At 24.7% G+C, this 59215-nt stretch overlaps 2 protein-coding genes across 4 annotated transcripts; one reads left to right on the top strand and one right to left on the bottom strand.

Moving 5' to 3' along the window:
• Window positions 1-830: 830 nt before the first annotated feature.
• Window positions 831-29539, top strand: LOC145833968 (protein-glutamine gamma-glutamyltransferase K-like). Of its 3 annotated transcripts, XM_082941258.1 has the most exons (17): window positions 831-1073; window positions 8172-8246; window positions 12466-12639; window positions 13621-13722; window positions 14870-15043; window positions 15150-15268; window positions 15461-15580; window positions 18396-18558; window positions 19927-20059; window positions 20894-21044; window positions 22887-22968; window positions 23791-23910; window positions 25022-25173; window positions 25974-26043; window positions 26236-26456; window positions 27727-27867; window positions 29092-29539. In XM_082941258.1, exons 1-17 carry the CDS (start codon window positions 953-955, stop codon window positions 29224-29226), a joined length of 2253 nt encoding a protein of 750 aa, XP_082797384.1. In that variant the 5' UTR covers window positions 831-952; the 3' UTR covers window positions 29227-29539. The 3 variants fall into 3 exon arrangements, with proteins under 3 accessions (XP_082797384.1, XP_082797385.1, XP_082797386.1); XM_082941259.1 differs by lacking the exon at window positions 8172-8246; XM_082941260.1 differs by lacking the exon at window positions 831-1073 and having other exon boundaries at window positions 8154-8246; window positions 29092-29538.
• Window positions 29540-43956: 14417 nt separating this feature from the next.
• Window positions 43957-47871, bottom strand: LOC145834829 (uncharacterized). Its single transcript, XM_082942340.1, has 5 exons — window positions 47638-47871; window positions 47135-47200; window positions 46970-47075; window positions 45328-45449; window positions 43957-44082 (listed from the first exon to the last, which is right to left on the bottom strand). Exons 1-5 carry the CDS (start codon window positions 47869-47871, stop codon window positions 43957-43959), a joined length of 654 nt encoding a protein of 217 aa, XP_082798466.1.
• Window positions 47872-59215: the final 11344 nt, after the last annotated feature.

Raw genomic sequence — 59215 nt, 5'->3', positions numbered from 1 at the left:
CTATTAAAAATGACAAAGAAATCAATTTCTTAATTTGTGAATTTTGTATACTTAACAGACTTTTTAAATAATTTTAGGACAAAAATGAGAAATTTTTAAAGATTAAAAACATTCTTTTTTTTAACTTAATTTTTTTTTCTCAGACTTACTTGGAAAGTTTGTTGAGCATACTGAGTTAAGTTGATGAAAATAAAGTTTATATATCGACATCAATTTAATTTGCTTTTAAGATTTATGATACCTCATTTAAAAATAAGCTTTATGTGAAGAAATGTATCTTAAAATATAATTTACACTTTGTTTTTTAAAACCAAAGTATTACTAAGAAAAAAATATCTATGCATAGCTTAAAACAACTAATTTAGTAGCTTCTAAAATAACTAGAAAAAAATAATTTAAACAATAACAACATTTAGAATACAATTTTAGTTAATTTTTGTTTATTTTCTATCTTTTCTATCTTTTTGTCGTTTGTTTTAGTTGTTGAAGTTAAACTTTAAATTTTGAAAAAAATATTATTAGTTAGCTCGTAATAGATGGTATACCATGTTGTGTACGAATCGATAACCTAAATGTTCCTTTGTATATTAGGTCCTATAACCAATTTTTTTGAGTGCTATTGTTTATTATTCAATAAACTGTATTGTTCTTTAAACAATATATATTAAGTTGGTTATAATTTTTAACTTCAAGAAAACTAGCAGAGCTGAATATAAGTCTGCAGCTTGTGTAACAGTCTTGTCAAATTCCTTCATGCATATGCATGCAGTAGTAATGCTTCTTTACAGTAGGTTATAGTTTTAGGAGACTGCAACTATAAAATCCTGGGTGAATGAAATAACTGAATGCTAAAAACAACATTATAAGTTTAAACATCCTTATAGATTTATGTATAACTCTTTGTACGATTCAAACTTTTCATTTTAATAAAAGCTAAAAATATTTATTGCCAATGCTTGGTTTAAAACATTTCACTAAAGTATTCATGATTTGGCCAAAATTAATTGATAAAAATTTGAACAAAAAGTCTGTTTTTCTATTCAACTCAAGACTATCTTCTGCAGTTTCTACAGGTTATTTTAAGTTATTTGTGTTAAGTTTTGACAGTTAACTAAAACAATTATGCTTGTTTTATACTAGCTTATTTACTTGCACACTAATTTAAACAAATTTTAAAGATCTTAGAAACTAATCATAACAAAATAAACGAGGAAAGAAAGAATCTAATATTATTAACAGTAGTTTATAGATAACATAACTGTAAAGACATATACATATCCATATATTAAACTGTTACTATTGTTATATTGTAACAAATTATTTGTTTTTTCCAATTTTTTTGTTTTTATTTATTTGTCAACCAATTGGTTAAGATCTTGCAGCCACCAACTCAGAGGGCTTTAACAGCAGTCCTTATAACATCTACCGTAACATGCCACCCTTTTAACAACTTTTAAGCAAACAAAAATGCTTACACCAGAGGCTTTTTAAAAGTCTTTTGGTTAAGAAACACAAGTACTTGTTTTTATTTTATTAACTCATCAATAAACATTATACAATTTAATTTGACCAGTATTTATTGCGGCCATCATCAAAAAAGTTAAGATGCTTTGCGCCATCAGTTACAAATAATGAACTTTACCACACAACCATCAACAAAAAAATGATAAGGAAAAAAACAAGTTGTAGGTTGTTTGGGATACTGTTGTTGATGGTCGTGTGTTAAAGTTCATTATTTGATTGATGGTGCAAAACATCTCAGCTTTGTTAATGATGGCTGTAATAAATTTTGGTTAAAACTGGTATACCATGTTGACTGATCAAACTGACCAAACAAGCAAATACTTAAATCTCACATAAAGCTGACAACGTCTGAGACGTTAGGTTGTGAACATCAAACCATAAACGGTTGTTTCAGTGCATATGCACTTAAGTCTGCTTGGTTTAGATCTCAGCAGCAGTTTCTCACAACTATGCCTGCCTGATCATTTCTAATAAGGACAAAACTGGTCAGGTCTGGGATACTGTTGTTGATATATTCTGTGGTAAAGTTCTTTATTCGTTGTTGACAATTTTATTTAGTATTACAGTATGTACTTATTGTAAAGCTTAGTTTGCTATGAAAACATGTTTATAATTTTGATGCTTATATTATATATATATAATTGACAATGTGCTTCATTTTCATTTGCAACAAGTAATAATCATTGTCTATGAAATATATTTACAAGTTTAATGAAATTTGTAAATCATCAGTAGTATAAAATTATATGTTTTAGACCACTTACATCTTATAAAACATAACCAAGTTTGTTAATATTGAAGCCAAAACCATACTTGTTTGATTATAGAACACATAAATAATTACTTTGATTGTGTATAATTTTTGTTACCTTATCTTTAACCGAACTTTTCAAAAAATTACATTTATACTTTTTTTTTTGTAGATACTAAGATTTAAATTAATTGAATAAGGCAGGGACAAAGCTTGTTACAAAGCTGCTTCATTGCTTTGGTTTTATTTAATAAAAATTTAGGTTATAAAATAAATAATTATTACCAGGGTTGCCACATACTTAGGCTACTCAGGACATTCAGCATAACTCAGGATATTTTGAAGTTTTTGAAAATACCAGAATGACTCAGGACAGCTAAGGATAACTTGGATATTTTGAACTTTATTTTAAACTCAGGCTAAATTAGGATACTTTTGTTATTTATGAAAAACTGAGGATAGTTTTATATTTATCAGGACGGATATTTTCTGTGGACTTTGAATGAAATTTAGTTAATTTAGTTTCAGTATTTTGTTTTTTATAACCTATTTTAATAAATTTTTAAAAGTTATAAAAGCTGTAAAGATAAAAAAGAACTCCAGATGACTAGGGACAGTTTTTTGACTCAAAGGGTGGCAATCCTGCAACTGGTTCAAAAGTTTATTCAAGTCAAAATTTTATTCCTAAAATTAAACACTAACATATATTTGCAATCATGTAAATCAATTTTTAGTCACAATGACTGGACATGAAAAAAAATCCAGACAACTCCTTCATTTTGAGTATGGATTTATACAACAGCATTAAAATAAACGATCTAGTGGGCTTATATTTATTAAATAAAAACACAGTAATAAAGTATTAGCTTAGACTTTTGTTTATATGAAGATGACTTCCTAAAAATAATAAATGCAAATCACAAATATTTGCAAAAAATACTACAAAAAATTATTCAAACTATTTAAAGAACACTATAAAATTACATTAGAATCTGGACTTATTTAGAGAGATTTTTTAGAAGTAAACTTAAATATTTTTAACTTAATCTACAAACCCTTAATAGACCATACTCCTTGATACTTTATATTATACAACTACCCAACTAAAACAATAAAAACAAAACTCATAAAAATTAATATAACTAAGATTAATTCAATAATGTCAAACAAAGTTACCAAAATATCTTAACAAACTTTAAATTCAGTTTAATCTCCAATAAAAAAAAACTTATAACAACAATTAAGAACATAAAACGACATACTTCAATCCCCATTCAACCTAAACAATAATGTCTTAACTTAATTAACACAATTTTAACAACTACTACCCATGAAAAAAAATGTTCAATTACTATACACTAAAAGTTTCATACATTTGCACAAGTAACTTAAGAAATAGCTCATAATAAAATCTTAATCAAAAAATACAATACCAATATAATTAAAAAAATATACATTTGCCAATAAGAAATATGTCCAATAAACAATCATTGTCGACAATCTATAAAGCCATCAGATAAATCAAAAGAGCGACAAAATTTTTCAAGGTAGTAAAACCATATGTTAATCAAAAGGTACCAAAACCATGAAACATCATTCATTAACAAAAAAAAGTAAACAAAAGATATGCTACAGAACTATCTAATTAAATATAAAACTTGAAAGGAAAAAAATAAAAATAAAATACAGTAGAAAATAGGATATTATAAAATAAACAAAGAAAAAGCAAAGTTTGATTCAAAAAGCAACTGTAAATTACGTACCTTGAAAATGTTTAAATTAAAAAAAAAGACAAATCTAAAGCTCTAAAAAAAAAACTAGTAAAGACAAAATATATATATATATATATACACTACCAAAAACTGTCAGTAAAAAATAGCCAGCCTTAAATTTAATTAAAACCATACAGTAAATATCAGCAGTTTCTGTTAGGTTTTCTATTAAATTTACTATATTCTTATAATATTTTCATTATAATATTTATATGAATTTATTCAGCAATATGTCACCAAGTTAACACTGTCTTGTTTAAACAAGACTTATCAGATCTTATAAGTGACAATAAATAATATTGAAGCACAGATATTAACAATAGCAGGTGTATAGTAGTATTTGAGTTTAATTATTTATTACTTTACACTGATTATTTATTGTGCTTATTACTTTGTTAGTTTTAACTTATTGTGTTTTTGTTTAAAAACTTTTCATAATTTTAAATTTGTTCTACTGTTAAGTTCTGACGAAAAGTAGTGTAATACGTATAAACTATCACAGAAAAACTTGAGAGAGTGTTTTTTTGTATATTTGTTTTGCATCAAAAATGAATTGGCTAATAATGTTTGAAGTTTTAAAAAAACATTTGATAAAAGTTTAAAATTAAAAAAAATTATTGGAAGATACAATAATGCCTTCTAAAGGGTATTTACAAAGCTAAAGCTAAGAATAAGGAATAATTGAATCAACTGAAGTTTCATTTAAAACTAGATGACAACAACATAAGAACAGTATTACATGAGATCTCAAATAGCATTTCTGTCTAAATTTGCCATATTAAACAATTTCGAGTTTTCTAAAATTAAATGGCAAATGCTACATAAAATTAGTAGCTGGATACCAAGAAAAACAGACAATTGTTGTATTTCTAATACCATTAAATATCAGAAAAGAACTATGCTAAGCTATGTGTCCTAATTTTAGGTCTACTGCTATGTTTATTTATGTATATCAACTGTTTACGTGTTGTTGCAACTTTATTTATGTATGTTTTTGTTGCTTTAAGTTTTTATTAAGTGTTTTTATAAGTATCATTAAGTTTAAAATTGTTGTTTCATTAAACTTTGTTTTCTTCTAATTGAATTTAAAATTGATTTGATGTTGTTTTAATCACAATAACTAATTGATTAAACAGTTCTTGATTACTTTCTCACTTTTTGATTACTTTTTGATTTATAATTTTACTTGCTTTTGTTAATATTTTTATTCAATTTTACTTTTTAAACTTATAAGTTCTGATGGGTCTTGTTGAGGCGAAACAGTGTTAAGTTTGTGACATATTGTTGATAAAATTCATATTAAATAAGCTCTATAATATTAGATTCAGCTTTGTATTTCATATAGTTGTAAAAGTTATATAATCAAAATACTACAAACTTTTACCAATCTCCCAAGCCTTAATCAAACATATAGTCTTTGAAGATGTAATTTTTAATATTATCTCTAAATAACTTTTTATTATACTGTAGATTTTTAAGTTTGGTTTCAGATTAAAATATTATTACATCATATAATCAAATTTATTCTATAGATTTTGATTCTAGTTTAATAATAATTAAATTCTGAATATCACCTAAAATTTTATATTTAGATCAGTGAAATATATGTAACTTGTTGGTTTTAGTTTTACAGTAAACATAATTCGCTCTACTTTGTATACTAATTGTTGAGCACTGTAAAGGAAGTCTAAATAAAACAACACAATATCTATTATTAGTGATAATGATACAAAAAACAACTAGTTTTCGAATTGTTTACTAAAGTTTCTACGCTTCAAGCGTGTCATCAAAACAATACTAAAGTTAACAGCAAAATTTTTCAAAGAACAACAAAATTCACATTATGAAATGTCAAATAAGTTTGAATAATTTTTAGTAGCTAATCTTAAAAACAATTCTGTACAAGTTAATTTATGTTTTGTTTTTTCTAGTTTGTTTTTATTTTTAGTTTTATTTTATTGCTACTTTAGATATTTTCTAATATTTTTTGTTTTTTTAATATACATGTTTTGGTTGTGAAGACAGGGTTGCTATCTTTCTTTTGTTTTATTTAGTGATAATTCTTTTTGATTTTTTCAACTTCCTACTTTTCTAAGCTGCATAAATTACATGTGTTGTTTTAGTTCTGCAAAGTATTTTTCATTTTAAATTATAGTTTTTGTTTGTGTCTTATAGTTCCCATATGTAGTTTGATAACTCAGTGCTATGTCTTTTTAATTTATTATTAAAGCTTCCCTTATGATACTTTTAGTGGTATATATATTTTTTTGTTTATACGTTCTATAAGAAACCTAATAACTTCTAAGTTTTATCCTTTTAATATGTGTCTTATAGGTAATGTAAAACCCTACAAATTAAGATCAACTTGTAAATGCCTTGGGAGGGAGAAGGTACAACAATTTTTTTTACAAAAGTTGTCATTAGCTCTTGTATGAAACCTAAAAGTATAAACTACAAACCAGTTTTATTGATCGTAAAAACTTTTTTTTTAATTTTGAGATGTTGTGTTATTTGTAAAAAGTTTCCATTAAAAGGTATAAACCGCAAATTTTCTACTGAAAGTTTTCTAGGAAGTTAATAAATTTTCTATGAGTCAATTTTTTTCTTTTTTTTTTGAGCTTGAGACTTCAGATTTTAAGGTGATATTCCTTTTATACTTAAAAAGACTTTGAATGTTGGGATTTTTGTTTGTTTAGCGCCTTCCATTAGCTACCTGTTAAAAAGCACTAAAAATCTATCTCCTCCTTCATTTTTCAAGCAATCTTCTTCAAATTTTCAGGAACTTGACATGAAAAAAATTCTTTATGTTTGTACATTAGCATTGAAAAATTGTTATAAAACTTACTATATCTCAGAAGTTGATTATAATTTTTAAATTATGTAAAAAGTAAATCCGTAAGTTTTAGTTTTTGTAAAAAATAGTTAAACCCTTTAATACCTTTAAATAATGTTAGCTCTTTGTTACATAGTTTTAATCTGAAAGACAGTTTTCATACTAGAACATTTAGTTGTAACAAAGTGATCTTAATTAATATTAATTAAAGTTAACTGTTGAAATTTTTTACTTAAAGCAGTATAATAGTTTTTTTAAATGATCAACATAACTATCTAGCCTGAATGAAATAACTCAATAGTGGTTGAAATTAACTTATTTTATTAAAACACCTTTTAAGGGCATAGGAGGAGGGTAAATACCTTTTTTTTTAAATTTGATCTTATTTTATATAGTTTTTACTAAGCTACAAGATGCTTTTTACAGATTTTGAAAATTCAAAATAACTTTTGAGATATAGCCAGTCAAAGTCAGAGGCAACAATAGGATCCTTATGGGAGGCGCAAACTAAAACAGCAAGTAACTAGAAATCACTAAAATTCTATCTCCTTCTACATATTTTGAGATATCTACCTCAAATTTTCAGGAAATATTCCTTGCAATATTCAGAAAGTTCTGTCATAACAAAATTATAAAAATATAGAAAATAAAAATTTAATAAAAGAAAAACTAAAAAAAAACTGTTTTTTTTGTTTGTTTTCTATATAAAATTTTTGTTTTTGTATTTTTTAAAATACTTTTGTACAGAATTTTCTAAATATATTAAGGAACATTTCCTGAAAGTTTGAGGTAGTTATCTCAAAAAACGTAGGAGAAGATAGATTTTTAGTGAAATAGTCTATTTTTGCTGTTTTAGTTTGCGCCTCCCATAAGGAACCTATTGTTGCCTCCGACTTTGACTGGCTATATCCATAAAATTAATTTGAGTTTTTAAAACTGTAAAAAGCATTTTGTAGCTTAGTAAAAACTATATAAAATAAGATCAAAAAAAAAGTGTTTACCCCCCATACCCTTAATTGTTTTTAAGATTGATTTATTTACTTTGTTATGAAATATTTAACAATTACTAATAAACTTTCATAAGGTTTTCAATGTTGCTTTACAGGTTTGGTGTTTGAAATGCTTTTTTGTACTAATATACATATTTTCTACAGTCTTATAGTGTTGTTGAATTTGTTATAAGTTATATATGTAGATATTGATTTATATCAACTAATTAACTAAAAACTAGTATGATTTTATTAATATAATAAAACACAAGCCTTAATAACTTAGGTGTTTTAAAAATAAGACAGTATGCCACCTTATAGAAGAAGTAGTCGATATAGACGTAGAGCTCTATGGTCTTCTAAAACATCAGTTACTAGTAAGTTTTTTTAAACAGGTCTTACCTATAGTATATTGAAAACGTTTCATTTTAGTATTAATATTTCTTCATTAGTAAAAATAAAAACAGTAATATTAAAACAAGATTTTTTAGTTTTTGTTGTAAGTTTCTATGATGGCTAAACTTTAATTTCTACAGAATATTTAAACTAAACCTCTTTTTATTGTAATTGTTTCAATAAAAAACAACATTAATAAATTTTTGTTTATAGATGTCTCTTTTAAGTATAAAATTTTTAATTAATTATAGTTTAATCAAACCTTAGAATGATGTATTCTTTAAACTTATATAAAATAGAACTTATTTAAAATAAAGTGATTTACTAGATCTTTGGCTCCTGATTTATTCTTTTATTTTAGCAGGGTTGCCAAAAAGCCTTGAATTTGACAATTTAAGCAACAAAAAAGGTGGAATTAAAGAAATAAAAAAAAAAAAACTAGAAAAAATTAAATTTTGAACAGATATCATTAAAAAAACTGAAAGTTGAAACTATTTTTACTGAAAAGAAATGAAATTTTGAATAGAAAAGAAAATATATCATATGAAATATTTTTTTTCTATTATATAGGTTTTTTTTGTCATAAAATACATTTAGAGTAGTATTTCATTATCTTTTAAATATTTTTTTATATTAAAGACCACTTTCACCTTAAGCTTAATTTTATAATAAAAATGGTCAAAAAAAATCTTGTACTTTCAAATCTTTCAAATACTAGAAACTCAAAAAATCTTGAAAAAAAATTTCAAAAAACTTTTAGCAACCTTGTTTTAGATCATAATACAATTATGTAAAAATATTGTCAATAAAAAAAAAGTAATTAATTTGGGTCAAAACTCTGAATTTGTTATTGACACTATTGTACTTAGGATACAGAGCAGATACTAAATTGATTTTAGACTAAGTAAACTTACAATAATCCAAAGTTTTTTAGCTATAATAGATACATGATTTACCATTTTTAAATTTTAAAAGCACAGGCTAGATTTTTTGCTTAAAATAGTGGCTAAGATGCAGCCAATATTTTGTATAAAAAAAGTTAAAGTTAATGATATTTTTTATTTTTTTGTAGTTGTTTATAATAATTTCATTTTATTTTTATTAAAATGTTGTGCAAGATAAAAAAATTCTACAGTTATTTAACTGTCTTATTTTTGCTTGCTTTTAGTGCTTGATTTTGAATTAATCTCAAGTTTCAAAAAATCTTCAAAAAGTTTACATATATAGAAAAATGAATTTACATTTTTTTCTTGCAATAAAAGTTTTAATGTATGAGAACAAACTAACTTCAAATTATTTTTGATTTTTTATCTTGAGTCATTGTCATTATATATAAGGAAAAGCTCATAAAGTTTTCATGTATGTTTGAAAAAGCTAGGTTGTCATTTTGAAAATAAACATTATTTTTGTTTTTTTAGAGCTGTAATTATTGATATATTATCGGTATTTTCTAATAAAAATTACATTATAGTTTAAGGCAGTAGGGCAGGGGTTGGCAGCCTTATGTAACTCATAGGCCAATTTTCCTAGGAAAAATTGCTCGCGGGCTGCACTACTTAGAAAAAAACCTTTGAGGGCCGCATTTGTTTAAAAAAAGTTCTGGTAATCAGTAGAAAAATGCTGTTTAAGATCAAAAATATGATAAATTAGGTAACTAATAAAAATTATTTATTGAATTAAGAGTCTAGCTTTGGTTTTCATTAGGAAATATTTAATTTTTAGTGTTTTTAAAATGTGTATTTTTGGCTAAACAGGAGCTTGCGGGCCAAAGATTTTGACCTAAAGGGCTGCATTTAGTCCATGGGCCACAGTTAGCCAACCCCTGCAGTAGGGGGACACAGTGCGCCCAACTGGAAATTAAAAAAAAGTAATGATTTTTTTGGAAAATTCATAGGGTAAATGCCAAGATTCTAGCACATTTAGTGCTTCAAACTAAACAAAAAATTTTGGGTCAAATTGCACGAGGTTACTAAATTGCACAAAGGCACTAAATTGCAAAAAGACAAAATTGCATGAAGACAATTTTCCACCAAGGGTCAATTTTGCACAAGAGTAAAAAAAAAACAGGAAAAAAATATATAAAAAGAAAAAAAAACAAAAAGATAAATTAATATTAAAACAAAAAGAAAAAAAAGTTACTGACTGAGGGTAAGGGTTAGGAACAGGGACGTAGCTAGCTCAAAAAAGTTACAAATCTGCAAAAACTAAAACATCTGAAATAACACGTCCTAGCAGGAACACAGCAATTTAAACTACCTCTAATATTATTGAATTTAATCTGAAAATATGCAGTCAGTTATGTTAATACATCAAAAATTGAATGTTTAAGTACGAGTGATAACTGTATACAAGACAATTTATTTTGCTCCACACCCCATATGACTCTTTATGTCATGCCACTTGTGTAAACCCAAAAAATATTCATTAAAAAAATCACAATTTAACTCATGGCATTAATATTGTTTTCATTCAGACATTTAAACGTATAAAATCAAACATTTTTCGTAGTCAATAGTAACAACAAGTTATGCAAACTTTTGTAACATAAAATTGTATGATTTTTATTTTTGAAGCTACAGCTTCCAATAGGTTTATTTTTGCATTGTAGCTTTTTGACAAAACAAAGCTTTAACGCGCTAAATGTTACAATTTGGATGTATTTAATTCGTTCAATTTTTTACGACACAAAAAAACGCTAAAGAGTACATATATGTCAAAATTATCTCTCAGGAGTGCATAACTAAGCATAAATGAATACTAAAAGCTAAGAAAGCAGAGTCTTTTCGCACATAAGTATACGTTTCTGTAGATTTGCAGAAACGTACCAAGCCACGTCCCTGGTTAGGGGTAACAGTGATAGTAAAAATAAAAGATAACTAATAAAAATTGTTATAAGAATATAAAAGTAAAATAAATAAAAATAAATTAATTAAAATGAAAAAAAAAAGCTACTGACCAAGGGTAAGGGTTAGGGGTAACAGCAATAGTAAAAAAAAAAAAATTAATAAAAAAATCAACCCATGCAAAAATGTCTCCATGCAAACATGTCTGCTGGTGCAAAAGTGTCTTCGTGCATTTCAATTTACTGTGCAAAAGTATCTTCATGCAATTTTGTGTCTTCGTGCAATTTTGTAAGCTTGTGCAAATTTGACAGCTAACCAATAAAGTAAATTTTTTAAGCCACCTTTTTAATTAATTTAGTCTATTTTAAAATATTTAAAAAATTCAACTAATAATTTCCTTTAAAATGATTAAGGAATGTTTAATAAAAAAATTAGGTCTTTAGCTCCCAAAAAATTTTTTTTTTAATTTTTAAGAAGTTTTGATGATGAAATGTTGTATTTAACACGTTTGTATGAAAAACTTTTTACAAAAATGATTGTACCTCATAAGTAAATTAAAGTCTTAAAACCAACTTTTAGTTTTTGTATAAGAATTCATATAAGAACCAATGATATTTTTTTTGTAAAAAATCTCTTAACTTAGTTATTACAAACTTAATTGAGTATGTTGAATTTAAAGAAAAGTTTATTTAGTTAAGATATTTACTAAGTTATTGTCATAAGTTATATTTTTAGTTATCATAAGTATTTATAAACTAAAGTTTTCTTTTAGTAGTTTTTTATTTTATTTTTATTTGTTAACTAAAAGTTTAAAATAAAGAAGCTAAATATCATTAAAACTTATCATTATATTTTTGAATTTATGATCCTAAATTAACATACTAGTTAAATAAGACAAACGTAAAAAACATTAAGTTAGCTTCTTTTAAAAAAACATTATAAATAAAAATCATATTAAACTCTAAAACAGTTATGGAAAGAATAAAGAATATTTCTGTTATAAATAATTCAAAAATTATTTCTATAGTGGTTGATATTTTGGAAGCCATTGTTAAACATAATGAATTAAAAAAACATTATTGTTACACTAAAGATATGTAACTCTGGCACAAAGCTATAATTACAATTTTGTCACAACACTTGTTTCAATTTTACAAAATGTTAGTATATCATCAATTAAAAATTTGTAACATAATTTGTGAAACACCTTTGTCTGTAAACTAAGTAACTGTGGTAATTTGTTTATCATGTTAGTCATAAAGTTTCTTTATATAAAGTTCTTCTATATCCAGTTAGATAAAATATATTTTTATTAGAAATAAATAGCTTATCACCATATGAATTTTAATTTCTACAGAAATAACGTGTAAGTCTGTGGATCTGTTAAAGAAAGAAAATACTTTGTTACATCACACTGAAGACTATGAAACAAAAGAGTTAGTTGTTCGAAGAGGATTGAAGTTTAAAGTTCTTGTGACATGTAGTAGAAAAATTGATGAAAAAGAAAAAGTTCAATTTGAATTAAGAGCTGGTAAAATATTTTATACATCTATGTAAAGTTTGTTTTTATTTGTTACACACACTAAACACTTTCAATAGCATGCTAAGGGCATAGGGGGGGTCCGACATTTTTTTGTTTTTTGTAAAAAGTTTCCAATACAAATGTATGGATCAAAAATTTTTTGGGGTCAATTTTCTCAGAAATTAAAAAAATCACTAAAAACCTATATTCTCCTTCATTTTTTGAGCTAGAGACCTCAAATTTCCAGGAAACGTTCCTTTTATAGTTTAAAAGACTTTGAATGTTGGAATTTTAAAAATATTAAAAAATTAAACTTTCGATAAAAAAAACAAAAAAAAAATAGGTGGTATTTTTTAATATAAATTTTTTAATTTTTTTAGATAAAAAAAATTTCTGCATTCGATCCTTTTAAAATTTAATAATACACTTTCTGTGCTTAAAAAATGAAGGAGGAAACAGATTTTTAGTGAAATGGTCTTTTTTTGCGTTTTTGAGGTCACCTATTGAGGTCACTGACTTTGATCGCTCAAATCTCAAAAACTACTTTGAATTTTTTCAAAAGGTTAAAAATGTCTGATAGCTCAGATAAACCTCTATAAAATAAGGTCGACTTGTAAAAACCAAGGTGAACCCCCTTATGCCCTTAAACTTAATTTAAATAGGGGTTTTTCTATGTTTTTATACTTGAATATTTTTATGTTCAATTAATAGTTTATATGTAAAAATACTCTTGTTCACTGTTTAAGTTAATATGTTTTTACTTAATTATATAAGTAAGTCAGTTGTTTAAATTCAACAATATATTAATTATTTCAAGTTTTATTTTCATTGTGATATATAACTAATTTAACTTTTTACATATTTTGTTTAATTGTGATAGGGTTTACAAGCGTGATACTTATTTGATTCATTCTAAACTTTTAGAAAAAATGTTTTAGTTCACTGGTTCACAAAAACTATTTTATATTATTTTGAAATTATATTAAACAGGCAGTAGACCTTCAAAACGTTGGGGTTCGTTGATGGTACTTCCGCAAGTTGATCCAAAAGCAGGAGAGTCTGTTGAGGGTGTCAGGATTTTATCGCAAATTGGTAAAAATTATTGATTACTACATTTGTATCTAAAGTTTTATTTAAAAAAATAAAACTTAGTGCATATTTGAATTTAATTTATAATTTTTTTTATGATTTGGGGTATATCTGTTTGTTTGAGAGTGTTTTATTTAATGCTTAATAAAGTAAGATAAAATATTTAATATAGATTACTATAAAGATGTGCAAATTCAATATTTAATTCACTACCAGGTTTCGGTGGCAAAGAATTAAGACCTTTTCAAGTATAATAAAATAGTAAACTGCACATTACAATGTTACTTATCTATAGTATCATTTAAAAACTTTTTCATGTATGAATAAAGGTCACAATTTTTTGCCACCGAAACTTTGTAGTAAATAAAATGTTTAATTTGCACATGTTTATTTAAATAAGCTCTTTACATTTCAGTAAATGGAGCAATCTTTTTTAGTTAAGACAAATAACTATACAATATAGATTCTAAAAAACTAAAAACTGCTCATTAGATAAAAATTAAACTAATTTATAACTCTAATGTATTTCTCATATTTTAATTTTGAGATTATAAAAACCATAGTTAAAAGATTGTGCAAAGCTGAAAGTATAATTCATTGAAATTAAGTAACATAATTAATTGTAAAATAAGTCTTTTAGTAAAAATAATTTTTTTTATGCTTATAACTGAAAATAGAGCTTTGTTAATGTAAAAATACTTTGCATTACTGTAAACTTAAAAAAGAATCTGAAATCTATCCTCAAATTTTACAACAAATACATTGATAATTAGTACCTTGGTATACCTTAAAATTATCTGATAAATTACTAATTTATGCAAAATAAAAAAAAATATTTACAAAATTAATATATAAAACTACAAAAAAGTTCCTTACATTTTAGTAAATCTTTTTTTTTTTTGTGAATAAGTTTTGTTACCTAAAGTTTGCATAAAATGATTAAAAACCAACTTATATGTAAAGCACCTTTTAAAATATAAAATAAAATGTAGATATTAAAACTAGCTTAAAATTTAATTACAATAAACATATACCTACATTTTAAAACATTAAAAATTAACTAGAAATTACGCTAAAATATTTTAAAGTGGCGGTTAATTGTTAGTTATTTCACTTCAAATAAGATATAACATTTTCAAATGCAATTCAGATAATGTGATGTCGTTGGAAGTTCACACATCTTCAACTGAAACGAAGATTGGTAAGTGGTCGCTTGCAATGAGGGTTGGCGTGCCAACTTCCAGTGGTCATCTGCGGAAGAGCAGGACTACCTTGTGTACCATAACTGATAACATAATTGTTGTCTTTAACCCTTGGTGTAAAGGTATTTGGTTATTTTCTATAGCATTTTTATTAACTAGCACGTAGTTTTGATGCTTAGCTATTTATATTTTCAATGTTGTTTTAAAAGTTAAATGTTGTTATTTTAGAGGACCCAGTTTACATGGAAGATGATTCATGGAGACAGGAGTACGTTTTGAACGAAGAGGGGTTGCAGTATTATGGTACAAGTAGAAGTATCGGAAATATGAATTGGTATTATGGGCAGGTTTATCGTTCTATATTTTTTTCTGTTTTAAATTTGATCAATATAAGAACTTTTACAATAACTAAGTAGATCTATATGTTTAAGTATAAATAAATAAAAGTATAAGTTGAATGCAGTTTTGTTGTAATTCAAGTTTATTTTTCAAAAAACTGAAGCTCTTGGTGATAAAATTATATGTTTTATTTAAAACAGTTTGAGGAAAAAGTTATGAAAGCAGTGCTAATTTTGCTGGACAAAATGAAACCTAAACATTTGATGAGGCATGATCCTGTTTTAATAGCGAGAAGTATGTCTGCACTTGTGAATTCTAGTGTAAGTGTTTTGTTTTATGACTATCACAACAACAGAAGCAATGTTCTGGTTTAGTATATTATAATTGAAACAAAATAAAAATGTTTTTACATACTTTAGGGATAAAGGTAATAATGTAGTATTTAAGTAGTTTTTTATGACTTTAGCATATGTTATATCAGTAAAATTAAAAAACTTTTATGTTATCAAAAAAAATATTCAGGTTAAAATTTTTTGAAATTTAAATTTTTTAGCAAAAAAGTTCATTTTTGTATAAATGAAATTTGTATCTTTCACAACTTTAAGTATTACGCAGTTGTAAATTTACTTCCGTAAGTTGTATACATACTTGTGTTTGATGATTAATATCATTTTGTACTTATTAATTTTTGAAACAATTGAAGTCATCTGAGTTGTAGCTAATTGTTTTTCAAGAAACAAAGTAATAGTAAACGTTTGTTTTTAAGTTAAGTTTATCTTCATTTTGCTAAAAAAAAAAATAAACGAAATAAGACTGTTGTAGCTAAAATCGGTAAGTAAAAAATTCTATAAAAAATTTGCTGCAAAAATGTATGGCTAATTTTAAAAACATTATAGCAACATCATTTAACGTATGTTTTTTAAACCTGGTTTGCAGTCTCTTTCAGAAATTGTACGATATTTTTGATAAGTTTAGTATTTTTTTAAAATTTGTTCTAAATTTTTTTTTAGTTATGATAACAACTTCACGAAAATATTTAACAAATCTATAAAAAAAAATCAAATGAAAAATAAAATTGTAACGACAACAAACTAGTAGAAGTGTTATTACAAATAAGCTAAGTCGAGATTACAATTAAAATAAGACGCGATAGTGGTTGTTCTGTAAAGCATAGTGTACACTAAAAAAAAGAAAAAAAAAAGTGTTTAGGTAAGTTTCTATAACTTAGCTTACAAAATTCCTGCTTTGTTTAAATATTATATATTTATAATTAAAACTCAAAAATATACAGTTATTTTTTACTTAGTAAGTCACACTGTTTACAAGTTAGAATATGTTTTTGCTACATATGATGTTTTCCTACAAAAACCTTACACGAGGTCGCAATTACGACCACACCTTTACTCTTTTGTTGTGCACTTAAGTGAATGTACAAATAAATATATACTTATTCTTACAAACCTCTCAAATATAACAAAAAGTTAAAATTAATGGTTTATAAACGTAATAAAAGAGTTATAGAACTAATATCATATATTTAAAGTGTTTTAAAAATAAATAAACTAATTTTGTAATATACGGGTTTTAATAAAGGTCAACGACTAATTAAGTTCTCAATTTATAAAATTCACTATCTTTACTTGTACTAATTTAATTAATCGACCTATATTGTTTGTTTTTTTGCTAAATTTTGATTTACAAAACTTCCCTTATGAAGTATGTAGTTTTTGAAAACATTAAAATGAGATAATATTTTTAGTTGTGTAACATTTTAAATAGTAATTATATATTTCTTATTCTTAAAAAAGTAGCAGCTAGCATATTTTATTTCATTAGTTTCGTTAGGCTAAGAACTTTTTATCTACTATTAGTTTTGTAGAGCTTAAAAATTACTTGTTTCAAATTTTGAGACTTCTGACGTATTTACATCCTCTAAAATTGTTGTTGCCCTATTAAGTTTTGTGCACGCATTTTTTTAACATACAATGTTTTATTTAGTTGAATATGTAGTAGTTGCTGCTAATACAAGTTGTTTTAATCCGATTCTAAACGTAATTGTCCTAAATTTTTTAAAGATATTTTCATGTTGGGTTATAAAAATTACACCTGTTTATACTTAATATCTTTAGCGTATTATTTTATGTATCAGTTTTTTATACATTATAGTAAATATAAACTGTTTCAAAACGGCCAAATTTTAACAAAAGCAAATTGACCATAGAAAATTACTATAAATCATTCAACCTTAAAACGATAGGAAAAAAATCATGAAGTGAACATCTATCAAGCAAACTTAAGTTTTATTTTTACCAGATTGAACTGTAAAAAAAAAGATACTGAAGTGCTATTGAGTTAGTTATGATTGAAGAAATTTATATTTACATTTTAGACAACATACAATTTTTTACAACACTTATATCAAAAATAAAAATTTAATAGCCAGAAGTTCAATTTCACAAAATGTATGCTATTTTGACAGTAGTCAAAACCGATATAAAAGTTTAACTTAATGTTAAACTTCTGTATAAATTCTTAACATTTAATATCTTAATAAATTAGTAAAAGTAGGTTTAAAAGCCATGATTTTAAATGAGTCTAATTTTAGTTTGAAGATTAAATAAATTCTAAGAAATTACGTATTTGTGATTTTTAAATTTGAGGATAAACAATTATTTTATAAGTAAATAGATTTAAACACAGCTTTATTATTTTACAATGTTTCAAAGACGCACATATTTAATTATATAGTGTTTTGTTTTTATTTTTTTTTATAAACTTCTAATTGTTTATGTTAAACAATGTATTAGAAATAAATCTATACTATTAATAAATATAAAAAATTAAATAACTAACACGAGTTTAAAGGCATTGTCCATAAGATATGATTAGACTGCAATTTTATTAAATAAATTGAATTTGAAAAAACCATGTCAATATAAATGTGGAAATCTTATAGTCACATTTTAAAACTTTTTAACTGTCGATAAAAAAACTATCAATTGATAACAGCCGTGTAATTTGACATATTAAACTTTTTGTGGCTAAGCAACAATTAAAAAAGTTTGTTTTTTCAATATTATTTTATAAGAATCTATATTAAAGTTACAAAAAGTTCTTAAATATGTAAATATACAGGACGATGATGGTGTGTTGGAAGGAAATTGGTCTGGAGACTACAGCGGAGGTGATAACCCTTCTAATTGGGTCGGCAGTGTTTCCATTCTGTCCCAGTATGCCAGTCAGCTTTCACCAGTAAAATACGGACAGTGCTGGGTTTTTAGTGGCGTGTTTACAACTGGTTAGTTTATTAATAAAAATTGAGAGATAGATAGTGTTTTTAGTTTATGTTGAGAATTTTATAAAGACTGTGTACTACTGTTGTTTATATGTTTAATTTTTATTTTGTTCGAATGTCATCATGAAATGGTTACATCTACAACAATCTAATACAACTATACATAAATGTTTTTATCTTAGTTGAAAAAATAAAACATGTTTTTGATTTGTACCATATTACTTGTGTAGTAATTCGACTAGAAAAAAAACATTTTGTATTTCAGAACTTGAAATGTAGAATTGAAATTAAAAAAATTGATTTAGCAACTCTATAAATAGGATGTTACTAAATACTCTAATTAACATACTAAAACAACTGATTTTTAGCATTATTTAGCATTACAAAGTTTACCTTTGTTTCTCTCATCAAACATTTTTGTATTTTCTATAGCAAAGAGAAAACACAAATACATGTTTATCAACCTACAACATACATAATTTACAATTTTTAGAAGTACTGATATTGTTGATTTGTTTCTGATCAATAGTTTACTTATGTCTTTTCAGAAAAATGTTTGTTATAAATTTAGGGTTTAATGGCTCCTTGAATAAAGATATTTTTTTCAACAAAAATAATTATTACTTATTTCAAATAATTGAATCCTTATCTATCTATTTTTGGATAACATATGCCAAAACTAGGATTAAAACTAGGATCTACGGGATTAAAATAAAATATTTACAAACTAAAAACATTATTTCTTATTATTTCTAAAAGGTCTTTTTTTGTCTTCTATGAAGACCTAAAAAGCTTTTTAACCAATAGAGTAAATACAACTATCGTTGAAGAAATTATTCCAAGAATGAACTATCACATATTTTAAATAAAGAATCAAAATGCTTTGAACAGGTTTGCCAAAAAACCTGGAATCCTGAAAAAACCTGGAACTTGACAATTTCGGCTAAAAAAATCTTAAAAAATCATGAGTGATAAACAACTTTTGAATAGATAACAATTTTTAGTAATCATGACAATTTTTTTACCAAAAAACACATTTAAAGAAGCTCAAACGTAGCTTTTCAACGTCGTTATGCTATTTAAAACAGTTTTTACCTTAAACTTAATTTTAAGCCAAAGATATACCCTAAAGCGTGTATTTTTAAAAACCTGGAAGAAATTTTGAAAACCTGGAGAAAATTTGCCAAAAACATTTGGCAACCCTGTCTGAATAACTTGTTTTTTTAATAATTAATAGAGTTACCAGTATTTAATACTTTAAACTGTTAAAAACCAGTTTTTCTAGGTTCAGAATAATCAAATACTTATTTTAGGTATTAGCAGTCTCCCTTTTAACATATAAATATTTTTAATTTTAATAAAACTGTACAGTGATGCGGTGTTTGGGAATTCCATGTAGGTCGCTGACAAACTTCGATTCAGCGCATGACACAGATGCTAATCTCACAATAGATCATCATTACGATCACAATTATAAGCCTATGGAACAAGATGATTCCGTTTGGTTAGTGTCATTTAGTTTTGCAGACACTTGTAAAGTTGTGTAAACTGTTAGACCTACTTATTTAAATATGTGGGTGTGTGTAACATAGGAGTCGAAAAGCTATGTTTTGCTGGCTAGTTTTGGCCTGCTAAACCAAAATTTCAGGACTGCGAGTATTTTTAGCTTTATTTTTTTTTTTGAAAATAATCAAAGTTAAGACTTTTTATAGTAGAAAGTTTGTATTATAGTTTTTATGATTATCGGTAAATAGAGCTTATTTTGTGATTATTTTGATGAAACGTTGCATTTAAAGATTATTTTAATACTTTTTTACAACGGCTTTCCAAAATTATGGCGGCCTGCTAAAGAAATTATTAAGTATAGTCTGTTACTATAAAATGTAGCCAACCCAAGTGTTTAAGATACTTATTAATTTGTTAGTAAAGATTAAGTAAATTTTTTATTCTTTTATTTAAATTATATTTTGATTTTTTTTTTGATTATTGTACAATTTAGAATCAAAAATTTACAAGACCTTTATTTCTAAGAGCTTTCAAACAAAAATGCGTTTCATAAAGATTAAAATTAAAGCAACAAATTTTACATAAGGTGCTAAATTTTATCCAGGGCATGTTTACTTAATAATCCAATGTTAATGTCAATTGTATGTAGCAATTGTACATTAACCAGTGATGAAATTAGTGTTTTTCTTTAAGTTCAAGACATACGTAAACTTTTTTCGTTTAATAATTGATTGCATATCTATAACTTCTTTAATAAAAAACCCTTAAAAATTTATGTTTAATTTGAGATTCTACCGATATTAATTTTAACACTAGTTACTTAACTTTCAAGGAATTTTCACGTATGGAACGATGTGTGGGTGTCTCGCACTGACTTGCCATTAGAAGGTATGGGAGGATGGCAAGCAATAGATGCCACCCCACAAGAAACTTCTGCGGGAAAATTCAGGTGCGGCCCCATGAGTGTTCAGGCTATTAAACAGGTGATACACAGATAATTAGTGTTAAAATAAATACATAATTTGTATCATTTCACGTTGATTAAAATAAAAAACTTAATCTTATTTTTTGTAATGAGTAAAATTGTCATTCTCTTAAGATCGCACAAAACTCAAAAGTGCGAACTCAACGGGAGGTTTAAACTCAAGAAATTATGATACATTTTTTTATAAAAACTGGCTATTTTTAATTCTTAATAAACCAATAATTATATGAAGCAATATAATTTTTTTTTATAAAATCAATAGACATTGAAAACTAGTTTCTACTGAAGCTATTGAAATATGTTTAAGTATTAAACTATGAACATAAAAAAAGTTTTAGAGCTTGATTAACAACTTTTATTTATTATTATGAATTTAAAATAAAAATGTTACGCAAAGATTGTCTAATTTTGTTGCTTTAAAATTGTATATATGTATGAAAATAGTTTTAGATATTATTATAAAAGTGTTAGTTAATCATATATCTTGTCAAAAATAAATACATGTCAAAAATAAGTATTAAATTGTGAATGTTTATTTAAAAAAATAATTTAGTCTGTTTGCTATCTATTTTTTATCTAACATTGTTTATACTTTTTATTTATTTAAACACTTAACTTTCAAATTTATAAATATAACAACAGTATAAATATCTCCTTAATTTATTTTGTTGATATATTTTTCATAATTTAAAATTATTTATTGTTTTCTAATTATTAAATCTAAATATTTTTCTTTTTCAACTTAATCCTTAGTTTATAAGACACTTTAAGTAATTTATTTAAAATAACTCTTTTATGAGTAATTGATGTTTTTTGACAATTATTAATTATAATTACGCTACTTTTTATTTTGTTCGATTTAAACTTTTATCAATTGTTGTAATATTAGTAAATTGTAGAGAAAATTATCCTTAAGATATCAGAATAAAGTTAATAATTTAAGAAATATTTGATAAAACTTTAATGAAATTTGTTACAAAAATATTTTTAAAATAGAATAATTTTTTAATTGTTTTAAAAAGTTTCTAAGATACTAAATTTTAACTCAAATTCTAAATAACTAAACTTTAAACTGTTTTTTAAACATTTCCTAGTTTATAAGTTTTGAATTTGTCACCATATCTTAGTGTTTTTATTAATGAAAGAGTATAAGATATAGATAAGTTAATATACAATACTAGTGTTATGTAAAAAAAGGTTTAATTCAAAGGAAGTCAAAAGGAAATATTTTTATCGAAAACCAAATTATTATCTGTACTATATAAACTGAATTAAACGAATATTATCTGTATGAAATAGCTTCTAATTATTAGTTTTTTATTTAATAATGTTATAATGCTAATGGTTTTATTTGTAATTAATGACTGATTTCAGCCTTAAAATATTTAAGAAATTGTAAACTAAAAGTATAGACTAGCTCTACTTCTAAATTAGCATCTAATGTACTTAATGTACTTAAATAATTTTTTCAATTTTTTTTAATCATACCATTCAAATACCATTAATAGATTTTTCATGTATGTTTTATTTTAAAATTTACTAAATTTTTAAGTAACTAATGTATTAACCATTTGAGTTTTTATGTCCTTCAGTGTATAACTAAATTTTAATGAAACTTTCTTACTTATTTTTTGTTAAGGAAAGAAACTGGATGCTTTATTGCATAAATACTGTCACTTTGACGAGGAAAGTTTATTACCGTTTAATATTTTTCAAAAACAAGTTGTTTTAGTTTAAACTATTCTCAACGAAGTAGTATCTAGTGATTATATATATATATATATATATATATAGTACTTAAAAGTTTTTTCTATAGTTAACACTTTTTTTATTTTTGTAGGGCCGTGTTGATTTGGATTACGATGGAAAGTTCATTTACGCTGAAGTGAACGCTAGTAAAAAATATTGGATGAAACCAAAAGGTTCATTTTAAACTTTAAATTTAATACGTACGTTTTGTGTTTTTTATTACTAAAAACATTTATATCTTTAGTTTATAAAAAAATATTCATACATACATATGGTGTGCTGTTTAAATTACAAATGGTATTATGTCAAAAACAAATATAGTAAAGTTTTAATTAAACTTAAGTTGTTATTATTTTTCTTTATTTTAGATATTTGATCAGAGTTTCAAAGTTTTGATAATATGTTTTTTTAAAACCAAATATGGTATCTAGGAAAACAAGTAAAACATAATTACATATACAACAAGTTTGCAGCCATATCTTTAGGAACAGCGGTATCTATATATCAGATTTAACTTGTTTATATAAATAGAAATTTAAATGCATAGTTGTACGTAAATATTTTTTTTGATAACCGCTATCATTTACTGACAATCGAAGTAAGAAGAAATTTTAAATATTGATTAAAAAAGCATATTTTTTTCTACAAATTGTTACAAAAATTTTGCAAACCGTAGATTTCTGCTTGGCAGACTGTACTTTGGTGACACTTGATTTAGAAAAATCACTAAAGTTTTGTAAGAATATGATAAATTTATTTAGCATAATTTTGCATAGAAGAAATTGAAAATCCTAATACGTTTGTAAAGTTTAGTGTAATAACTAAAATTATCTTAGCTTTTAGATTTATATTGCTTTATTTTGTCAACAACAAAAATATTAATCGCTTTGTAAAAAGCTTTACATATCTGTTTTACTTAACGTCTTAATTTTTTATCTCAAATATTTTACTCTGAAATCAATGTTTTTCCGTCAATCATCAAGTATAATAAACAGATAGTGAAGAATGGGTCGAACTGGAATGTGACGATCACTCCATCGGTAGGTGCATCAGTACCAAGCAAGTAGGCAGCTGGAGAAGACATGATATTACGCAACAATACAAACATGCTGAAGGTAAAATTTATCAAATTTCTTTATGATGATTTTAAGTAAAAGGTTTTCAGATTTTTAATGTATTATAAGGTTGATTTAATTACGATCTTGTTAGTTGACGATGACGTAGGTATTATAACGTTTTAGTTGGCAGAGGTACCTACTAAAAACAAGTTATTTAGTATGTCTAAAGCACTGTAAGTTGCTGGTTTTAATAGTTGTCTTCATTGAACTGAATTTTTGTTTAACCATGCCGTTTTATTTACCTTTTAACGAGATAATGTACTTATTATTGTTTTTGGTTAATAAGAAATTATCTATATGATACTTATTTCTTAGAATGTAGATACACTGGTAAAATATTTAGATTTGGAGTATAACGTTAACTTAATAGAAAGTTTTAATATATGTATTAAATGTATGGATTAAGAGCTGTTTTAACAAGACATTAAAACAAAGTAATATGTTTGCTATGTTTCCGTAAAGTTGCAATCCTAAAAGAGTGCTTAGTTAACATTCACAAAATTACAAATAATAAAAGTTTATACTTACTTGTTATTTAAGCGAACTTTTACAAAAATATCTTAAACAAATAAACATTTTTTAAGATTAATTATCCGTAAATTGTTTTATTTATTAGCTTTATGTTTACTATAATATTTATGTTTCTATTAACTGTTTGGTATTAAGAAATTTAGTTTAAAGTTTTGTCAACATCACATTAATAAGTTTTACGAAGTATCTTCTTATGTAAAATTAAGAGCTAGTAAGTGCAATGTTTTAATATACCGCAAAGAATAGGTACTTCTTTGTGTATTCTTTATTTTTTCTATAATACAAATAGATCAGTAAAATGTTTAAATTATTCAGTTTAAAAAAAAAAGATTGTTGAAATTGTTTTTAATAGAATGTTTTACAAGTTTAGTTGTTCAACTATAAAATTAAAAGTAAAAAAAAATAATGATAATTAAATAAAGTACATGTAAAATATTTAAAGCTGAGACTCTATCATAGTTTTATATTTATATCTTAGAAATAAATTTGGTCTTTTCAAAAAAAGTTGATGTTAAGTTTTATATAAACTAAAAATATTTAGAGTTAGAATAAATTTTCTCAACATATTAACTAACAGGAAGCGTTGAGGAAAGGTTATCTTTTGAAAATGCTCGAAAGTTTGTAAAATTGACTCATACAACTAAAACAAAACGAGAAAATAATCTTAAACTAGCAACAAGCATACCTGATTCTGTCGATTACGGGAAAGACATACGATTTAATGTTAAAGTTAGTTTTAGTAAAATCTCTTTAAATACTAAATAATTTATGCTCAAAATTGAAGAACTAAAAGTGTTATAGTTTGAAATTATTTAATAATGTATTTCATTAAAACTTTAATTGATATAGTTATATTTTTGTGGTGTTGTTTTGGTTATTTACTTGTAATATACCACTTTTTTTTTGTAAATTACTTTTTTTTTCTCCAATTTGTCGTTTAACTACTTTTATAATCAAGATTACTATTATGTTTACTTCATTCTCGTTAATTTCTTACCTTTTATCATAAAAAAAATAAATCTAATAAGAAAAACTATTCAAAAAAATGTAATTTATTATTTTATATAAATAAGAACAAAACAAAGATATTAAAATTACTTTAGTTACATATACTAACGGTAGTATTAGTTATTTTACGTATACAATACTACTGTAATAAAGTTTCTTACCTTTTTGAAAATCTTAAGTAATTGTTACTAAATAGTATTTAGAAAGTGAATTAACTTGGCTTTTTGATGCAAACAAAATCATATTCATGTTGCTTTTTCGTGAGTGTTTAATTCAAGTCCTTTTGTTGAAAAAACTTGTTAGTTTAAAATATTAATTGTAATTTTAGAGTTATTATTGTTTACTTTATTGTGTTATATATTTTTGATACTTAAAACAACTATTAATACTAGATGTTATTTGATAAACATATGTCCAATGTCCGTGTGGGTTTAATAAAATAAAAGTAATTATAATTACAAAATTATTTTTTCTTTAAGTTTTGTGCTTTAATGTTTTAATACTTTACAATTTTTTAACAGGTAACAAACTTAAGCGAGAAAACAGAGAGAGTTCATATCAGCTGCGTTACAAAATCAACTCAGTATAATGGTTTGAAAGTTTTCCTTATAATATTTACTATAAGCAGAAAACAAAAACTTATGTTATACAAGAGCTTGCTAAAAAACCTTCAAATATCAACATTTAACACTTTAGCTAGATTACTCTAATAATAAAATATATATTCAATATTTGTAATGATAAAGCAATTTATTTCACCTAATCATATTTTTCTAATGTCAGGTTCAGCATTGGCAAAGCTGACAGACGTTGATGAATACATAGACGTTGGTCCTCAGAAAGATAAAAATGTTGAATTCATCGTAGAATCTAGAAATTATTTGGGTAAAGGGGCGCGTGGAAACAGCGTTAAAGTTGATGTTTTGTGTGGGGCTGTCAACGCAAATGAAGTTCATTCGAAACAAGCACTTGTTGATTTCATTAAACCCAAAATAAATGTTGAGGTTAATTTAATGTATTTGCTTTAATTATAATTTAAGCACTTCTGTTTACATAAACAAAAAGTTTTAAAGATATTAGAGTATAATGGTAAACAAATTATTACAAGTATTAAAAATTATAAGCTTTAACAAATTAAAAATAAAAACATTTCTTATATTATTTGTGATGAACTAAAAACAGTTGCTTAATGTTTAATTTTTACATTTATAATTTTATAAAAAAAGAATGCTTAAAATAGTTATGTCTTTCTTTCAAAAAATCTTATGTCTTATAAGTAAATATTTTAGCCTCAATTTTAAAAGTACATGACTAGATAACCTTGATTTTATATTAAAGATCTTGTTTTAAAGTTCGCTAGTGTTGTAAAAGCTGAGTATTTTAAAGTTTATCCCTTATTACAGTTCAATACTTAAGCTAAATACAATTTGATGAATAAAAATATCCCTATAGTTTTATTTATGCTGAAATATAATGTATTTGCAAACCAGCAATGCTACTTAAGCCGATTTGTTCAAAATCTTAGTACCAAAGCCTTCAGTTTGTATTCGGATAGAGCATCTTATTTTATTCTGTCTTTCACAATAGTAATAAGGTAACATGACAGCTACCACCTTTTTGTTTGATTTTGTATAGAAAACTCTAATTACAAGTTATTATTTGTAGAAGTAAAGTTTTTAAAGCTAAAACTTTATTTTTTTTTGTTTTGGTACTGATTTTTATAAGAAAGATTATATACAAATTACTCATTTTGAAATTTCGGAAGTTTATTTATTAATTTTGTTATACTATTTTGGTATGCTATTTTAAAACGAAATTTTAAAAGGTTATCTACCTATTTATAAAGGGTTTTACATCCATGTACGTTAAGTTTCTTTTTTGCCTTATAACTTTCTTAAATGGCGCAAGACTTTTAGATAAGTCCATTTTAGACATAAACTAACTTTGGATGTTTAGATATTTGTTTGAAAAAAAAAGTTTAATATGTGGTTCTTGAATAGATGAACATTGAACTTTTTGAAATAAAACATTTATAAACAAAATGTGTTTATTTTTTCGTAATCACGAAGCTTTATATATTTTTTCACGGAATAAATTAGCGCATGTAAGGTCATGCCCCAATAATATGCAATCACAACCAACTAGAACCTAAAATTTTATCTACCTTTATACAAGGTACAAACTTGTTATTTAATTAAAGAGTTTATAAAATGTCACTGATTCGCCATTAGAATAAAAAAACTTAATCGTTTTATAACTATGCGTTTCGTCCAGGTGCTTTCTCAGCAAGTGAGAGTATTGCAACCCACCAAAGTCAACATATCTTTTACTAACCCGCTTTCTACCGCAGTCAGTGGAGTGATCACGATCGAAGGTGCAGGAATTCGCGATGCCATTAAAGTTCCTGTAGAAACGGTTTGTTTACTTCGACATGTTGTTTGTATAAACCAGGGTTCTTAAAAGTGGTCAATATCGCCCCTTTCTGTCGATTTTAAAAAGTTAAGGGCAATAACCAGTGAAGGACGGAGGCAATTTAGAAATTTTAGACAGTCATAGCGTTTATAGTTTTACCTAGCTATTTTACTTAGTTTAGCTTATTTTGATTATGTTCCTTGAAGTAAAAGTTTAAACTAGGGTTTTACTGAGTTGGCGATATCAGGAGACAATAGTTAAGTACCTATTGTATAGACAATAGACTAGTAAGGGACAAAAAAGTTAATTGGTAAATAACTAGTAATGGAAGCAATTCATTTTTAATTTAACTAATTGAGCTGAGCTGTTTTTACCATAAAACTATAACAGTAGTCCACAGATAAAGTTAAAAAAAATGAACTTGAATTTAATTTTGAATTTAAAAAGTATTCACGATGAAACAAAAAATTTTATCATAAAATATTTATAAATATGCTGCATCAGTAATTGTTGTACCAATTTTTTTTCGTTTGCTGTAAAAAGCCTATTGTCAATATCTAATACAATTTAGTATATCTTTACAAAACGATAGTATATATTTTATTCTATATAAAACATATGCTTTTAATCAGGGTGGCCAAAAAACTTGGTTCCCGGCAAAACCTGGAATTTGAGAACTTTAAAAAAACCTAAAATTCGAACAAAAATAACTTAAAAACCATGAAAAACCAAGAGTTTTAAACTTTTTTTACATGAAAAGTAACGAAATTTCGGTTAAGTACAAAAATTCTATCATAAAGATAAAAAAATTTGTATCATTTAAAATTTTTATATAAAAATTATATTTAAAATAGTTTACAGTATCTTTTAGATGTTATTATACTGTTTAAGATAGCTTTTACCTTAAATTTGATTTTATACTAAAAATAGATTAAATTACTTGTTTTTTTAGAAATCTGGAAGAAGTTTAGAAAAACCTGGAATAAATTTACAAAGAACTTTTGGCAATCCTGTTTAAATTTAAAAGTTATTCTATTAAAACATTTTGCTTTTTTTTTTCTAAAAAATCAGGTATGCTCAACTTTACAAAAATTATAGAAGTTTTAAATCTTTTTTTTTTCAATATTTAACGGTAGAAGTAATGCAGTTAAATCTATAAAACACTATTTTTAAATAATCAAATTAAAAAAACTCATAAAATGTCATAAATAAGTTTTCATAATCTAGGTAAGAGCAAATGAGTTGTGCACTGTAGAATCTTCTATCACAGCCAAAAGAATAGGCAACAGAAGATTGCTGGTTGCTTTTCAATCGCAACAATTGTCTGGAATTCAAGGTTGCTGCGACCTTATTGTTGTGTGATTATTTGAAAAAAAGCACAAACATCATTTTGTTAATAAGTTTTTTCTTTGCACATTATTCTATACTTTTTAGTGGTTTTAAGTTGTTATTTTTAAATCAATATGCAGTATTAGTTCATGTTGTTTTAAATGCTTTGTAGTTTTATAGTACCTTATTATTCGCCTGCTTTGAATTGTTTTCCTTAATGCATCATAATACAATTTTTATATTTTATTGCAAACTGTACATTTTTAAGTTTGGATCATTTTGTAATCTGTAAGTTTTAATACTGATATAATGTCTTAGTTGTACAGAGTTTAAGTCGTTGTTTTATGCTTATATCGTTTTCTTACAATAAATCTATACAGTTAAAAGTTTATTAAGTTTCTTTATTTTGTATATTTATATCTTTTTAATTTTTAAGTTAATTTTAAGCAAAAAAAATTTATGTGCACACCTTGATATTTTTTTGTTTAAGAAAAAACAACTTCGATCACATTTTAACATTGTATTGTTAATTCTTAAACAAATAACTTATTATTAAACTTAATAGTTATCAAATTTAGTTTTGTACTCTTGATTAAAAAAACAATATCATCCTTTTGTTTTACAATATTAACAAAATTAAGGTCATAGGGAGTAAGGCAATTTTTTTAAACAAATTGTTCTCGATATAAATGTTTTTAACTTGTTAGAAGTTGCCTTATAACATTTTTAAGTTAACTTTGCTTTTGAGGTTTAAGGGCACGAATCAGAGAGTTCAACAAGCTTTTTATAGATTGACCAAATCAATAAGTCCTAAAAAAGACTATCATTAAAAATCTGTCTTCAACAACTTAAAATTAATTTTTTTCAGCCTTAGTAATTCTAATCTTTTAAGTCTCGTATACAAATGTAAAAAAATGATTGCCGATTTTCTCATAACTAAATAAATAAACTTTCCTTAAGTTTTGAATAAAAATAATGAAAAACAAATTTAAATTTTTTCCAGCGAAACCAGGTAATAAGTTAAATGATTAATTTATCAATTTAAATACTATATAAATAGGCCTTTTACACAGGGTTGCCACAAGGTCAGGAAAAGTCATTAAAAACTAAAAAAAAATGACATAAGTCAGGAGAAAATGGGGGTTTTTGAAAAAAAGTCAGGAAATTTGACAGTTTAAAAAAATTCAGATTTTGTAAGTTTCAATTAAACAAAATTATAAAATTTCCAATGCCTTCATCTATCTATGAGTTAATAAAGTATCCTTTATAAAACTGCAAAACTTTTCCATTAACATACTGAACAAGTATTCTTCTAGAACAAGCAGTTTGTTTTAAGCTTTTTATTTTTAGTATTGATGATCTGTAGCAAGGACACTTTCAAAGTGAAACTGTGATATATATACAAAAGTTTATCTAGCATAGTTTTTTGAATCAAAGTGTTTTTTGTTTAAGTAAATATTCGAGTTCTTTATAATTAAACAGTTAGTTTAGTATTTTATGTAACAAGTTGATGTGTATACTTGACCTCTATACAATTTTTTCAAAGTTGTTCAAATTAATTTTCGAAATAAGTTATAAGAGAAAGGGTACAAGATGAAGGAAACCATACCTTCATTAGATGAATAGGTTGAAGTGCTAATAAAGAAACTGGGAAAAAAATAGTACATATAATAAAAAAACAATGTTTGATTAAGTTCTTTGTTGTTTTAAGATTTTAATTGTTAAATTTCGTTATTAATTTAAGGTTTTTATTGTAAAAGTTCCTTATATGTCGTTTCGTTTATTTAGTTACATTATGTTAGGAAATGCTAAAAAATGGTGTCTTTTTTCAGACAAGCTGTGTTTGTAAGGTAATAATACAAGTATTTTGCTGATAGAGCTGTTTATTGCAATACAGATGGTTCAAGTGATGTAATGGAAGTTTAATGATTAAATTCAGCAAAAAAAAAAACTGTTGTTTTTACCTGTATTAAAATTAGGTTGAAAGCTTTATGTAGTTTTAAGTGTTAGATTTAGACTAATTTCAAATAAAAAGTTTGATTTAGAAAAGTCAGGAAAATTTTAGTAAAAAGTCAGGAAATTTTTCTAAGCTTGATGTGTCAACCATGTTTACATTAAGTTGAGCAATAATTTTTAGTTAAGATAAATATAAGTCTATGATGTTGAGTTGACTTCTTAATATAAACAACTCTTGAACTTTTTTAACGTTATAGAAGTAATTAATACATTTAAGTAATAATATATATTATTTTAAGAATGTTATTTGCAACCGTAAAGTTATATATTCTAAAAAAGAGAGACTTTTAATCTTTTTGAGTTCAAAATCTTAACTTTTTTTTTCAGTTTGTTGAAAATAAAAACAAGGTGATAGATATGGTTAAGATTAGATTTTTGGACAAGTTTTGTTAACTAATTAAATATTATTTTATTTCTAGTTATAAAAAATTATTAAATATCTAACAGCTGATAAAATTGAAACTTTTAACCTTTCTTAGTTATTACTTCTTTAGAAGAAATTAATATAAAAATTTATGTCTGTATCAGTGCTTTTTATTTCGCATTAAGTGAAATTTGATTTATAGATATTAACTTACGGTTGTAAATTTATAAAAAATGTTAAAACTATCATTCATGTACTTTTAAACTTTTTCCTTGAGCACATAAAATCTAAGTTGTTGCAATCCATATTTTATCTGCTTTTATTTTTTCGGAAATGTTTAAAAGTTAAAATGACATTTTTTTAATTTTTTGGTTGATTTTTAGTTGTAACTGTTTCACTCATCTAAACTTATAATTAAATTAGTTGTGGCATTTAATTTATCTTTTAATACTAACTGTTTTTTTTCTTAATTCTTTATTGTAAATTTTTCTTACCAACTAAAATTTGACTATTAAGTATTTTTATGGCTCATCATAATTTTAGTTTGAGTGTGCTGTACGACTCGATGACAGAGAGGTCTTTAGACCAAAATTGTTTTGAGCGTTCTGTTTTTGTTCAATAAGCTTATTAAAAAATTTATTAAGTTTACTTTTTAACTACTTTGAAAGATAAATTTTAGCTTAATTATTAAATCTCTCGGCTAAAATGGTTTAAATTACTTTGTTCAAAATATTTAATAATCGAAGTCTTTAAGTTAAATTTAGTTGGTTTTTATAATGAGACAACTTGCTGTAATCTAGAGTTTCTCAAAAGGAGGCCTTAAGCTGCAACGGGGATATAAAACCATTATTTAAAACTTACACTAGGTATTTTAGAGTTAATGATGTAAGCAAAAATAAGTCTTAAACGTGTTTAAGGGAAGTTTCAAAAACATACTAGGTATTTTGGAGTTAATGATGAAGAGCAAAAATAAGTCTTAAGCGTATTCAAGGGAACTTAAAAAACCTACTAGGTATTTTTGATTTGATGATGAGCAAAAAAAAAAGTCAGGCTTATTTAAGGATAACTTAGTAACTTATATTTGATATTCTGAAGTTAATGGTGAAAGCAAAAGAAAAATTTAAGTGTATTTATGATTAGTTTCTTGAGACACCTTATTGTATGGGGCCAGAGTTTTTTTAAATTTTGCAAAGGTGGCTTTATGCAAAAAGGTTTGGGAAACCTTGCTGTAATCTATAAAGAAAAATTTACTTAAGATTTATATTCAGAACACTGATATGTTTTTATTACAGTTCAGTTGTTTATTTTAATCAAAACCTGTATTATTACCCATTTATTCTGAACTTAGTGATTATCAGAATCTTCTATTGCTTGAGTTTCTTAATCTAGCTGTATTTTATAAAATAAAAGTATCCAGCTTTTATTATATGCAGTCATACACTAATGGTTTTGCATTAAATAACTGAATAACAGAATATAGCTAAAAATATGTTTAAGATAAAAGTAAGTTACACTGAGTGCAAAATTTTTGAAAGTTACTCGTGCTGGTAATTTTGTATCATTTAAGGTATTCTTGTTATTTAGTACAAAACATTAACTACTAGTAACAATATATAATACTTTTATATATTAAATATTAAAGCAAAACAACAGTTTAAAGTTGTTGTTAATTGTTTTTACGTTTCAACACAGTGAAACTTGTTCGTTTTAATTTATTTCTTAATATTTTTTTTTGTCCGTGAATTTCATATTTGTTATTCAACTAGTTTTGTTGACAAGTCGTTCTAAAAACAGTTGGTGTATGTTTAAAAATGTCCTTACGTTCAAGTTTATTAAATTAGAACAAATAGTTGTTTGATTTTTATTTAAAATCAAAAAAAAAGTTTTGTTTTATGAAGTCTTAAAAGAAATTAGGTTTTTAATACTTAGAATTGTTAAAGTATTAAAAAGTTTTAAGAAAATTAAAACACCAACGCACTTTAATTTCTTAAATACTATAGTAATATCTTTTTTGAACTTCTAAAATAATCTCTAACATTTTCTAACATTCATAATTCTCTAACATTCATAATAACTAATTTTTAATTTTCAACCTTCTAAAAATACTATTGTTCACTTATATTTAGATTTTAAATTATCATATGAAAATATTTTAAAAACTATTGTTATTTAAGTTAAATTAATTATAAAACCATAAAAAAACTAATTATCATAAATATTGATATAAGTTTTTAATTGTTACAGTAACTTTTTAATGTATCCAAATGTAAGTTAAGCCAGAAAAGTATTCCGGTTTAACATACGTATTAATTAAATAATAGTTTAAAAATAGCGTTTATACACAACTTAAAAAATATTATAAGCCCTCACGTTTTCTTGAATACATAATTCAACGGAAACACGAGTTATGAAGCTGTTAACCTTTACATTCATGCTTACACGACAAAGTAGTAAAATGTTTAGAATAACATATAAATTTACAATTTTTTATAATAGTTGCAGTCGTTAACCATGGTTGTTTTTATACACAAAACCAAGTATGATATACGTTTGTGAGAAGAACAAGTAATTTCTAACATATAGACTGTATTGAGTAAATATTGATTTTAACTGTTTTTGAAAAACTATAAATGGATCAAACTGAAAGAAATTTAAGCGAAGAAAGAATTTACTTTGAACATAAAGTTAAAAGAACAAAAAGATTCACTAAAGCTTTGTATGTTAGTAAGTCAAAAAATTGGTATAAATTTTACAATATAACTGAATAACATACTATAAAAAGAATAAACACAATTTTGATATAATTTTATAAAATAAGGATGTAACAAAGTAACTTTAAAAAAAGTATTTTTGTTTATAATTTATTTAGACGAAATTTCTTCAAAAGTTATTACTGCAACAATATAGACCTTTCCGCAGTTGACACAATTATATTTAGCTATCTAACAAAAGTTTAAAAATATCTTTAGATAAAATATACCATTGGCTAAAAGAAAAAAATAAACCTTTACCTAGTAAATTTAATTGTATTAGTACCATAAATATAAATTGGTTGTACAGTTTAAAAATAAACAACACTAATTTACCTATTGTTAAAGTATTTAAAGATTTGGTAGTTTGTATAGCTGAAAGTATGAAACGTAATGACCATATGATTTACGGTTACATGACTATTCAAATACAATAACTCAAATTCTGACATCTGAAATTCTGACAATTCAAACTCCGACAATTTAAATAACGACAACTCAAATTTTGACAGCTAAAATTATTAAAGTTAAAACTCCAACAATTCAAGTTCCGACATTCCAAATTCCGACAACTTAAACTCGGACAACTAAAATACTGAAAATTCAATTTCCGAAAGTTCCGACAGTTTAAAATTCAACAATTAAAACCCTAAAACTTTAAATAAAAATTTAAGATTGCTTTACTTACAGCAAATATCGACTTTTCGGTTGTTTCTGTTAAATTATTTACGACATTAGTTTTATTTTCTTATTAACTTAAAGAAAAAAAACTTAAGATAAATACATAAGTTGTTAGGAGTGAATTGTAATAAAAAATTGGTTGAATAATAAAATGTTGTTTTTATTGTAAGGCATCTACATATTTGTCGTTTTTTCAACATTATATGTTTCAACTCATTAAAGTTATGTAATACAATATGATTAGTTGATAGCGTATTTGTTCTCAGACCATTATGCTCATATTTAAGTTTACATACCCAAAGTTAGCGTTAGGTTACAACTACAAGTACTTTATAACACTCATTATCCAATTATAATTAAAGTTTTAAAGCAAAGTTTTTTGAACACTGAACAGACTGCAAATAATTCGTACCTTTTGTTAGCTTTTCTTTCTTCTCTCCATTTTTTCAGAACATAAAGTCTTACAAGGCTTTTAATCTTCTCAATGTCGTGAAGGATACTCCATCTTATTGCAAAACTAATATTGTTATTTTGATAATTCAGTTCCGTTTTCTTTGTTAGTTTTAAAGCTGTTGTTAATATTATACCATCTACTTTTAACAGTGCCTCCGGTCGATCCAATGTAATTTTTTGTTTCTTTTTTATATAATAACGTGGCTATGTAAAATGAAGTTTTTGATAAACATTGATTATTCAAGGGGCATTGATTTCTAGAGTGGCAGTTATAAGGTTGATTATTAGTGGTTTTGTTCTTCTGTTATACTGGTTTTGTTCAATGTTTTTGTATTATGTTTTTGTATTACGAGTTTAATACTGTTTATACACCTATATAAAAGTTTACAATTATATTGCTTATTGTTTTGCTTAGTACCTTGTTTTGGTTGCAGTGTTTATTTATAATTTCAGAAACCTTTGTTTGTATTAGTTTTTACGGATTTACAAAAGAGGGAATTGAAGTATGTGATGTTTCTTAATCTTTTTGTTTAAATTTTTTTAACTTCTGTTTTTCTAGTGTATGTTTAAAGTTGGCATTATTTAAAGCGTAGTCGTATGTGGCTATTGAGTTGTTTAATACTTTTTACTCTTTGAGAGTCCATCAATCATCGCTAGGAGGTTTTTTTAATATTTTTTTTGTCTTGCACCCATGACTTATATATTTATATACTACAATTTGTTGGAGAGAGCTTCTCTATTACAGAATTTACATAGCAGTATATATAAATGTATGTTTATTTAAATACATAACAAACAAGAGTTTTATACAGCCGTTTCGTATATGAGATACTTATATTTAATATATTCCTCAGTAAAGCTAAATAGATAAAGACCAAAACTTTTCAAAAAAAAATATTTATAAAATATTTATATATATACATGCATCATTTTAAGTTCTAAAACATTCTAAAATATGTTAAATCAAGAAAACAATAACAAATAAAATTTTTCACATTAAATTTTTTGATATAAAACTTAACGCTTTATGCAAAACTGTTAATTTGTTAATTACAAGTTCAAGCTTTTATATTTTGTTTAAATTTTAATTTCTGCTAACACTATCATAATAGTTTATGAGTATAACCACAAATAAATTAACTAAGAAATAGCTACTATAATACTGTCTGTTGAACGACAAAAAAAAAAGCGAGCAAAATAATTGGTACTAGGATTGGTCATACTACTTACTATATTTATAATTTTGCCGACTTTAACGATTAATGTAAAGTTGAAAGTCATCCAAACTAAATAAATTAATGTTTTTTTATTTATTTTATAATCTTTTTGATATAAAGTAGTAGTTTATAGTTATAGATGTTTTAACATTTCAAACAGTTATATCTTTTGAAAACTATTTAAATAATTGTATGTTTTAACAAAAGGATTAAAAAAAACTATCTGAAAATTATTTGTTTATGTGGCTGATTATATTTCTATTTTGATAAAAATCTCAATACAACTTCAATTAAATTTAGATATAATATAAAAAATGTGTAGAAACAAATTATTTTTTGATGTTATTCAAACCTTAAAGTCTTAAAACTTTTTATTTTATTTTTTCGAAACGTTTTTGAATATAAGTGTTTAAAAAACAGATTAGAATTTTTTTTTATCAAACTACTGTACTTAAATTAGTTATAGTTTTTTTTTTCATTTAGGTTATTAATATAGGAACAAGTTTCTTTTTATTTATTGCTGGAATAGTAGAAGTTTCTTTGACAGTAAATAGTTGTAAAAATAGAATGTACTACTGCAATGATCAGCAGAGTATTGCCCAATCTACGTGGTGCTCTATATTTGTAAGTTGGAAAACAACTTTTGTATATATGTTGTTACTAAAGTATTAATTAGTTACTTTTTCGATATTTACTAGTAATAATAAAGGCCATTTTAAAATTCTTATGTGATTGCAAAAAATTTAGCCAATTTTTCACAGATTAAAAAACAAAATTTCAGCCACTGTTGGGAAGTATACATGGAGTTAGGATATTAAATCAAACTTTCAATCAAAGAGAAGTAGTTTGATTTATCACGGTTTTATTATTCACCTTAAATGGCTTTATAGGTCATTTACAAAAAATATTAACCATAAGATTAAATGTATAAATGTTTGTATTTTCATAGTTTATCTGTATTTAATCAGGTAAAATTTGTATTTATAAAACTTAAACAGATTAAATGAGAACTTAATATTTTCTTTAAACTTATGTTTGACAAATTTTTGTTATCTAATTAAATAATTAGCTTTACTTTCTAATTTTAGTCTTTTTTCAGTTTAAAGTTTTACTCGCAATAGATTTTGGCGGAACGTTTTTCACTTTTCTTTTGGCTTATTTAGAAATAATATATCTGTATTGGGTAAGTAAACGTTTTGTTTTTTATAAAATGTAAACTAGACATTTAATTTTTACAACTCATGAATAATTTTATATCTACTTGTAGATAAGTTAATTTTTATATTAATTATTCTTATTATAGTTTTATATTTTTTCAACAGTTTTTTGATATTTAAAAATTCTATTAGTTCTTTGTTTTAGTATTTTGTTACATTGTGTAACTATTTGGTCACTAAGTTTTTATGTTTGCCTAATTTTCGTCATATATTTCAAAATTTAAGAAAAAAAAATAAAATGTTTTTCAAAAAACTTAGAATATATAAAATTTAGAATTAAAATTTAAAAAACTTCTCTTTACCGTCACAAAAAATAAAATTTTATATTACTAATAGAGAAAATAGTTCAATAATAACTGTTCTATATAAAACTATGTTATATATAGTTTTTAAAACAAATATGGTTTAACACTGAACTGTAAAGTGTAAATTCGCGAAATTGTAAAATCTAATTTTTTAAATGTGAAACGAAAAATTTCTATACTTTAAAAGCTAAAAAATAGTTTTTATTAAAGTGACTTTTACAATATATAATTATTTGTTTAGTATTTAAATAATATAACTATATTCTAGTCATTATTAGAATTTTTTTTTAATTATATGAAATATATTTTAACTAGTTAAAAATCTATTTAAAACAGCTTTCGCAAGATAATTTACAGTTTTATAACAAAGTTTATTTTTAGAAAACCGGATCCTACAGAACTCTTCAAACAGTAGTTTTTGCAGTTTCTTGTGTATCATGTTTTATATTCATGACGTCGATTTGTGCTTTGGGGTATATCAGATTTATGCATAAAGTTGGTTTTTTGTACTTTATACTTTCTTGCTTACTATAAAACATTAAATTTGTAAACTAAAACAAAACTAGGTTAAACAAAATACGTTCTTTACACTACTGCTTAAGCAGTACAACTCAATATTCAAGGTATATGCATTTTTAAAATTATGAAAATTTTAAATACTAAGCAAGGTAAAAATAAAGTTAGCTGAAATCAGATCTATAATTATTGTAATGTAATTATAATGCTCTGTAGATTTGAAAAATCCTCTACTACTTCATAATAAAAAGACTAGTTAGACAATATTTATGTATTAATTCTTTATTATATTAGTTCTTTATTCGAAAGAAAATAAGATTCTAATAAATTAAAATTTATAGTTTGAAAGTTATTAGAGTTAAAAATACTTATTGTATATGTATTAAGAAAAAGAATAGAGATAAAAATGTTTAAGCTTATACTAGAAATTGTTAAACCATAACTAAATTTAAAAAAATGGTTAAACTGCTCTATTTGATATTTTATGTGTACTTATTTATATGCTATATTTAAAAACTCTAGTTCGCTTTAGAATTTTTGCATTCATGTTGCTGATTTTATAAAACTGTAGTCTACCTCTGAATACGTTTAAACGTTATGTTAAAACTTTCCTTCGTAAACAGTACTAAAAGTAGCACTGAAGTTTAAAAAATCGTAGACCTGTTGCAATTAATCAGTTAAATAGTATAGGGCGATCATTAAGATAGTTAATAATAAACTTTTACTTAGTGTTTTACAACTTATTTTTTTATAAAAATTTACAAATTTTAAACGCCAGAGTATTTATCTAAGTTTAAACTGCAAATTTTAAGGGTTTTAAACACAAACTATTTCGTGACATTAAGTTTTTCTTCGAATTTTGTTTAAAAAAATTTGAAATAAAGATAAACTTTATCGAACAAAGTGTGATTGATTATTTCTATATGTTTTGTGTAGAATAAATTTCAAGTTATTCAGAGTGTTACAATTAAATTCACAGAGATTTGATCTATACCATACCAGAGTAATGATCTAAACCATTAGGGAGCCAATATAAATAAATTTATACCCAAAGTTTTATTAAAGTTATTACACTACAAATGTTTCATGCTTTCACAAGTAAATAAACTAATTATTGACAACATATATTTTATATGTTTAGTTTAGTAATCAAGTAATTAATGATTTAACAATTAAAGGTAAAGTTAATTTTAACGCTTATAAAGTTTTAGCTATTGTATAAAGATAAATAATTTGTTTTTTTGAATGTTTAGTTTGCAAATATTGTACTTCAAACGTATATATACAGTAATAGTGTAAACATTTTTTTTTAACTGGTTAGAGCAATGAAGTCAAAACTTATTATTAGGCAAACAAGCAATACTAGTGTAATATAATTTTACAACGACTACATTTTGAATTAATTTCTCATCTTTTTTAAGATTTACTAAAACGTAGTCATAAAAATACTAACTTATAGACAATCAGTTAATAGATGTAATAATAAATGTAGTAAAACAGATTTTGGTATTTAAGTATCGAAAGTTTTAAATGGCTAATACATGTAAACTTAATTTTAATTTAGAACTATATTTAGAACGTAAACTTTTTAAAGTACGCATATGTGCAAAATAATGTCTAAATTTATTTTGAAGAAAATTGGAGGGGAGTATTATTCAATTCAACATCTTTTATCTTGAGAAATTAAGTGTTTTATCGTTCATTAAGAAAGTATTATAATTGAATATTTGTGCTATATCTAAATTTTTAACTTGACATTAAGGAAATGAATGCTGTTATGTTTTATAACCGTCGTTTTATATTAAAAAATCATAGATGAACATAAAAAATATTAAAATTGTATCAAAACCAGGTAGTACAGTTTTATTAGACGATTAAGATAAAGAATAAAATGTTTCGCTTATGTACCTTACAAAACACTAGTTATAAATTTCTGAAAAAATCGAGTATATACAGCTGTTAAAAAAATATACTTATTGCTCTTTATCAAAAAAGCACAAAAGTATATGCTGAAGAATTAATCGGGTATACAATTAACATTTAAATTTTTGCTCACGTTAAGTAGTTCAACGAAAATTATACAACATTTTTGAAGACGATAATAAATTGACGCCTATAATATGTTCAAAAGAGATCTGATGTCGCAAAGGGTCATCGAGGTATACACCATATCCTCGAAATCAATATTTGTTTAATAAACCAGAACAACTTTCTAATTAAACGAAAAATTTACAAAGTTCAAGCATTAAAAAAAAATAATTTGTGAGAAACTTTTTCTGTGTCTTTTTTTAATTGTTTTATAATTTAAGTAGTTCATTTATCTTTTTAATTTTTAACAGAGGTATATAAGTGAAACAAGTGACGGGAATGAAACTAACTCATCGAGAGTAATATCTCCTGAAGGTAATTATATTAATATGTTTCAACAGCTAATAATTTTTAGTCATTAGAAAAACTGTAAATATTGTAATTTTTCCTTAAATTTTAGATTCTGGAGCCTATCCTTACTAAACGGAAGAAGTTTGTCGAAATTGATTCGCATAGCGTACTTGCCAGTAATAGAGTTGCACTAATTTCAAATGCTCAATCAGGCACTTTTTAATTTTTTTGTACTGTTTAGCTCAAAAACTGAAAGCTTATTATTCCCCAAACTAAAAAAATAGTCCATTCTGTTGAGTCTGGTGCATTATTCAAGTATTTTTATTACTTTCAACTTACAAGTTGTTTATAGGCAGAAAATTGATTTGAGATTTTTACAAAAAAAAATTTTTAGATCTTAGTCGAGTGGATCAAGTTTTTAAAATTTCAATTTTAGTTTTGTTATTCTCTAAACTATAACCCTTTAATTTAGCTTAAAAATTGTATTATTATAAAATATTATTTAAATATATAATTTTTCTAAATTTAAACTGAATTTAAATAATAACAATGTTAATAAAATTTCTCAAATAAACTTTATTATTATACAGTCAGGTAATTCTATGATTTTAAATAATTCTTTTTATAAAAAAATATTGACTAGAATCAAAACAGCATTAACACACAAATGAACATTTAATAAACGAACTTCTTAAAATGTTGAAAAGATTTAAAAAAAAGTATTTTAACATTAACGGTACTAAAAACTAAATATAAACATGTTTGCGGCATTTATCATAAAAACTTAAGTAGAATTATAAGTTTTTTTCGGTAATCTGAATAAAATATCAATATTTGAAAAATGTTAAGGAAGTAGAACAGAAACGAAACGTGTTAGAATTTTTACAGCATTTAGCATATGATAATGATTTTTTTAATTCAAAAAGATAGAATGAACAACAAAACAAAGCTTAAAATCATCATGATAACCTTTTACATTTTAAAAAATGCAATTAACATGCAACTTTTAGCTTATTTACAAATCACTAAACTGAATTAAATTACGGTGTTGGCATTTAAAATTATAAAATTGTATAACTTGTTTAAAAAAACACATATACGTTTGTGCATATTCATAAAACCAAAACATCTTCAAAAAAAGTTCTTTCATTTTCAACTTACCATCATCTCTTGCAAAACCGATCTTTTCATGAAAGTCTTGTCATATCAATGTACAAATTTCTGTCTTTTCTGTTAAAGCAAGTGTTCTTCGGAGCTTCAATGGTGATCACTTGATCTTTGCGCAGTTTTACTACTCCTAAATTTTAAAGAAACTTTTTATATAAAATTCTTATAAATATATTTATCAAAAAAAAGCTAAGTTTATTAGGTTCAATTCATAAAAACACAACTTAAAAATTTTAGAAAATTTTATTCAATCTTTGTTTTATATTGGAACAATAAAGTTTATATTTCTAATTAAAAACTGGATTAAAAATAAGGGCTTAACTACAATTAAAAAAAACGATTTAAAAATTAGATTGTTAAAAACATTTCTATATTAATAGGTAGTATTATATTTTTTAAAATAGTTACGTTGTTACGGATATCCTATGTAAAATATAAAACTATATGTCTTAACATTAAAAATAACAATAATTTAAAGTCTAAACTTTTAGTTGTAGTGTCAGCTAAAATAACCAATTATAAACATTTAACTTCATAATTTAAAACATAATTTACACACTTCGTACAATAATAACAAAATTTAAAAGATAAAGTTTACAAAATTTACAACTTCAAAACAATATTTGTTGCCAAAACAACGTGTGATCAATTTCAAAGCTTTGTTGTTTTATATATATATATATATTGAACAACAACTTATTTATAACAAACAACTTTAATAGCTCTAATAACAATGTATGTGTAATGATATTAACATCTCATTTTCGTATTTTAAAGCGGATGTTGTAAACTGTCTACGCAGATTTCGTGACGTGCTTCCAGTATTAAAAACAAACATTTTTATTATTTTAAGGAGTTAATTTCATTCCGACGAGTATATATCGGCGTTTGTCTTTCAAACAAGCGTTAAAGAGTTGCAAAGTTATTTCGCGGTATGATCTAGTTACGATTAAGTTTAACGTTTTACTTCATTTATCGAGAATCAAGAAACGTCTGCATCGCGGAGTTGATGTTAGTATTTATGTAACTTTGTTGATACTTTTTATAGATTTTATTTGTGTCGTGATTTAATAGTTTCTTTTTTCAGAACTAAGAATTATTATTGAAAATAAAGTAAATTGCATTTATTCAAAGTGTGTTTTATTTATAACTTAGGAATAAGTTTGTAACTATATTAAACTATCTCGAAGGTAAGCGATTTGTTTAAATATGTAATTCTAAAGCAATCTACTTATAAGCAATTACGCGTTTATATATTTTGTTAACATTTTTATCAAAAACTAAACAGTCTCAAAAACAAATAAGAAACTAAATTGTAACTGATTGATTCAAACGTTTATCGTAACTCTTGAAAATCAAATAAAAAAATTTTAAATATAACACTTGAAGCATATTAAAACTTTTAGCAAATAAACTTTAATTAAACATTCAAGAAAATCAATAGTTTCGTTTTATAAAAACTTTATATAAACTTAACTTGAAAAACATTTTAGTCACTGATTACCTTTTAAGCTGAGTAAGAGGTAGTGTAACTTTCTCCCTTTAATTACTAAAACTATAAGCTTCTAAAACCTTACCTAAGTACAAAAAAGATTACATATTAAAACACTTGTTTTTGGTAAAAAAGTTTTAAAATATATTTTAGTAAAAGAATTTTCACAAATTTAGATTATTGACGGAATTTAAAAATAATATTTTTCATGCTACAACAAACTTACCTGAAACAGAGCAGGTCTCATCTGGTTTTCCAAAACATGAAAAACAAATTTCTTGATCAATTTTAAGGTGATAAATTGGGTTGGAAGTTTTCTTACAAAACAGCATCTGAATAAAATATATTCAACTCATTCAATCACTTTTTGACATTGTATATATTTATAAACTTATTGATTTATAAAAAAAACGAGTTATTCATTAAAAATGCAATGGTAAATAATGCACACCTTATAAATATTATTTTTTAGCAACAAAACAAGAAGAGGAATAGAAAACATTGAGCTGTTTTTGTATTAATAAAAAAATTCATATGTAAAATAATCTTTTTAAAACTATATTTATAACTTATAATTGTTGCTAGTCGAAGAAAAAAACCAAAGTTAAAAACACGAGTAGCAGCAAATGAAAATATCGCTTTAATGATAATATATTAACTTACTTTTGTTTTTTAATTTTAACTTAAACAACTTGCTTTTTATAATCTTCTATATATACGTTGAAATCATTAAAAATTATAATATTATTCCGATAAGTTTTACTGTTAATTTTATTTTTTACAAAGAATTGGGTACGATTCGAAAAACTTTAAGTATTAAATAAATTAAATACAATAAATAATGTAGTTATCAATGTTTTTGTTTACAACAAAATACCTTCAATATTAGAATTTTTTCTGTAAACCAAAAACATTTTATTTTTAAGAATTTTTGAATGACCTTCTTTTTCAATACATTAATTTTATTTACGAAAAATTTGAAAAAACAAAGAAAAATAATTAGATTTTTAATAACACCATATTTTCTAATAAACTAAAATTTGTACCAAAAAAACTATACATGAATAAAACAGTCTTAAAATTCAAAATTAAGTTAAAAACAATTATATTAATTAAATATGTATCATAGAACAGTTATCATATGAGATTTTATCTATGCAGTTAAGGTATAACCAATGTGAAAAAATAATTAGTTTTTTTTTCAATTACTAACAATCTTTGTTAAAATTAAGTTGCTTCTTTTAAAATTCTATAGTAAAAATTTGTTAAAATACCATTAAAAAATATCTCCAAAAAGTTTTAGTAAGATATCTTGTTTAAAAAGAACAAAAAAAATTATTTTATAGTTTTTTAATTAATTAATTTGTCAAATTATCACATGCTGTCGGATCCTTATCTAAAAAGGCAGACTACCTACAAACCAATCATCTTCTTTATCTAGGGTGTTTAAAATTAAAATGAAAACTTTCAAGAATTTTAGAAGGAGTAATAAAAACTTTAATATTAGGCAGATCATACTGGTTGTATTTCTTAATTACATTGTTAAGAATCTGTGCTTACAACTAATTCAAACTAACATTCAAATTCAACAAGTATAAGCCGCTTTTGACAACATTAATTTTACCATTGCTCCACAATCTGAACGATGTGAGTTCCATGTGGGTTCCGTCATGTTTCAATTCATTAAGTATTCCTGCATCTATACAAAAGTATTTTAACTAACTTTGTCAGGTTTATGATAAAAACTTAATTAGTATTATTTAATTATCTTTTCAATGAAAAAAAAAACTTTAATGTTATAGTTAAAACTTGATGCAAAATTTCACTTAAAACCAAAATAAAACTATATCTTTATTAATTTAAAATATTAGAACCTAAAAAAAATCTTATAACTTTACATTTTTCAGTCGATGTTAGTTTCTTTTTAAATAGTATTTAATATAAATATACACAATTATTTTCAACCTCTAACAATTTATACAAAAACTTGATACAAAAGACGCTCACAAATGATTAAACAGGTATGAAATACATTGCAAGTAATATCTAAAAAAATTTATAGATTACATTTAATTCAAATTGTTAATTATTGTAATTGATTTTTAATTTTAATCTTATCTAATAATTAATAAATGTGTACTCATGACGTAATTATAACTGTATGCTTGCTTACAATATAGTTTTTTTTAGTTTCTAACATTTGTAAATGATAAGGGTCAGTCAACTATATTTAACATTAAACTGAATAAATCATTTATTTCTAGTGTCTCAAATTTTTGTATAAATTACTAGTAGAAATAAATTGTTCAACAATGTATATTTTATGTTAGTATTAATACTATTTTTTAAGAATGAAGACTTATTCTATTAAGAATTTAACAGTAAATGTAAATTTTTAAAACTTTTAGTAAAAACATATAATTTATCTAAGCACATATTATTTAATACTATATATTTCTAATGATTTGTTTTAAGTAGTAAATCCTCATAAAAAACAAAAAATACTTACTTTTTTAAATATCAGATTTTAATAGGAAGCTATTTTATAGAAAATAGTATAAATTTAATATAAATTATTTTGGTAGTACATATATTGAAATTTTTACATAGAATGCAACAGCTCCTAAAAATTTAAAGTTAAATTCTCAAAAAATTAAGTAGATGTAACATTTTTTGTAATAACTAATAAGTTTTAAAACTAAAAAATAACTGGCAATGAAAAATGTTTTGCCAAATGTTTGTATCTGAAGCTTTTTACTAAACTAATGATATCTTAAAAGTTAGTTATTTTCTACTCTTTACTTAAAGCATTTTATAGTTTACTATTTGAGTATTTAAATCAAAGCTTATGTTAATTTTTGTAAAATAATGTTTAACTTCATGAAAAAATTAATCTATTAACTAATTAATAAATTTTAGCATCAATTTGGAACTTTAAAATTAAAATTTAAATTAAATACAGTTTTTTTTCTAGTTTTTAATAGAAGATAATGTTTATAACTTTCATCAACTCTAAAACGCATAACGCAAAAGTTTAAAAAACAGATAATAAATTTAGACTCAAAAAAAAAAAAATTTTTTTTGAGAAATGTCAACTTTTTCTTAGCTTTTAAGAGTTATATATAGAATATTCAAACTCTAAACTACTACTGATAAACAAAAACGATAATTAATAACCAGTGATATAAAATATTTAGTATTCAAAAAACATATACTTACCACTTGGTGTCAAATGCTGGTCATCTGTATAATCACCAACCAAAATTATATAGTCATCTGTATAATCACTAACCAAATAGTCTTTATTTTGAGCTTCAACTATTTTCTAGTAAATTAATTATATTTTTTAGGCGGTTATATATTTTGGTACTATAAAATACTTACATTAAAAATGGTTTCTTCTTTCCTTTGCTGGTTTGCTATCACAGATGGTTGTTCTACCTGAGGTTTCTAAAATGGAAATTGTTATAAAAATTAAGTAGTTAATTATTAAACTTAATTATTACAACTAGCTTAAGTTTAGTGCAAAATGGAAGTTTAGAAAACATTTAAAAAAGCAAATCAAAACTTAGCTAAAGTTATTCCCCCTATGCCTTTAGTTTTAATTTAAGTTTTATACTACAAACATAACTTAAACAACTGATAAAACTTAATTTAAATTTTCTAATACATGAGGTTTAAGTCAATAAAAAAAAATTATATATATAGTAATTAATAATCAGTATGAATATATAATATGAAGCTTTTAAATTAAAGACTAATTATCACTAAAAAATACAAAAGTTTTTTTTAAATAAAACTAACTTTAGTTGAAAACCTGTATTTCCTACTAAACTAGCAAAATCATTACTATAAATGTTATTAAACAATAATATTGATAAACTTACATCATTGGTAGTCAACCAAACAACAACTCCTACTAGAATAAGTAGCTGGACAATAATAACAAGACTAAAAACAAAAACTATCTTTGCAACTGTGCGATTTACTTTTATTGTTTTGTTATTTTGTTTGACATTGTTTTTTGAAGATTCACTTAAATCCTGGTCTAAAGTTTTTACTAACAGTTTTTCATCACTTGTTTCAATACTATTAGGCCTGCTTTGTTTATTTTTATCCATTATAAACTCTGTTATTTAAAAATATTATGTATAAATAGCAATTTGGCTTTATGTAAAAACTAGCACTTTAGTTGTTTTTTTAGTAACTTAAGTTTTATTTTTTATTTTGTAAATATGTTTACTATCAAGTTTTAAATCTGCAATGTTCAACTAATCTAGTTTTCATTGCTGTTCTTAGAATCCCAGAGCAAGGCTTCTAAAAAACTTAAGTAGTGTTAATTACAAAAACAGCATTTTAAAGTTACAAAAATATTTTAAGAAGAACATAATAATTAACTACCATCTTATTATACTCTTTATACTACCTAACTTTGTTTACTCTTTATATATGTTTCAAAAAAGCTATCATGAACAGATGAGGACCCACTATGCCACCAAGACTATACAAGGCCCCAGTAATTGACTGTGTCCAAGCTGGGTACTACAAAGTTCTTAGAAAGGGCAAGCTTCCCAAGCAGCTGGTCATCGTCAAGGTTCTTCAGCCTTCGCGCCAAAGAGAAGATCAAGGCCGTGGGAGGAGTGTGCGTGTTGACCACTTAATACATTTTGTTTAAAATTTAAGAGTGTCAATTTGTTTAGTGATCTGATCTAGCTTGGTGAAATTTTTATGCATTTATCAAATTTAGTAAGAATTGCAGCAAAGAGCTGCTTTGTTTTAGGTGCCAAACTTTTAAAACAAAACGGCTTTTGAAAAAGCTTGTCTCAAAGCAATGTGAAAAACACTTTAAAACTTACTGAAGAAAAAAAAAATCTAAAGGATTCTTAAAAAGGTTAACATTTTTTTTAAATAGGAACACCCGTGGAACAACAAAAATATATTAATTACATATAGAGGACGCTTCTATCACTTGCTTTTTGGTATAAAAGATTACTTGAAACATAAAAAAAAAATTACTTTGTAAAAACTAATTCAGATTAATCAAAAGACTCAATCTAATAGCCACAAACTAATTAACCAAAAAAAAACAATTTTAAAGTTTTCTTTTATAAATTATAAAAGCTCTAAAATGTTTTAAACAAGATTTTATCAATTTATGTTTGTTTTTACTAATTTGTTAAATATTAGACAAGTTTTAGACAAGGTTATTAATTCGCACACCTGGACAAGACGTTAAAAGGTATCCCGGTCCGAACTCCTTGGTGTGCGACTCAATAACCGAAAGGTTTTTTCGTGCACCAGGTCCTAAGACCAAATATTTTTAGTGTATTTTTTTTGTCGTTCAATAAACTATATATTTAATATTTTTTAAGGTTCAGTTTCAATACTTTTAATTGAATTAGATAAAATATATTTCATAATTATTATATTGATCTAAATTAAGAATTATTAATAGTACATAATTAATGAGGAAGTAATTAACATAGTATATTTATGAAACAGTATTGAAAAAAAAAAAAAATTGAATATCCAATTACTATTATCAATAGAACAAAATGTATCAAAAAAGTTAAAGAAATTAATTTTTTCAAACTATTTAAAGATTATTAAGTTTTCAAGCAGTCGCAAATCTATTTTTACTTATTGATGTTAATTTTTTATTCTGGATTTAACTGTATATGTAAAAGAAACTGTTAAACTATTTATAATTTTTGAATAAAATTTATTAACAAACTGGTTTTATGTTCGGTATCTTTTAGTTTATTGGTCTACTTTTTTATCTAAAATTTAAACATTTATTGTATAACAATAGTGTTTACTAAATGATTTTTTTAATAGTATTTCGTGTTTAAAGATAAACAAAAATAAGAAGTTTTAGTTTTCGATATTTTCCACCTCTAAAAGATTTTTAGTAGCTAAAACTCGACTAGATTTAGTAAATGGACTTTTACTAAAACACTTATATGTGTTTATTTCAAATAATTTATAAAAGTGTATATTTTTTTTTGTAAAACTATAGGCTAGTGTTAGGTGTCTTTATATATAAATCAAAATAAGACTTTTTACTATTTAATTTCAGGTGTTATTTCGAAGATTTTAATAAAGTACATAACCAGTTAACGAACGTTTCTCAAAAAAGAAAATTCTTACAAAGCTATAATAGACATAGGCATAAAAATTTAGCTTATCAGGGTAGTAACTGTGGACTGAAATGTCTGTTGACTTTAAAGATCAAGTATTTAAAGATTAATTATTTTGGAAGGTACCATATCGATATAAGAGTTTTTTTTTTTACTAGAAGAACAATTGAATGAACAAAGTATAAATAAGTTGCCAAAAAGAAATAATTTTCATTTGTATTAGTTAGGATTATACTTATAGTTACTAATTAAGGACATGTTAAATGGACAAACAAAATTTAATTTATTTAGTAAGTCATAACTCACAATATGTAAACTTAAAAAGTTTTATAAGTTAATTTTATTTGCTTTGAAAACAACACTATTTGCGTCGAAACAGCTGTCAGCAATATCGAAAAAAGTTGTTTTTATTACATAAAATATGAATAAGCCATTTAAATTTTTTTTATGGTAAAAAACATCAGTCTCAAACTCTACCCCTTGCAACAATAAACGTTTTCGGAATAAAAACGAGTGTTTAAATCATGTGTAAATTTATCTGCTCCATTAATATTTAAGTTTTAGCTAACTAAAAATAAAGTAAAATAAAAACTATTTTAAACGAATAAAAAACCCTTGGTGACACCCTATTTAGAGAACACTCACAAGGCTAAAATCTCAACGCTAAAAACTGTAAAATGTGGGAAAACCATAAAGCTTAAATCCATAAGCAGGTTCTCACCGGCGCTACAACAAAAAATCATAACAACAATCCAACCATGTGATCACTGTAACCAGATTGAACTCACAATCAGTTGTTGAAAAAACACATCAAACTAGTATTATAACGAATACATTAACATCTAATAACTATCTTAAAACCAGTTTAACAACAATTTACTGTAATGTTATTCAAAAAAAAAAAAAAGAAAAACTGAAGTTTCAGAAACTTGTATAGGTAAAATAAAATATAGTTTAATATAATTAAGAAAAAATAGTTATTAAAAAAGAATAAATATATATAAAGCTAATAAATAAAGTTCAACAAACTGTAAAACAGCAAATAAACAATTATGCATGCTCATTACCTATATAAATATGTTTCATTACCAACAGACCAAAACTAGCTAAATATAAATTAGAATAAACACACACAAAACTGACCATTCATATATCAAGATAAACAAATGAAAAATACTAACTAAAAACAATTAAGCAATACCTGCACTGCATGTAACCCCATTTACACAATTAGAGCATTCCAAAATTCACTCAGTATACTAACTCAACATAAATATTTTGTAACTGTATTTAAATTGATCCACTATTAAATCTATTTTTTATAAAAACACAAACTTAGATTTAAAATATGTGTTTTTTGTTTTATTGCACAAAATATATAAAGCAAATAATTGATGTAGAGCTCGATGACGAAAGTTCTTTCTATACACTAGATCAGGAGTCGGCAAGCAGTTGGTGCTCGCAGGCCAAATTTCAAGTTTTAGAATCTTCGTGGGCCGCAGTTTTAGTTATATTTTTATAAGCTGTTTGTTTTAGTTTTAGTGACTTACAAAGAAAATTAGTTTTACTTTTATTCATTTTATTAACTTAAAATACTTTTAGCTAGACTTCATTGTCCTAATAAACTAGAAATATTTATTCGACCAAAATTTACATTGACTATTGTACTTAAGTATTAGTAAACTATCTACTATCTAAAACATCAAATAACTTTAACTTAACAGTTTTTTTTATTTACCAGCTAACTCTCTATAAAAACTGAGCTTAAAAAACATTTATGGGTAACTTTTATACATTTTTTATACAATCTAAAACTTTTTCATGCTTTAAATAAAACATTAGTTTTTGAGAATAATCGCTGCGTTTTAAATAACTTGCTCTTTTGGAAAAAATAAGTAAGAAATCTTAAATAGTTAACTAAAATAAATTCATATCTATTTGCACTTGAAAAGTCTAAAATAAGTTTTAAAACATAATTTACGTTTAAATACTTTTATACAGTTCGTTCTTAATAATCAAACAAGTTTGCTACTTTTTAAAGTAAAAATGCCTGAATTATATCATATCAGCCTGAGTTTATCAAAAGTTGAAAAAGTCGAAAACTGGGAAACTTTTTGTTAATCAAGCTTAAATACCTAAGATATCATCGTCATAAAAAAGTACAGTAACCTCTCGCTTATTTACGCACACTGTGTCTACAGAAAAATAGCGTAAAGATACGAGAGATCGTAAAGATACAAAAGGTACCAAATATATTTACTATAATGGCTGTTATTTGGTATTGATTTTAGTTAAAAGCAGACTGTGAAATTTTCCAACTTTCAACAATTTGTTTACTTTACTTATAAATATATTAAAAAAAGATAAAACTATACATATATTAAAAAAAAAGGATTTAAAAAGTTATTGAAGATTGTCAGTTTTAATGCGCAGTTGTTTTCGTCCAAAGATGTAACTGGTGCTGGTGAGCATTACAAAGAATTGAAGGCAACGTGTGAAAAATTTCAACGCTTGCTGTGCAAAGCAAGTGTTACAGAAGAAGAACTTCATTTAAAAAAACCTTAAATGAAAATTAGTGATATGTTTACTAAAAACAACCAATTGAGATTTGTGTTAAGTATAACTCTATATTTATTAAGTATCACTGCTACTATTTGCTAGGAAGTTTCATTGTATTTCTTTTTTAGATGTTTATTCATATATAGGGCAAGAGTGCTGTACTATTTATTTGTGTTTTAAACTCTCATCATTTCATTATACTTTCATTATTTAACACAGTAATATTTCTTTCATAATTTTAATTTTATATCTTATTGTTAACAAAAATTTCTGATATACTAGGTTTATCTAAATTTTTATCAATTAGTCAAGGAACATGAGTTTACAAAGTCTAAAGATATAATGAGGTGATTTAACATTTAAAAACATATTTTAAATTACAAATATACAATAAACATAATTTGTGCAATATTAAGAAAAATAAAATTTTTATGTTTTCAATTTTTTTGAAATCTAAAGTGCGTAACTAAACAAGAGTGCGTAACGTCACGAGTGCGTAAATATGCGAGATGTTACTGTACATAGTTTGTAGCTAGACTAGAAAAAAACAATTAATAAACTACAGTATTAAACTACTCTGATAATTCGAATATTTGTTCAAAGAAATTCAAATAAAAGTTTCACACTCACCTGAGTTTTTTAAATGTTTTAAAAAGTTTCGAACTAGTCGGAGTTTCTCAAATTTTCAAACTAGTCTGTTTATTTGGCAACCCTATTTAAAATATAATTCACAAATATGAGTAATAACGGAGTTTAGTAACATTAAAATAAATATACACAGCAAAAGCACAGAAAATAATTAATATAAGTCAGCTTTAAAACGACAGATAATTTTCTAAAACATTTATTATAAGAATAAAATTTATTAAACTATTAATGAAAAAAAAGCTCGACTATTATGGCAATTCTTTACTAATTTATATGTTACTAAATCCTTGAGTTTGAAAAATAGAAAATGTGAAATTTTAAACAAAATAGAATAGAAAACTCTAATAAAAAACAAAAAGAATTACAAATGGTTAGTTAAGAGTTATTGCAAATACCAAAATGCTTAAGCCAGTTTAAACAAGGCACATGATTATCTCCAGTAATTACAAAACTGATCAGAAACATGAATCAAGGCAAGTTATAAAGAAGCAAAAGTAATTACTAAAAAGAAGGGTCTGTTTAGAATTGAAAACATTAAAAATAAATGTGATGACGAAAGTAAAAGCATTTTGTTTGTTTCTTCAATGACAATAAAAAGACGTGTTTAGAAAAATTTTGAAGATTAGATAAATCAAATTGGGATATTCATCGATCTGTTTAAATGAGAGCACTGACACACAAATACTGCTCATCTGAGAACATTTATTCGAGATATTGTTACTAACTTTCACATATTTGAAGAAATTATAGGTTTAATTCCGATGCAAAGTACAACAACATGACATTCTAAAATCAATGTTGTAATGCAGTAATTCAATAAGTGTTAATCTTAAAAAGATAGTTTTTGTCACAAGCAATACTGCTTCTGTATTTTTCGATAAAAACGTGATGGTATCATAGTTTTGTTCTGAAACCACTTAATAGACTATCTTGTTCTTTTAAACTAACTTAATTTCATAATACACCAGCAAGCATTATGTGCGAAGGCAATACGTTTATGAGCATAAAAATTAAAGAAGTGAACACAATTTTTTTCAAAAAAATGTATTACTATCAGTTTTGAAAAAATACTAGAAGAATCTGAAACTCAATACGTTGAACTAGTGTACTTTTACCTTATTAGTTGGTTAAGTCTTGGTTTGATGATATTACGAGTCTATGAGTTATGAAATGAAGCTGGATCATTCCTTAAAACTATGATCTAATATTACTATTAATATATAACTATTACTGTCTATGAAAGTAAAAACTCGGTATTATACTCAGTATTTTTGGTAGATCTTACATCGCAACTTAAGAAACATAACTTGGTATTATAAGAAAAAAAACATGTTATTCTATCAGATGATACCTTCAAGCCAGTGTACATCGTTCATAATTATATGTACACAATTGATTTAAATATTATTTTAAATTATAGCAGCATCGAGACTTAAAATTTTACATAAAATGACGACAAAAACTGTTGATTGAACAAAACATGCATCATAAGTTTTTTTGCTAATCTTCAAAGCAAAAAGGCCAGGCAGAGTGACCAAAGACTAGCCTGATATTTTTGAATAAAAAAAACAGCCGAAAACTTAAAAAAAAACGCCTGAATTGGCTTAAGATTTTAAAAGTTTTCAAGTTAGCTTGACTTAGTCTAAGTATGTGGCAATTTTTACAACGAAATTAAACTAATTACAGCAAGTTACTGAAAAAAAAAATCAACTTATGATATCAGCAGTTTTGTTTAGCAGGCAAATTTACATGCTCGCGGGTCGCAAACTTTTCTTTCGCGGGCAGCATTTTTTTCAAAAAATAAGCGTGCTCGCGGGCCGCAGGATTTTTCTTTGCGGGCAGCAGTTTGCCGATCCTGCACTAGATCGATCCATTAACTAAGTTGTTTTAGCGTCAATTTCTTCAATATGTTCAATAAACTTCAATTTTTGATGAATCCGGCCCGTCGACAACAAAAGTTTCTCACTTTATTGAAAATAGTAAACATAAAAAAAAGTTTAGGTTAACATTAGTAAATTAGATTTCTTTAATTATCCGGATCCGCTTCTGGTAGGATGATAGTTTTTAAATTAAACCCGAATATGGCTGAAAACTAACTTGTTTATCAGTTATAACTATAAGAAAACGTAATCACACACTACTCTATGTTATATTGGAGTTTTAACAATAAATTTTTAAAGAGCTTCACAATTAAGGAGCCTTTATACAATTATAACAAAAGTTAAACTGTTAAAAAGTTTAAACAATTGTTTCATGCTAGAGCGATGATCACAAGTAAAAAAGTAAACAAATTAACAAGTTGCAACTGACAAACATTTTATATAGTTTTAGATAAGTAATTAGTTGATTAAGTGATTGGTTAATTAATTAAATTTTAGTAATATTTAGCAAGATAAATTATAATTAACGTAATTAGAATTAAAACAAAAATCAAACGGCAAAACAAAACTACATAATGAAAACAAAGGTAGATTAAACTTAAATCTAGTAAATTAAGACTTTAAATAAAATTTTGTAAAATTTCTACACTTTCCCACCAATTCTGATCTTAAGTTTAAAAGTTTGATGTTGTCTGCAAATGCAATTTCTAGTCTCTCCAAATTACATAGGGTGCAAATTTTACTAGGCTTATTTTGGTTACTGCGATGAATAATTCACATTTTATCATTTTTCTCCAATCAGGGTTGCAATTTTTGATTTTGATAATGAATCTACTTAATCTTGTGCTTTCTTTCTTCTTTACATTTTAAAGGATTGCGTATGTTCGTAAAATTTACTTTTGAATTGTCTTCCAGTTGAACCAATGTAAATATGTTCTTTTTTGTTATGCATAACTGTTGCTTTATAAATGACTCCTTTAGTAAGACATTCACCTTTAACTGGACAATTATTTTTTGATCTACAATTGCATAATTTGCAGTTTTCTTCAGTTGTTTCATTTGAGTTTTGAAGTAATTTCTGGTTGTGATTGGACAATTCTTTTTCCAAATTGGGCATGCAAGAATATGAAATCTTAATTGTATTTCTATTAAATATAGAACCATAAAGCCTTGATTTAGGGAAATGTCTGATACTAATTTTAGAAATTCCTTCCCAATATTCGTCTTTATACAATTACTGAAAGGAGGATTGAAGTAAAAAACTTTCTTTTTCCTAAATTTTCTTCTATTTTTTCCGATAGAATTATTTTGAACATATGATAGTGTTGTTTTAAAACCACTATTTTTTAAGGTTTTTTCATACGGATCTTTATCTTGTCAAATATGTCTTTAGTTTTGGAAAGTGATGATAACCTTTCTTGCATCATTTATGGAATTTATTTTTTTATTTGGTATGGGTGATTTGGATTAAAGTTCATATAAATATTCTTAGCATTTTCTTTTCTGAATAGGAGATACTCGTCTTTCTCCAGGTCCATAGTTATGTCCAAAAAATCCACCCTCTGTGTGCTGAGTTCGATTGTTACTTTTAAGTTATGTTGCTGAAATGCTTTCGTTAGAGATTTTCTCAGTTGCTCAATAAATCTTAGTGATCGTTTTTTCACTATAAGTAAACCGTCATCTCGATAAAGGCTGCAATTGGATTTTTCGATCTTCTTATCATTAATAATCTCATTTAGGATAAATAATCCAACCAGTTCACAAACCTCTGTGTTCAGTTGTGCCGCATAACAATCTACTCTATGTTATCTATAAAAAAAGATATAAAAAAGATACTATTTGTAAAACAGGTAAATTTTGTTATACATAACAGTTTGCTTCAATTAAACTTGTTTGTTTTTTCATTTTAAGACTAAAACAAAAATCTAATAGATTTTAGTAAATTAATTTTTGGTAAACTAAAATAAAAGAAATAGCACTAAATTATAAATTAAGAAATTTGAATATAAAAAAGGAAATCATCAAACAAAATTAGCTCTGTTAATCGTATAATTTAGTAAATTAATTCAAGTTAAGCTTATTAACTTTTTAAAATGTTTAATGTCATCATTTAAAATAAGTGAAAATGTAACTTAGCTATTGAAGTTTAAACTTTACTGTTAATAACAAGTTTTGTTTTTATTAACATTTCAATAATTATCAATAAAAAGAATAGAATGTAGTTAAATTAGAATACACTGATTAAGTCGAACAATTAATTTTTAACTATATGAATAATTAAGTAATTTAAATTGTAAAAGTTTGAGTTTGAATTGTCGTAGCTAATGTCACGGTTACACGAGATAACTATATAATAAGTAATTGTACATATAATATATCGCTGACTTAGTTCCGAATGTATTATAATTGAATAAAAACTTATTAAAGTTCAAATTACCAAATACGAAAAAAAGTTTGATTTCGATTAATTTACTTCAAATGTGTAACATTTTTTATTAAATCATTTTCCACTTACATTTATACTTTTTTTTCTGATCGATTCCCATTCAAGTTTTAAACCCACTTGATTAGTTTCCTTACTAGTCATTTACCTCAGCAGTTCACATCCGATAAACATCAATTTCAGTTCTAAGCCAAATAATTACCATTCAAGTATATTATTACCAGTTCAATTTCAAGCCAATTGTTTCCTTTGTGATTAATTTTTATACCTACAATCTATATTGCAAAAGTCAGATTTTAATTGATTTGCAACTTACTTAATACTAAATAATGAACTTCACCACACGACCCCAACAACAGCATCCGAGGCAACCTACGACCATTTTTGTCCGTTTTAAGCTTTTTCAGACAGACATAGTCGAAACCGGTCGTAGGTTTGTTGATCGTTTAGTGAACTTCATTATTTATTATTGATGGCGCGAAACATCTCAAACTTGTTTGAGGATGGCCGAAAAACATACTGGTTAATTTACTTAGTACTGTAAAACTGTGCTACAAAGTGCATTTATTCAGGTAAGGATATTACATAGTAAGCGATACCATTACCTGTGGTACAATATTGGTGAATATAAAGTAATAGATTTAATTATTTGAAAAAGATTTTAGTCTTTTATAAAAAAATCAATAAGCATAATAAATCTGATAAAAATTATAAAATCAATAGTATTTTATAATTAAACAAGGATATTAAAAAAAAAAATAGTTTAATGATACTAAAATTCTTTAGACTGATATTTTGTTATTCAAATGTATCTAACATAATGTAAATCATAAGCAATTTTGAGGTAGTTTTATTTTAATAATATGATCTTAGTAGTATTTTAATACTAAAGCCTTTTTTGCTCTTTTAGTATTACTATTCATTCTTGCTGTTAATCTTAAAGCTAGTGTGTATAAAAAGACTATTTTTACGGATAGGAATCAGTTGAAAAAAATATAGAATGGACGTTTATTCTTAAACAAATTAAACTATTATTATATTAAAAGTGAAAAATAAAAAAATAATAGAAGTATTAGGGTAAGGGCTAGGGGTAAAAGTGATAGTGAAAAAAAACAATTAAAACAAAAAAATTACTAATAAAAACACTACAAATGCAGAGTGAATAAAAAAAATAGCAAGAAGAAAAAAAATAACCAGTCAAAGGTAAGGTAACAGTGTATTTTTAAAAAAACATATGGAAAGAAAAGTTACCGATTAAGGGTGAATCTTAGGGGTACAGTGATAGTGAAAAAAAAAAGTTATTAAACTTAAATAAAAAACTCATCTCGTGCAAAAGTATCCCTTCGTGCATATTTGATATCTTTTTGATTTTATTTTAAGTATTATCTAATAATATAGTTGATAATGTTTTTCTTTCAAAGACTAATTGCATGGATAAATTTTTAAATTGTATGGATGTAAATCCAGCAATTGTATAGATGAATTAGAAAAACCCGGTTCTAGACTTAGGTATGGTCTTTTCATACTATCTTACAATATACTTCATAACAGTATTTTTAATTCTAGAATTCAGAGGGTTACCTAGTATCAAGCAATTGTATGGATGAATTCGAAAAACCCTGTTCTAGATTTAGGTATGGTCTTTTCATACTATCTTAAAAAATACTAAGAATTCAGATGGTTACCTAGTGCGCGACAATAGATTCTTAAAACTTTAAAAACTAACTACTATCCGACAACTTGAGCTAAGAAGAACCCAATTAAAAAAGTTCAAGTTATAAAAGTTTAAATTGCG

Source organism: Thalia democratica, chromosome 4 (assembly GCF_965202585.1).
Source record: "Thalia democratica chromosome 4, ktThaDemo2.hap1.1, whole genome shotgun sequence".
NCBI classification, from domain to species: domain Eukaryota; kingdom Metazoa; phylum Chordata; class Thaliacea; order Salpida; family Salpidae; genus Thalia; species Thalia democratica.
This window is presented reverse-complemented; position numbering and strand designations above follow the sequence as displayed.

Coding starts and splice junctions, on each gene's coding strand:
- LOC145833968 (XM_082941258.1), top strand. CDS start 953: ATGCTTGGTTTAAAACATTTCACTAAAGTATTCATGATTTGGCCAAAA. Junction 1,074..8,171: donor ATCTTCTGCAGTTTCTACAG/GTTATTTTAAGT, acceptor TTTAAAAATAAG/ACAGTATGCCACCTTATAGA. Junction 27,868..29,091: donor TTAAAGTTCCTGTAGAAACG/GTTTGTTTACTT, acceptor TTCATAATCTAG/GTAAGAGCAAATGAGTTGTG.
- LOC145834829 (XM_082942340.1), bottom strand. CDS start 47,871: ATGGATAAAAATAAACAAAGCAGGCCTAATAGTATTGAAACAAGTGAT. Junction 47,201..47,637: donor TTTGGTTGACTACCAATGAT/GTAAGTTTATCA, acceptor TTTCCATTTTAG/AAACCTCAGGTAGAACAACC. Junction 44,083..45,327: donor TATACTTGTTGAATTTGAAT/GTTAGTTTGAAT, acceptor TATTTTATTCAG/ATGCTGTTTTGTAAGAAAAC.